The following is a 72,089-nucleotide window of genomic DNA, read 5'->3' on the forward strand; positions in this document are numbered from 1 at the left end:
TCCATCATTATTGTTGACGTGGATAAAAAAAAAACAAGTTTTTTTAAATTATAGATTTTGCAATCAAAGCGACAGTAAAAATAAGAAAAAATAAAACTTAAACCTGAAAATAATTGAGAAATATAATATTTTTTGGAATCAATGTTAAAAAAGTTGCCAATCCAGATAACTTAATTTTTTGTTGCTGCAAGATTACATTTCTATTTATTTTCATCAAGCCTAAGTTATAACCTGCTGTTTCGCAAACATTAATTGACCCTACAGGAACTCCGTGATCGATATTGGATATTCTGAAAACCCCACTTAATAAAAAAAAACCTCATCGAAATTTGTACTAAAAACTTTGCCGATACGATTTTTAGAGTTTAACCATGCCTTTTTACTTTCTCGTATATACGTAGTATAGAGAAAGTATTGTAATCGTGCAAAAAAAAAATCGAGATTTTTACAAATCTCGACGTTTTACACCTCACTGATACGGAAAAACATAATTTTGCAATCTTGTCCGTATCTCTGTGTGTGTGTGTGTCTGTGTGTCCGTGTGTAAACACGATAACTTGAGTACCGTTACAGCTAGGCTGGTGAAATTTCATATATAAGTATTTTATCAAAATCGTAGATCCGTATCAACTTTTGAGCGAATTCCGATAACCGGAAGTGGTACTTTTTCTACTTTGAATTTTTCAAAAGCCTATAACTTGAGTACTATTTCAGATAGATAAATGAAATTTGATATGTAAGTAAAAGAGCTAATTCTCTACCTTCTGTCAAATTTTGAGTAATTTCCGTTGACCGGAAGTACTTATTTACGCTATTTCCGATTTCTCAAAAAACGCATGTAAATTTATAAAGTACTAATAATATTGCGCACTATTATGCGCTTTTTTATTTAGCGTTCACTTGGTGTGCATTTCTTTTTTCTACGAGATTATATTCTATTTTAAGAAATGTGAGTATTTCAAATGGATTAAAAATCATGTCTAGAAGTCAATATCCCGAGTTGCCATCCCCTGTAGTGTTATATTAGAATATTCGAGAAAGTTTAGGGGAGATCACTCCCGGTTTATTTAATATTCTAATTCTAAAAATATTCAATAGGCCTTTTTGAGGGGCGTGGCGTTATTTTAAGGGATATGCTTTTCGTACATTAAAAAATAAGCGTGTCGTCGTTTACAGTGTTTCTTCCAGACTTTTTTCTCCGAGGGGGGGGGGGGGCACTTGAAATTTTCGGGGGGGGGGGGGGGTAGACTTTCTTCGGGGGGGGGGGGTGAGCGGAAACTGTTAATGGTATATATTTTCTATATAAATTATATACATTTCATTTCGTTCGGGGGGGGGGGGGGGCTGGAAGAAACTCGTTTATGGTCGTTTATGGATGACCCCAATATAAATTTATTTACTCTTCGAGTTGATTTAAAAACAAGTTAATAAAAAGTCTAGTGACAATTTAAGCGCAATTTCCTTATGTTATCCATAAAATTTTAATTTTTTTTTGTAAATATCATCCTATAAATATAAACTCCTACACGATGCTCAGTTTAAATCATCCTAGGCCTACACGATGCTCAGTTTAAATGTTCTTAATTAATTTTTTGTGACCGAACGAAATGATATTTTTGAAAACTTTCTTCGGCAATATTGTTTTAAATTATGGCAGGAATCGATTGGTAAATGTTTTAAGTCGCTAAGTGATCTGGTTGCCGAGATATGGAGCAAAAACTGCATTTTTTTCAAGGTTTTTTGGCTTTTCCGGGATATCCAGGAAGAAATTCCGGGAATTTTTTGGCCTATGTTCATCCTCGGAACTTGCTTAACATATTTGCTTTTGGAACTAGTCCTCGATATTGCTTCGTTGAGGAGGAGATACGACTTAAAGTTATAGGCTGCGGACACACATCCATCCAGAAATGACGAGTTAATAATCGCAATCCCAGTATGGAAATTGCGCTAAAAACACGAGCTTTGTTGATTTAATATAGACATATACATTAAATTACATTTTTACGAATGTTTCGAGTTTTTCTTTGTTCTAAAATGTATTTTGAAATGAAGTGCAACACGTAGACGTCAGCGTGGACCGGATCTCCCCCCCCCCCCCCGTCAACAAAAGTCGATTATTTTGGAATCCCTGTCTACCCCCTCAGTGTATAAATGGATGACCCTTAAATGGATAACCCCTTTTATATCAATCCAATGTAAACTAACACAAACACATGTTTTCAATCAATTTTGTTCTTAACTATGTAACTATTAAAAGTTGCTACTTTATTTAGCACTCAACTTTATTAAAAGACTATCATTAAAAAAATATGCGCCATCATCGTAATTTGTTGGATTAACCCTCCCCATCCCAACAAAAAGCTACCTAAGTGATTTGTGTAAAACAGCTCTTTTGTCTTAGAGTTGGTATTTTATAAAAATATGATCGGTCTGCTTCCGTTTGTTAGTTTATTTTAATCACATGATAATCAAGATGGCGGACAACGATGATACACAACAAAATAATAACAGAAAACCGGTAAATGGAATAAATAAGCAGAATGGAGATTTAGATGAATCATTAACTGCTTTATTAGCTTCATCTTTATTAGCAACTGAACCTGAAGAATTAAATGATCTTGAAGATATTGCTGGAGGTACTTTCTTAATCTTAGACAAACTTGAAACTAGATTTAAAAAAAATAAATAAAAAAACATTGATTTATTTTTTAAAAGAAGATTCGGTAATCTATCGTTTTGGGTACGTAAAATCGCCCCCGGCTATTAATGTACGAAAACGTTACCTCATTGTCAAGGCTGTAATAGAAGTATATTGTGATATGTTTGTGTCAAATATTATAGATAAATGAATAATAAACCTAAATCAATGGCTAAATATATCAATATAGGCCAGAAATTAACTTTAAACAGCTGTGTCTGCAAGCAAGATTTGCTATATAAATAGGTACTCCAAACTGCAGAAAATCGAGGTTTCTGCTCATTTTCTTTACTTTTTCCCTACTTTCCATCACAAAGTTCTCCCATAAAAATTAAGCGTATACTAATAAAAATGGTATGGTTAGAAAGCTTAACTTAAGCTCTACAATAATGTGTTGTTTGTTTTTATATTGGTAAAGGAAGAATACATGTTTTTGTAGCTTGAAAAACATCACCGCAACGATTTTTATCGGCAAAATGAGAGACCCGTTTTTACCCCTATCGCATTCTGAGGCTTTGCGCTTCGGCGCCACGTGACCTATGAATTCTAAACATAGCTTATCGTACGCAGGATTGAATGACCTTTAGTCTTGTATAAAATGTTAACAAATTATTTTAGTAAAAACGGTTTAATTCTCAAATTTTCTACGAAAAATTGAATTTTCACCAAAATCCACTAAAAATACAAATTTTCTACTAGCATGGTTAGAAAGATCGTCCATTTTTCTATTTAAATGCGAAACTATCTTTACAATATCAAAGATGGCGCGAATGTCAAAGCGCGATAACGAAACCATGTGTAACTCCCGTTCGCCGATGCGATCACGAAATTTTTTACAAAGAAAATATAAGCCCGGCCCGGATCAGACCCCTGACGTGTTTGAATAGAAATCTATTTTTTCTTACGCATTATATCACAATAAAAACAGTTCAATATTAAAAAGAATACAATAAAATATGAAAATATTTAAGTATTTATAATTTAAAACTAAACTTTATCTGTAAAATTTGAATATATTTAGTAAAAGGTCACGCTGACCTAGTTTTTCGACCGGCAACGTTTCGAGAGAAAACCACAGAAAATTGCGATAAAAACGCTAATAAGAACTGATTATCCGATTTAAAATGTCCAAACTATCTGCATAATATATAATTCGATTAGTCTTTACAGTTATGGGTATACTTTATCACACTGTGTTTCTTTTTTCTTCATTTACGGGTCGTAATTTGCTAAAAATAGGTCTAAAATAGGTTGTCTATTTTTAATCTCGGCCCGATTTTAATCCTGAAATCGTGCATTTTTATTAACGTTTTTCAGCGATCTAACACTAAATTATTTCACTGAGAATGTTTCTTTTTAAATGTAGATTAACTGTAGTTACAAATAAATAACTTTTTCTATTTATCTGTTAAGTTTTAGTAATTCTTTGTCAATTAAAAAAACTGACTTAAAGCCGTGTTGAGGTATAAAATGTTCACCCCCACCTTATTTTCTCAAATCTGGACATTTAACTGCATGATTTATAGCACTCAATTTAATTTACATAATTAGGTAACATTTTCCCCTTTAAATCGATATAAAGGTGATTATTGTGCATGCAATAGAAGAATTTTAGTGGTTTTGTGAAAGTTGGTGATTTTTTAGTTTTTTTTTCGCCCTGTCAAATTTTTGGTAAATATGGTGTAGTACGATTTTTAAGACAAAAAACGTTCATCTTTAACTTGTTATACTAGTTTGAAAAAAATTGAGACTACAATCTATCTACTCTTTTATTGGAATTAAGTTAGAGAATGGGTATAGCTGCTATAGTTTTTGAGATAATCGGTGCTAAAGTCGGGTCCTCATGAGGCCGTAAAAGGTAAAAAAAAACGCGTGTTTCTTAAGCGCATAACTTTTTTTCTAATTGTCCTACAGACATAAAGTTGGTATCCATGTTCTTAGAATTATTAGTACTATGCAGAAAAACCATTGCCATTATTGTGTGACTGATTTGAAAAATCCATTTGGAGTACCTAATATAAACAGCAGCCATTTGTAAAATAGAGTGACTTCCGCCTGAATCTCTATAAAATGTCTATAAAAATAAAACTTTAACAAGATGACTGCTATAGTAAATGAGCGTGGTTGCATCTGTTGGAAACATCGCTGGTGTTCATTTATTACTGAAAAGTTTTAATTCAATTGTTTAAAAACAGGTACATAAATGAAACAAGGAAACATTTTTGTATTTTTCAAAACATAAATCCTCCTCAAAATGTGAAATAATTATTAAAATGTAAAGAGTCACCTGTTTTTCACATTACTAGTCGCGGGCGATTTTACGTACCTAAAACGATAGATTACCGAAGATTCTATTATCGGACACTGGCATAAAATTCCCCAACTGAGGCCTAATTGGCTAATTGGATGCTTAGTTAGGCCTAATTAATTTTTAAAGAATTAATTAGAATTTCCTGTAGTACTATAAAAATGCTTTAATAACGAGCTTTTTTTTATAACTATACTCTAAAAAGGAGAAAAGAAATGATTTTTTGTAGGCCTAATTAAAAAAATCTACTAGAGGCAAACTGTTGAGGCTACTGGATCATATTTACTATTTATTTATATTCAGTAGTAGTAGGATTGAATTTTAGCTGAAACTGACCCTACATTTTCAGAGTTATTAGGTCACATACATGATGCCTCAATCGGACTAGGAATAGACACATTTGGCCTCAGTAGGCTATTGTTATTACTATGAGGCCTATCATTGACTGTGAATAGCCACTTTAAAATGTTTTACGATGATAAAAGTATCTAACAGATATTTTACTTAAAAATTCATTTCTTATTGATATCAAATTTATAACTATAATATTATAGACATTAGAAAGCTACTAAATAAATATAGATCTCCTCTAGATATATGCTGTACAGAAATTTGGCTCAAGGACTGTTCGAAGTACCCCCAATTAAAGAAAAATTTCTTGTTATGTAGATGGTATTGATTTTATGATAGTAAAATATACTTAGCAATGTTAAACATATGATAATTTGAATTTGAGAAAAAGAGAACACTTATTTTTTTTTAAGCATAATACATTAGTACTGCTGAATATAGCTCATCATTTAGGTCTAATACAAAAGAAAATGGCCGGTTTCCAATGAAATCCAAATAACCATTGAACTTCAGTGCAGAAAAATAACTACAAGTCATACTATTTTAAAATCTGCTGACCTTTTCATTTACTTCGTAACTGAGGTGTATAGTCTTTTTTTTCCTGTTTTTTCTTTTCAGAATATTCATCCTTGAGCAACACAATAGATGAGCTGAATAATTACCTAGATAGATGGGAGCAACGCCATGACAACCTGAGAGCACAGATCCGGGAGGCTCTTAGGGAAAGTCAAGAAGAAAAATCAAATCAAGCTACACAGATCAATGAGGAAAAGACCAATGATGCAGACTCCAACCCTAAAAATCCTAATGACAGTAGCCCTGACTCTATATGATGTTTTTGTAGTAGATTTTTCTTTCTGATTTAGTGTATAATAATCCAGTTCAGTAAATGAAAGAAGTGTGTAAACAGAAACATACTGTATTATAACCTGGTTTTTAGTCTCACTTGGCTGTGTAGTGTATTGGTTGAATCCAATATACATTTGTTTGCAGAATCTTTGATATCTAGCATTCAGAATCTAGTTTTCAAAGAGACTTTCTTGGCTGTGCAATGTTTTGTTTAGCTGAATATATATGTCAACAATTACCCAAGTGTATATTTTAAAAATATTTTTGCAATTGTCCAAGATGATTGCAGTAAACAGTTGTAATTTGTTATTCAGGTAAACTTATATAAGCTTGATTCATTAATTATATACCCACTGCTGTAATGTAATCAAGTTCTTATTTTTAGTTTTTGACAGGTTAATAAATCATAATGGGTCTTGTTTGTAGCAGAAAATCCTCAGATGGTGCAAGTTGTGGATGACTGAACATGTACTGTCCACACAACATCAGACTTAGATATATATATAATGGTGCTGGCACAAACATATCTGGCCAATGGACCAGTCTCACTATGTTGATATCCTTTTCAATGTATCAAACAAGTCTTTATAAATATAAAAACCGGAAAAAATTATCACATGTCCTTCCCCCCCCCCCCAATAAGTTGGTTGTTCTGTCTTTTAACTTGAATGGAAGCAATTTACCATCAATTTGTCTTCTGGAATAGAATATCTTAATTTAAATGGTAGTAGTGTACAAGGGCATTTAGAAATTATTATTTAGTGATTTACTATTTTATGTAATGGCATTGTTGTAAGACTAATTTATGCATCAAACAGATTCATACTTTGAATTTTATGTACATTTGTAAAGTATGCATTTAGAAATAATAAAATACACAAGATGAAGCATGTGTCAAAGATTTTTTTGCTCAAAGAGTATCTGTAATAATATTGTCAATATGGCGAAAAACAAATTACTATAGTATTTGTAAGTGAAAGAATTTCTGAAATACATGTAATTGTGCTAAGAAACCATTTAAATTTAAGAATTTACAATTATAAATTATAGTGCATTACAATACATACATGTATTATTTGAACACAAAGGGGGAAACTGCTCATGTTGGGGGATATGACACCTGCAGAGAGTACCAACATCAGAAAATTATTCTGATTTCTTTTTGTGAAGTACCAATTTTATTTTTTGTTCTCGATTTTCTCTATTTACTGGATATTAACTGTTGACCATAATAACCTATTACTGTGCCCAAATTAGTTTAGGTCTGAAAGGTGAGCTTTATTATTATCTACTAGGGATTTTAAAATGTGTCATCTTTTCTTTTCCACCTTAATATTACTGCCCATAGAGAAAAAAAACTCGAAAACATACTTTGAGACCTGTAGCAGACTACCTTATCAGAAAACTGCAGAATTGATCAACCACTATTCCCAACACCTGATACAACAAAATGGCAACTACATAATCCAGGACAGTCGAGCCACTAGCAAGGGGGAGTTAATGACTTCTCTTTAAACAAACGGCAAATTATATAAGAATTGAGGAAATCTTTGATCAGGGGTTAACCAATTGCCAGCCTTAAATTTTTGTTTTAAATCCTCATCTGGCGTAGGTACCAATGTAGTATCAGGCACAGCAACTAGTCTTTCTGTCATTACATGCACAGATGATACTAGTATTTCTGATATACATCAGACTGAAAACTCCAGTCTAAAAAATCAAATTACACAAACGAAACAATAAGCAGAAAGAATCAAGTTTATTTCGTAGTTAATATTGTCAGATTTATTCAGCAGCTTCTGCTGTCAATGTCTTTAGGAAAGCTTCTTTTTTTTGTGCAACACGTGCCTTGCGCTGGGCATTGGATAACTTCACACGGTTCCACCTGAAATAAGCATTAAAATAAGTTTTTAGCAACTAGAAATACCTTAAAGGCAATATTAAAAAAAAAAAAAAAATTGAGAATAGGCTCATTCATACCTCTTCTTCTGAACTTCCTTTTTGGCGGCTGGCTTAGATTCAGGGTCAGCTCTAATGGCTGCATGTGCTTTCTTGTACATTTCCTCAACCTAGATAAATCAATGTTAAAAATAATGCATTCACTCAAGTTTTATGTTACGTTTTAGCATATTAGTTACTTTAAATTATCAGCACAAACAAACCTTAGTTCCTGTAATTCCATTCTTGATGAACTGAGAGAACTGTCTCTTGTAAGCTTCCTCATCATTTTCCTGAAGATATGCCATGTAGTTGGACACATGCTTTCCAAAAATATGATCACGGTGGGTCTGAGCATTGTAAGCCTTGGATTCTTTGTCATAACCAGGGAAACGGCGTGTGCTGCATAGAATATTGAAGATTATTTGAAAACCATTCCTTGTGCAAGTTGAACATCTAAGAATAAAATTGAAATGGAAATATACCTGTGTGGGATATCAATTCCACCATCAGCAGCCCCCTTCAAAGCTCCAAAAACTCTTGCACCAGTTGTTGTGCGCACCAATCCAACATCTAGATAGGCACGGAATGCACCTGGAGCCCCATCAACATCTTCGACATTGAACTCTTCTCCATTTGCCTCCACTTGTCCCTCATAAGTTTGGTCCAAGTTGAACTTCTTCAACAACTGAGTAAAATAAAACAATAATGTAGAAGAAAAGTGATGGAGAAACACTAATATTTTGAAAGGGAAAATATAGGAAAAGTAACTAGATACAAAATAAGCTCATACTTACTCTCCTGGCTAGTAGAAGACCTGTGCAATAAGCAGCGGCATAGTTGGTTAACCCGACCTTCACACCGTATCTAGGTAATTCGTGAGAATACACAGCACATACAATCACATCACCTTCGATACGAGCATAGGCTATCTGTAAATATTAGAAATGAACATTTACAAAGAGTTCTTCCCAATTGATTAAACTGAAGAAGAAAAAACCCCTAGAATGTAAATATAACTGTCCTGTTGCAATTATAAATGAATAAAGCTACAAGTGTAGCACTACACATGATTTATTCAACGTAGTGACTACCCGGAAGATTTTTATCCCCAACGTCTCCACTTAGTCGCAAAAGATATCTCTGCGCATGCGCAGTGACCTATGGCTAGGGTTCTGCGGTTGTAAACACGCATGCGCAGTACCATCGAAAACATCGCCGCGATGGCAAGTCGTCGTTTCTCTCCATTGCGCATTCGTATCTTATTCCGGCTAGCATTGGCCTTTATTCAATGTAGCTCTACACATTTTTTATTCCAATATTTTAACCTGGCCTTTGCAATGACAAATGAAATAACCATTTTACTAAAAATACAACAGAATAGTTATTCCTCCATTAAAAGCTCAAGAACACACTGGAAGGGTATATTAATTTCTGCATTCTGTAAAATCTAATAACTGTAACATCAACCAAAAAAAAAAAAACGTAGAAAAATATAATTCACCTGGCATATGATATCCTTGTTGGTAAAACGGACAATCATACGATACTTTGGAGTGTTGTACTTGTTCTTATCTTGGAAAATAAGGCGTTTTCTGGCATAGTAGTCAGTAACTCCCTCTGTTTTAAATTACAAAACACAAAACTTTTATAGATCTACATCCATTTATAAACACTATTATAATAGTAATATAAAAATTACCAATAAATTACCTCTCCTCCTTTTGAATTTGACCTGAAACCTTTTAAAGTAGGCCTTGTTCTTAATCACCTTGACAAACCCCTAAAATGAAAAAAAATGTGACAATCAGAAAACGTAAATTGATTAGGTTAAAAAAAATTAAGTGTGTATTCTCAAAAAATGGCAGCGTCTGTTAGTAAATCTCCTGCTCAATCTTTGACTTCTGTAACAACAAGTTGTAAAACTGCAATCATCCAAAAACATGCTTTCCCAATGTTAGGCCTATTGGGAAATTTTTCCTAATTATCATAGAATGATAAAATGGACCCAGATCAATCCTATAATATACCCCATTGATAAAAATATCAAATTTATCATTCTAGGCCTAATAGTTTTTTTTATATGAATTTTCAAAGTTATGTGTTTAACTTGTTATGTTTCATTGTAACCTGCATTCCAGACGTGTGATTGGCTTTAAACTTGCATACCAATGTTGCTATTAAAGATATAATGATAAAACTTTGCACATTTGTACTCAATGATATAGGCAATAGAAGTCTACAAATAAAATAAAAATTAGAAAAGAGATAACTAGAAATAATGAAGTTAAATTAAGGGGTGTGGCACTGTTCTATAGTGACTGCCATAAGAGGATTTCCAGACTGCACAGCTAGGTTGCTATTCCATATACCATCATGAAACTTTATATATTAGGACTAGAGCATGTAAAAAATACAATCATGCAAGTAAAATAAACATAGCTAGAGGAAAACTATAAATAGTGAACTTGAATATGGTACAGCGCAATTAGACTATGATGATTAACTACAGGCTAATATGTTGCACTTCTTTGTTGCTACTATAAAAATAAAGATTAAACTTTACATATTGATTCTGGTGTTAGTAATAAGAGTGCTAGTATACATATTGTACAGGTAATGTATAGAGTTAGAACTTACAAGTCAAATACAGCACAATATGATCAAGATACTTAACGATTTGCCATAAACATTGGATTTGTGTCCGTGTATAACATGGTAAAAATGTTATTATTAATTTAGAAAATTTTGGTTCTTGTAATGTTTCTGATGAAAAGTGTTGAGGTGTGCTAAAACTCAAAGATTGACATTTCACAGTATTCTTATTTATAAAATGTTTAGTGAAGTTGACGTATCCTTTGATAAATTCTTAAATGACATTAATTAAAGTGTTCATGTTTTCTTTCTATTATAGTTGCCTATAACTAAAACTGTAATGCAGTGCAGCTTATAAAATTGGGCATTATTATTTTTAATTTAGGCCCTTTATAGTACTTTATAGATCTAGATACTACAGATAGGCCTGTCAGTATTTACATTAAGGCCTAATAGTTTTTATATATATATATATATATATATATATATATATATATATATATATATATATATATATATATATATATATATATATATATATATATATATATATATATATATATATATATATATATATATATTATTACACATCTCTAGACCCATTATTGTTTTAGTGTTTTCATTTCCATTTAGATCTAGATCTAGATTCTATTTTTTTAAAAACTGTTTACAATAAATATAGATTTTTTCTACTTGAAAATGCCTTTATAATCTATTTATCTGCAATTCGTTAATGCTAGTTTACTAGATCTAGTTAACCTGGTATTAAGAAGGTTAATAAAAATCTGGCTAATTTAAAATTTTATAATTTATTTAGGCAGCAATTAGGCCTAATTACATTCTTTCCATTTTTAATCTAATAATTTAGATCTACAGTATATTTATTTTAAAGCCCATTTTATTGTAACAGTCCATTTAAAAACAAACAGCTGTTAAAAAACATCGTATGCGCATATCTATTAATATCTCGTAACCCGGCCGCCATTATGAAATTACGCACGCTTTCTCGTTCCTACCCCTACGAGTTTTATCGCGCTACTCCTCATTGGCCCATGCTTAAAAACCCTTCAAATCGACATTTCTATTTATCCAAATGGTTGGCATGCTATTTAAGCCTATTTTCATGCAACTTAAAGGATTATTTATATCTGAAATTTAGTTGTCAATGCGCCAGTTCGGTAGCGTCGGCATTTCGACAAATATTTGCTATTATCGGTGATCGCTTTCGGTATCGGACAATGTAAAACGGGAGCTAATTCATTTATTAGTATGTATAAAAGATGAAATTCAACTCAAATATTCACATCGAATACATTTTATTCTTCGATTCCGATGGCGAGAATTAACATGTTAAAAAATGGCGAATTTCAACAAGTACGATGAAAAAGTCAGGATGTGGTCGTACCGAATCGAAACAGCGGAAGTCGAAATGCCTACCCAATGTTCTGCGTGTGTTGGACTGGTGCGATTTAGCAGAAACCCGACTTTAATAACACTAACTGTAACTAGAATATTGACAAGTAGTCATGTTACCAGTGGATTATTCAATTCTAGATCTAGAATCTATCTAGATCTAGATCTAAATTCTGTCTAATCTGAACTACAAATCACTCTTCAAAAACAATCAGGAAAAGTGCTCAAAGTTAATTAAAGATTATCATTATGCCATTTTTATGCACCTACTTGACAAACACACTAGATTTAGATTCTATATCTAGTTTTCCTGACAACTGTATATAGATCTAAATCAGTCTAGTTTAAGAATCTAGCATGTTGGGTTGTGGTGTAGGCTAAGCGAAGGTAGGGTGACGAAAAATACGCCACTTTATATATTCTTACATCGACCACGTACATTAAAATCGACTTTTATCTGTATAATCTAATTTTCAATAGTATTGTAGAATATATAGAATAATAGTATTATAATTAATTTAGGTAAATAATAACGTTATTTAAGTGTTTTCTTACCATTGTAAATTAAAATCGAAGTTTTTAAACACTTCGACTCCTCGATAGCTTGGGTCTTGGGGAACCCTAACCGGAAAAGGAAGTCACAATCCAAGTAGGCCTGGATCTAGAAAATATTTCTTTAGGCCTGAACAAAATTAAAACGAAACAACTGTAGCCTATCCTAGCTGTATACATTTTTTTAAAGAAGAAATATATTATTAAAAATATAAAAAGGACGTTTAATAAACTCAGTAAAAAAATTAAAATGTGTAAAATTAACCACCGCTTTCTTTAAAATTTCACATTTGATTAACAAACAAAAAGATTGTAAAACGAATGTTGACAATCGTGTAGCCGTTCATTTCATATAGCAAATTTTTTTTTGTCTTAATAAAATCATACAAGAGCCTATAACTATATAAATAAAAGGAAAACAAATTTGACAACAAAAACTTCTATGGCTATATAGGATATAAGCCTAGATCTGTATGCAATATTCCATAACGATTTTCAGAGCGCTTAATGTTCTGTTAATATTTTGTTAATATGACAGTCAGAATTTTGAATTAGTAGACAAAAAGCAACAGAGCGCACCATCATCAATATCTCTTCTACGTAACTTAAGACACTTTCATTTCATTTTGTGGGTCGTGTTGATGGGGGGGGGGGGGGTTATACCTCCACTAATATACCACCCAACATCCCTGCCCACGTCATGATTACACGCATTTTGTGATATGTGTGTGTGTGTGTGTGCTATAAATTTAAATGAATCAATGTAGATACCAAAATACTGAATTATTTGAATAGAAACATTGAAATTGCTTTCTCAGATATTGACATTTATATATCTTCTGCTGGATTAAATTTATTTACACACACACACACAAAAAGGTTTAAAACGGAATGTTGCATCTAAACGACTTATCCGATTCGAACAACAATGAGGCGATATAAAATGGCTATAGTTTATCCTAGCTGTATAAATAAGGGGTCATCCGTAGATGACGTCACGTTTTTAAAAAAGATTTTTACCCACACCCTCCCACCGTCATAAAAAGCAGACCCCGCCACAGAGGCGTAGCGGGGGACATCTGTCCCCGGGCGCCGACCTTAGGGGACGCCAAAATGGGTTGGAAAAACAAATCTAAAGTTTGAGGGGGGGGGGGGTGCAAATCTAAAGTTTGAGGGGAGGGTGGGGGGGGGAGGAGGTGGGTGCAAATCGAAAGTTTGTCCCCGGGCGCCGGGAAGGGTCGCTACGCCTCTGCCTCGCCCCCTCTAAAATGAAGTCACACCTCAGACTATACCCCTGGGGCGTAGCTAGGGGGGGGGGCGGGGGGGCGGACCGCACCGGGTGACACCATTAAGGGGGTGACACCAAGGCAAAAAATAGCAAAATATATAGAGAAAAACTTGAGGGGGGGGGGGGGTGCAAATCGAAAACATAAGGGGGGTGCAAATCGAAAACTTGAGAGGGGGGATGCAAATCGAAAACTTGAAAGTTTGTCCCCGGAAAGGGTCGCTACGCCTTTTGGGGGGGGTGACACCATTAAGTGCCGCACCGGGTGACACCCGACCTCGCTACGCCACTGCTATACCCCCAATAAATTGCAGTTCGATTTTTGTAAACATCGATTTCTTTGTAAAATATAGACCGAGCTAGGCCAACAGAGTATGTTAATCAGTTTATATTTCAGGTTTACAAAAAGTTTTCTTAAAAGCGAAATAACCGCTAAAATTTAGTTTCTAACACTACTTTTTATAACCATGTGCAAAAGAGTGCAGCAGGACCTAGATTAACTTAGGCCAACATAATATTAAATCGAGCGATCAAAATAATCTCGAAACCAATCTTTTATGACGTCACCAACACTTTTAATGACGTTTTACTTTGCAAATGTCGTGAATTAGAACCAATCAGATCTCTTGAACACAATGCATCACATCATTGGAATAAACGAAGAGGGATAAAAAAATGTCTACACTATGGCTATAAAATATTTTAGTAAATGTTCTGGATGAATATGCTCACATCTTTTATTCAAAACGCGAAATTTTGAGCAGTTCTATGCACAAAACGACAAAAAACAAGATAAGTCCTATCGAGTTCCAACATGTGTAAAAAAAAAATCGTGCGCATTTTATATTTCATAAATTTTTGGCTTACAACGCATACTAGTTAAATAGAACCGGAAGTTGGTCCCGTTACTGCTTTCATGGTAGTGTAAACAATACAAACCGAATGATATAAAAATCATTACGATGGTTTCTACTCTATGTAGTTCGCTGTTCGAGTGAAAAAAATGTCTTTCATTATTCCATCTATACGTCCTAAACCTAAGGTTAGGACCACTTCAAATACATTATCTAATCAAAAGCTAAGTTCTTTTCAAGAGACTTCTATTGAATTTGCGGAGATGAAAAGAAGGCTTTTGGAAACTGAACAAACGCTTCGAAATCTTAACACGCTTGAAGAAGATACTTTATATGAAACGTAAGTTTATCACGCCTTGGAGGTCCTGTTTTAAAAGCTAAAGTAATTGTCCTCTGCACAACGGTAATACACTAGAATAATGTCACTATAGTAAACTACTTAGATCTAGGTTCTTGTAGAATAAAATAACACAACACTGACAAAGCTAACAGTGTCAGTGTGTAGTTGTAGTGTCAATGTGTACACAGTAAGAGTTGAGTACACTACACACTCCATGCATGATATAGCCACAGTAAACTCAACTAAAAAAATATTTAAATCCAACACTGACAAGTGACAACACAGCACACCTCATGCAATTGAACATAAAAAGTTGATGACCAGGTCCAGTTGCTAGTGTATGGGGGGTTTCCTTGCACATCAATTAAAAATGTATTCAAACATAGTTTTTAAAATCCTGGGCAAACCAGCATGAGCAGAGGTATAGTTAGGGGAGAGGGGGGGGGGGGGAAATATGCCCTGGACGTCAACCATACAGGGGTACCAAACTGGGTAGAAAATTAAAAATCAACAAGCTTGTTCTGAGCTGCATTATTGAATTATACAGTTGAAGTTAAGAATATACTTGGCTTTATGGGCTTATTTAACTGTTTTCCACATCAGTTATGTGACACCAAAATGTTGACTGGTAAAAGAGAATAACTATTTATATAATTAGGGGGAGTGGGCCACACAAATGATTGATAGTTTGCCCTGTCACTGGAGTAGGTTGCTACACCCCTGCGCATGAGATATCACATCATATTATTTTCTAGCTTAACTCTGATTAGTTATAGTTGGATTAGTGTTAAATGTTTGTTAGGGCTTAAGTGTTTTGTTCGGCTTTAGTGTTGTGTTAAGAAATAGTTAGAATATTAAATATTAGATAAGACTACTAGTCTACAAGAATCTTTGCTAATATTAATAGTTACTAGTGTAGCAATAGCTAGATTTACTTAAACTTTGAATGCATTCTGATACCAACATTTCTTCTATTATCTTCTATTATTTCTTCAATTATAATAACGAGCCGACCCGCGGCGTATCATACGCCACTATTTAGTTGTTTTATTTTCTACTTTTCAGTAAATCATAATTTGTGAATTCGACAGTTCCAATGCTGCCACTGAAAATATTTGCTTTAAAACACTATCAGATGGTCGTTAAGGACGATACCCCCCCTCCTTTCCCCCAACCCCTACCCCCCCCCCCCTTGAAAGCAAACTCCTCTTCGTTATCTCCCCTAAGTTTAAAATCGTTTCAAACTACATTATCTGCCCCTTATAGCCGTCACTAAACCCGGCTCTACGATTGTAAACATTTAGCGTAAACCACAGCTCACCAGACTTCCTAGAGAGGAAGAGAGGGGACTGCAAGGCGCGCTTACAGCTTGTTTTCTAACGTCTCCAAGAAGAGAATTATATATATAGATTATTTTTTAATTTGCTACCATATTGTTTCTAAGCCTATGGCTAAGGCTAAGCGTAAGTCTGTTGAAAATACTGGAAAAACCATATATATAAATTTTAAATTATATCAATCTTTTTCTTCACCTGTATCAGGTTCAGTACAAAGTTTGGGTAGCTGTCAGTGTTAAGATAGCAATACTTGCTATAAAATAACCTTGATACAATTAACTACAAAATGCGGCTAAAAGCTTTTTGGACATTATTATGTAATGGTATTCATTAAACCATTGGCTATTTTCTTTGTTAGAAGCACAGTATCCCGAATTTAATTTTTGCCCTAGCTCTGACCACAATTTTAACATTGCCACTATCCCATGTTATAGTTCTAATCCTAATCATAAGTAGAAGGAAAAATCCTAAATACAATACTAAATTATTCTGCCTGCATTTTTTATAAGAACCCAAAAATAATATAAATATTAAATATATTTGCATTTTTTATGTGTTACCACACTTACTTATGTTATATGATCACTAGCCTGACATAGTTGGATTAAGTTAAGTCATAATAGTAATTCTAATAAGGTTAGAGTTTGGATAGTGTCATCATAGCAAAGTTGTTGGTGTTTTTACAGTTATTAAGTGTGTTTCAAACCCCTAGATTATTATATACAGTGAAAGCAAATTCCACACTTTTAAAATCTATCTTGATTTGCCATTCGATCAAAAATTTCACATAGCGGTACGTTGTTTTAATTTGAATGTAAATTAAAGTCCTGTGCCATTTTAAAGTAGAAAAGTAAGAAGGCAATAATTTTACCTATAAGTTTAAGAAGCTATAAACTTAATAAAATAAATAAAATGATAAATAAAATGATATTAAAACATTTGGGTTGATGATATATATCTATTTTTTAATACATTTTATATTCACAAATTAAATTAAACATCTTGTTTTGATATTTAAAATATGTAGATGTTATATAATATTTAAATGTATCTTTTTTATAATTTAAGCTTTTTTTTCATGATAGATTTTTTTGGCTTCTTTGCTTTTCTCATATAATTATAGAGCCATCATGATTTTTAACTGTTTTAATAGCCACCATAACTCTATGTTCTTCAGCTCCTAAGACCATAGCCCTAAGAGCAATACAGAATTAAAAATCTTGATACACAATTACTGTCCTGTAGAAAATCAATAAAGTTGATATAAATATTATAATTTATAGAAGGGGAGGTAACAACGTCAGAATGTTTAATTTTCATGAAGAGGAAATGGGTAAAGCCACATGTACATCTTAAGTCTGAAAGTAAAGAAATATTTTTGGTAAAAACTGCAACTGCAAAAATTAATTCAAAAAAATTAAATGTTAAAAAAAATGCAATCAATTTAGGGTTTTCAATAACAAACAAACACACACACACAAACAATCACCTTCCTTCCCCCCCCACACACACACTTATATATTTATTTAAATATATATTGATTGGGTTTGTGTATATTGTATTTCAAAATATTTTTAAAAAAATATTTGATTAATCACTAAGATGTTCAAGTTAAAAAATTATTAGGAATGCAATTTGATGATATTCGTTAATTATTCTACTGAATGTGCATAAATGGAGTTTGTGTTGGATTAAGTGTTGAAGCAGGCCAAATAGACTATTTATAATCTGTTAAAAATTAATGTATGCATTTAGCTAATGTTAAATTTAATGGTGATATGTTTAAGATTAGGGTTTGGTTAGAGCTACAGTTTTTTCGAACTGTGTTTAAGTGCAGGGATCAGATTGACATCTCAGTCTTGAAAGGGATGGGATATTTATAGGTAAAGACATAGATTTAGATATAGGTCTAGATATAAGTATAGGCTTAGGGATAGGTATATGTGCAAGTGTAGGTAAGGGATAGGTAATGCCATATGGAAAATGCTTTTATTATAAAAATATATTACATTTTATTGAAATTACAAAACATTTTTAAATTGTATCTTTATATAATTTTATATGCAAATGGTAGGAAATCAACCTTGTTTTTTGCATGTAGTCTAAATTTTGGGTAGAAACACTATATTTATTTAAATCTTCGATATTGAGAGAGTAAAAAAAAGTTTTAATAAAACATTTATTTTTATGTTAAAACGTTCTGGCATGTGTTGTTTGTGTTCAAGGAACATCTATACTTGAAATGATAAAACATGCTTTTGAAGTTTCACTTGCCTTTATCTTTGAGTAGATAGCAGCACTTTGTTTCATACATAAAAACATGTTAAGGTCTAGCAGTAGGGTTAAGATCTTATTCACCTTTTTTCTGGATGTTTATTCTTCATATTTTGTTTCAAGTGCTAAATTTTCAGTTGCAAAAATTTAAAAATTGTAAAATTAACCTTATAAACACATCTTTGTTTTTGTTTAAAAGAAAAAAAATGCTGTTAAAATGTTCCAATTCAGTTTTTGAGAGAATTGTCACTAATTTAAAAAACTACTTTAAAAAATCTTTCCCTACAGATCAGATCTGGCATTTTCTTTAAACTACCCACCAAATCATCAGCCAAAACCTCCAGGGTCTTATGAAGGAACTGGCAGTGTAAGATCAGCTCCAGAATCCTACACAATATTTGCCAACAATAACATGCGTGGAAGTACTCCAAGCAAAAGTCAAGTACGTCATTTTTTTTTTCATATTTCACATCTTTTTTACACTGTAGAAAATTGATGTGTTGTTGCTTTTCAAACAAGTGCTGCTTTAAGAATTAGTTTTAAAAAGTTATTATGTGAACATGACATAATTTTTGTTTGTAGAAAAATAACTAAATTGTGTAGTTTATATATAAACCTTACTAAGTTTAAGAAGAAGGTTGGAGTAATATTGGCTAAAGTTTACAAGATTTGATAAAAATCTTACAAAGCAATTTTTTAAAGCAAATTGTTTTAAAATTGAAGAGTTCGGTGGAAAAAGTACTTGTCACAATTTAAAAAAAAAAAATGTGTTAAGACCTGCTTAGTATAAGCTTGCGTCACTACAACCATCCCTGTAAATTTGGGTTATGGGAAAAAAGTACTCAAATGGTTCAATTTAATAAAGCTGTTAAACAATACTAAATTTAAAAAAAAAAATTCAAACTAATATTTATCAGAATTTTAAAAAAAATTGTACTTAAGTACTTTTTCCACAGACCCCTCAAATTGTTTCCTAAATTTGTTTCAAATAGAAAGGTAAAGTAAAAAAAATCCTTTGTTTTATATATATTTTTAATTTTCTTTTAGGCCTTCTCGTATACACAAGCTGATGAGAGATTTGATTCAGATAGCACATGCTCAACTGACTCAACTGAAACAAATAATTGTAACAAATATGAGAGAAAGCTGTTCCACCAGAATCAACGGTTGTTGAGAGAAGTGGAACGATTAATTGGAGAACTGCATAAAACTAAGTTGGAGGTATGATGCTCTTTCTTTTGTATTAACTCTTTGTTTTTAAAACTGTAATTCTCATTACTTTTTTTGTTTGTTTTCTGTAACTTTAAAATGCACGTTATGAAATAAAACATTTGTTCTTCTGTGGTTTCCATTTACTGACATGCTGGTGGGTCCTGAATGTATGAAATTTGATACAGAGTATAGAAATGCTTCATTGGTAACTAAATGAGGCAAATGTTATTTATATAGTACGAGCCGGCCCGCGGCATAACATACGCCGCTATTTAGTTGTTTCTAATTTTCAATAATTCATAATTTGTGAATTCGACGGTACCAACGCTGACACTGAAAATATTTCTTTAAAACACTATAAGTAGCTCGTTAAGGACCATAACCCCCCCCCCCCCCTTCCTTCCCTCCCCCCCTCCTCCTCCCCCCCCCCCCCTACGTTTAAAATCGTTGGCTCTGCTTGTAAACATTTAGAGTGAACACAGCTCACTAAAACCATGTAGGGGTGGGGAGGTAGGGAGAGCGTTTGCAGCTTGTTTTCTAACGGCTCGAAGAAGAGAATTATATATATAGATTCTTCAATAGCTGAACCAGAACTCTTTGATTATTACTAATGCCACTTTATGTCAGTTTATCCTTAGGTTTTAACTAAGTCAAAACAAAAATATAAGATAACTGAGGTCGTTTAATCAACAAAAGAAAAAGATTAAAGGGTTGTATTATGTCATTTTGCCTTTTGTATTAATTACAAAATAGTATTGTAATAAGGGCTTGGTAAGAAAACACAGGTTGAAGTTGATAGTTAATTTTGGAGAAATTAAATTGCTTACCAATTTTATTTAAGGTAACATCATTACAAAAATCTTCTGAACTTGCAAAGAAAGTTCCGGATTTAGAAGATCGCATTGAAGGCCTGGTAGCTGAAAATAGAGCTCAAGATAAAGCACTAAGGTATGTTAAAGTCATAGTTTTCATGTTTCTGCTTTCTGTGTTCTATAATTTTATTATGGTTTCTAAATTAAAGTTTATGTTAATGTCACTATCTATTTTTCTTTTTAGCCACTAGCTAACTCAGTATTTACTGCATATTATTTTTAGAGATGCTGAAAGTCACATTGAAGAAGGAGCCAAAAGAAATGTTGAACTTCAAAAAAAGATTGAACAGCTAGAAATTGAAAATGCTGATCTTCGTTTGGAGTTGAAAGAAACTACACATAATAAAAGAGCGTAAGTGCCAGTAGTTGGTTTTCACTTAATTTGATACTCTTTCATTTTGTTTTTCTCTGTAGATATTTATCATATCTACCACATATACACACAAATATATATAAACAGTGATACTTCAAATATCACAGGCATTAAGTTCCAAACCACCCACTGCACAAAATGTTGTAAACAGCAAAGTAGGATTTCTTATGAAAATTCCAAAGTGTGTTTTTCATCCAATGCAACAGTTTAAAATCTAATGTTATTCTAGAATACCAATCCTAATTGTAGTGCCTTATACAAGATTAGAGTATATAGGCCTACACTTAAAAACAATGCTACTAGATCTAGATATCTATTGTTAGTATGAGGGGTTTTTTTAAACACAAAAATGTAATAAAATAATGCACATGATTGCTGTCAAGGTTTGGGAATTCCCAATTTTTATGTGCCACACTGATGTTGAAAGCACATTTTGAATACACTGTTACTTGGGCCAGCCATAATGGAAAATTTGCCCTTGAACAAAGTGGCCTCTAGCTGCATTTATTTGATTTATCTGGTTACTGTAACCTCTGTCTTCACACCTGTAGATTCTAAAAGCCATCACTAATTGCAATCAGTAGGTTTTTTTTTAGTATCTAGCCACAGTAACTTGTTTTGTAAAACTATAATGTCCATGTTTTTTTTTTTAGATATATTCCATAGCAACCAATCTTAAAAATGTAAATAAGATACTAGATTTAGATCTAGCTTGAATTCTACTTGGTCATCTTCAATTACACAACCAAAATCTTAAAATAATACAATAATTTTAACTTTGCCAGAAAATTGGATTGTCTAGTTTGCAGTGTTTACTTGAATACATTGCTACTGTTTTATTAAAGCCAAAGTCTACTAGTTACTTATTAGATCTAGATCTAGATCTATTAGCAGATCTGAAACAAAACATTTCCTTCTAAATGGTAAAAGAAACTTATTTATTAAAACTTATTAAAGGTTAACTAAATGTAGGGTTAGATAAAGTTAAAGTTTATGGCTATGATTTATGGATTTAGGATGGGAAATAGATCTAAGTCTATTTTATACTACTAGTCAAAGCAATTATTTTCTATTAAAAAGAATATTATCCCAAATTTATTTACTTTTTTTTCTTTTTTGCCAGTAGGGTAATACAATATCATAGAGTGATTAGGATTAGGGTCAGGAAGTTAGCAAAACCAGAATACTTCAAAATTTACTATACTTATTACAGCCTGTAAAATAGAATTAGAATTACCTTTAAAAGGTACTTGGAATTTAGAAATAATCTACATTATTATAAATCTACATTATTAGGTTTTATTGGAAATTTTTTGGAAACTTCACATGAATTCTGCCAAGTCTTAATTAAAGATGACACTATTCATTATAACTTAATTAAATTAGTTTTTTTAAGGTATATTTTTATTGTTAACCAGCATTGAAATACAGAGAGATGAAGCTTTACAAAATTTAATGGAGGCTCATGATTCGCTGGAAGATTACCAGAGAAGGATAAAAGATAAGGTTAAGAAGGTAATATCAAGCTTTTATTTCAGTATACATTTTGGTTGAAGTAACTATATTGAAGATACCAGAAAGCCTATATTAATATGATGGCATAGCTTATTAGTTAAAACATTTGTGTTTAATCTCTGGAAGGGTAAAACATACAATATAAAAACTATCAACCTATACAAATTTCCCTCCTAAAATTTCTCTCCTAAAATTTCCTTCCATCACTTCAGATGGAAAAGGTTGAAGATGAGCTCCGTGATGCCGTGACTAGAACCTCTCAAGAAAGAGATGATGTCGTGGAACAGCTCACTGAGATTCAAGCTTCAGTGTCATCCCAGGAAGCACAAATCAAGTAAGTATACAAACAGGATAAGCACAGCTTAAAAATAAAATTTTGAGGGGCAAGATATGGAGATGGGGTGGTTTATGGATAGGTAAGTCACTGGAGATTAAGATCATTTTCAGAATTAATATGCTCAATTTATATTGTGATATGTTTTTTGTATTTTTTTCCAAAATTATTCAATCCATGAAAAAATGTTTTAAAAATGAAGTAAGTATTATTTTCTTAATTTTTAAAGCCGACTTCTTAATGATGTGGAAATGGAAACAACTCGAAGGTTGGAAGTTGAAGATGAAAAAAATGGATTGCAAGAGCAGTTGGACCAATTGGTTGCTGATCTTGGTAATCCCACTATTTGTACTATCTAATCTTTTATTTATTTATGATTGCATTCTACGGATTTTTTAGCATTATATCCTAAATATTCTCTAAATAAAACAAAGATTTTTTTCCCCGCATATAGATAAGTTAGAAAAAGAATTGAAAGAAACCAAAGAAATAAAGAAAGAGAAATTATTCTTAGAGACTGAAATGAAGGAGCATCGCAAAATGGCCCAAGAAATTGCAGATTTACTTGTACAGATCTATCATAACCAAAACAAAAATGTTCTGGTATGTTAAACTTTTTTTTAGAGGCAGGGGAAGCCAGGGAATATACATAATAAAAGACTTGATTAAAGACGAGGAATGCATTTTAATCAGCTTTTACCTTGAAAAATAAACTTGAAAAAAATCCAAACAATTAAAAGTAGTCAATGTAATTTTATTATTACTACTTGACTTTGTAGATACATTTCTTTTTACTTATTTTATATTTAAGTTTAAAAAAAATAAAATATATGTGTGTAAACTTAAAAAAAAAATACAAGTTTTATTTTTCAGGATGATAGTGGTAATTTTAGTCTACAGACCAAACATGAAATGAGGATGTGGCCTGACACACTAAATGCTTTAAATGCAGAATTGAATAAAAATAATAATGGCCTTGCAGAACTGAACTCAAATAATAATGGACTTAGTTGTGAGGGAGGAGGAGCAACAATGATGGGAGAGTTACGGTAGGTAAAAAAATTCTCGTAAGTAAATTCATTTACTACATTGTTTTATCAAGACTAGGAAAAAAATTCATTTATTGTTTTCAATTATTTCTAATATATTATTGAACTTAAGGAATTGTATTTAAAGTTCTCTAAAAATTTTGCAGAAATCTATTCAGTAACATGGATGGTGAAATCCAGCGTCTACGATATGATTTGAAGCAAAGAGATGCAGATGACAGAACATACCAGAATTTGCATGATGAACTCAAAGTTCTGATGGATAAAGTTGAAGGAGGTAAACTATTGGAGTTCTTTTAGCTTTTTAAAATGGTTACTTGTGTATTTAGTTCTAGAAAGAAACTTTTGTTTTCTTAATTTAAAAATAAAAGATTGAACTTAATTTTGAAATAAATATTAGCAATTTTCTTTAAATTTCAGGTGTACGGGCCAATCAAGAACTTGAGTGCGCTGTTTGCGCTTTAGAAGATGACAAAAGAAACTTAAACTTAAAACTGGATGAGGCTATTCATACAATTGCAGAGCGAGAACGACAAATTCAATGTTTGGACACTCGCCTCAACGAACGGAATCATCAAGTTGTCTGTCTCCAAGAAGACAACAGCGTGAAAGCTCAGAGAATCGGTATTCTTGAAAAAGATTTAGATGTAAGGATGAGTAGAAATTTTTAAAGTTCTTTCTTAGCTTGTTTTTTTTTTTTTTTGTTAAAAAATGTTTATAATATTTCTTTTGCTGTATTTTACTATAAATAAGAAAAAAAACAGCCATTATAGTTTAATTTAATTTTATGTTGGCCAATATTGGCACATGAGATTAACATAATATTTTGATAAAACATTAAAATACAAGCCAGGAATGCATTGTTATTTAGTGTTGTGAGCGTAGACTGAAACTTGCAAGCTCTGGAAGCAATGAGAGCCTCGAACAGCTCAAAGCAGCAGAAGACAGGATCAAAGAACTTGAGGAAATTCTTAAATGCAAGGAATCTTCCATCCAGGACCTGCAGGTTGGTCTCCTAGACAATAAGAAAAAAAATGAAATTACATAGTACTGTTCATAGAGGTTATAATATTTTATTTGTTTATTTTAAAAAAGATTAGAGCTGGTTATTAAATCCTATCGAATTTCAATTTGATACAGAATCAGATCGTCAAGTTACAAAAAGATATGCGTTGTCTACAACAAAAAAGTGAGAAAAAGAGCGAATGCCTTAGTCAACAAATTTATGAATATCAGAAGCAAACAGATCAGGTATGTAATTGGTTGAACTTTTTCTATGCTGAAGTATAATATGAAAGGTGTGAAAAGAAATTTCCTAGTCATCAGTTAGAATATTTTCAAAACAGAATTGTACATGTTTTCTAGAAATATACTTTAATTGTATTGTATCAGTGATACTTAATTAAGATGACAAAACGGCAGGCTTTAAAATTTAGCTTAGAAACTTTGACTATATAGACAGCGAAATATCTAGTCTCTGATATCAGAAGATTTCCTAGAGTTGGGTAGATGAACTCTAGAACTTTATGTCTGGCAATGATTACTTAGAACTTTCTTGCTAGTTACATTTGTGTCTACATATCTTTAACAGGCTAATTGTTTGATAACTCATTTAATTTTATTCAATATTATTCAAGTAACATCAGCCTCCTTTTTTAAAAACATTTTTTTTCTAATCGCAAATTCAGGATTCTTTTTTCTTGCTAGTTTGCAAAGAGTTTAATGAATTTTATCTACACCTACTTCTCTGTAATTGTGTTATAGGTTTTTGTCTCATGCAGTTTTAATGAATTTATTTTTTCCATTATAGCTAACTTCTGATAATGATTCAATGCGCCAAAAACTGAACAATCTCACTAAAAACTCGGAGGAATGTAAACGTTGTCTTAGAGCTAAAGAAGATCACATACGTTGTTTAGATCTTCAAATTGATGAACTCAAAGTGGTATGTGTGTTTTTAACTTAAATTATGTTTTTATTTTGATGGTATTTAGTTGCCTCAATTAATCAGTGTAAAAAATTAACCTCAACAATTTTTTTGCTATATCTAGACGATAGAGGAGAAAGATAAATTGCATTGTAAACTTCTCGAATCGTACCAACAAAAGATTTGTAAATCAAATGAACAAATAAAAAATCTGGAATGTGCTCTTATGATGTGCAAGAACGAAGTTCAAATGCACCTGGAGACCATGGACAAGATAAAAAATCATTTCGAATGTGAACTAAGCAACAGAGATGGTTGCGTAAGTAGACTTTCTTTAACAAACTTCAATTCTTTTTTACACAATTCGTTATAATTCTTGAGAGTATTTTGACTTTTATGAACATGTGTAATGATTTATTTTTAAAAAATGTTTATGCTTTTAAGTGTAAATGTTATTTTCTTTATATATTTTAAAGATAAAACATTTAAAAGAAGAAATTCGCAAAGTAACAGAAGATCTCAAGTGTCGCACAGAAGAAGTTTGTAATCTTGAACAAACGTTAGCAGATGCCAATGTTAAACTGGCTAATTCCTACAATCAGTTGAAAGCAGCTGATAATAATATTTGTTGTCTAACTGAAAAGGTAAGGAAGAAAGGAATTGTAATGTGGTCATTATTGTATGTGCAGTTTTTACATTTAGGCTATTACACTGTAAGTGAAGCTACCCTTTGGGACCTGTTGTTACTGGAGCAAATAAAGGTTTTGTGACCGCATCTATCTTTACTTTCCATAATCTGAGTTCAGTACCGATCAGAGTTAGGTAGACATCAGTCTGACTACAATCAAAAGTACCAAACTTTCAGGTTAGCAGTGCACTCAACTACCTAACCATGCCCACTCATTACTCCGTAATGATAATTCTAATTTCTAACCAAATGTTAATAATGTCACTTTTGATAACTTAAGTAACCCTTCTGAACTAAATATAATAAGTTAGGGTGTTTTACTCATGATTTGGTTTGTCCCCTTTAACATTGTTATAGTGTTTTTTTTTGCATAAACCAATGTGAATACGGCCTATAACATAACTTGAATTTTTTTGGATAATTTTATTTAATTATATGATGAGCCTGCTATGTGAGCGGTGTTCAGGAGATTGAAAGTGCAACTGTTCTAAAACCTGGGTTAGAATTTAGTCAGAGATAAATTATTTCAGGGAGATAATTAAAGTAGATTTTGTTTTTGTCTCAGTTGCTCAAATGCCAATGAAATTTTATTTGATCAATTACATTACAGGTTATCAAGCTAAAAAAACATAAGTGAAGCTTAGCTATTTTTTTAAAAACTTTTTTTGTCATAAACAATGCTCAAAAAATAAGTTGAATTTTCTATTATTATTTTTTAAATTTCAGTTAAAAAATGCTGAAAATCAAATGCTGAAAGATAAAGCCTGCTACATGAAAGAGACAGAAGAATTAGAACGTCGTTTATCTCAGGCACTAAATAATTTACAGTGTACACATGAAGAAATTAACAAGCTGAAGAATTGTCTCTCGTAAGTATCTCAGACGTCTTGTTTAGTGTGCCTAAAAAGCTTTAATGTTTAATTTGGCTAATAAGTTTTACTGTATATTTTGCCTTATAAGCTTGAAACATTTTATTTGAACAGATGTTTCTGATGATAACCTTGGGTTTGTTTACATTTTACAGTGAAAAGTGTTCACTATTGGACTGCTTACAGGGAGAGAAAAATAGCTTGTGTCGAGATTTGACAAAATGTAAAGAAGTAGCTTGTTGCTTACAAGACAAGCTTAGCAAAATGGAAAAAGACAATCAAGAATTATGCAGACAGCTTCAACAGAAAATGGACTGCAGTAAGTTGATGGTATAATGTGTGGGCATAAAGTCCGATTTCTAATTAATCCCTCCCTCCCCTGCAACAACACATAACACAAAATGCCACTCCACCAGTTCCCACTCCCCTCCAATTTCTAAATTATATTTCTAACTAGACAATCAACATTTTCTCATTGCTTTTATAGTTATGATCTTAATGTTATGTATAATGCTCAGCAGTCATTTTTTTTAGGGTAACATCTCAGGTTTTAATAATAAAACCCTGATGTTCAACAATTAAATAGACATAGGGGGTTTTCATTATTTTTATTTATGCGCTCTGAATATTGTTGGCAATATTTATAAATGGCACTTCACTTTATTTCTTGCATTTTTTAAATTAATTATAAAAACCTATTATTTTAAGCATAATTTATAAAAAGACATCTTCAATATCACCACTTTTTGTCTAGTAAAATATTTTCTGACCGAAAAATTAATTAGAAAAATGTCTTTTCATTTAGTACGTGATTTAGAGAGTATAGTATGTAATAAAGACCAAGAAATCAAATGTTGTCAACGATTTATTGAGGAGCTACAAGAAAAACTAAAGTGCTTACAAGAAGTAGGTCTCATAGTTATCTTTCTACATACTAAAATTAGAAATAGTTTTATATATTTCTTTTTGATTCTGTGATGTTATGAGAAATGTATTTTCATCATTGATCTCTAAGAAAATTAATTTTTTTTATAATTCTTTCTTCACAGGAAGTAGTAAGTAAACGTTTTTTAAAGTATTAAGTAAAATTCTGCACTAAAATTTTGCTCTATGTGGTGAGTACACTTAATGTCTGTACAGATTGAGGTTGATTACATTTTAAGTTGATTAATTTTTTAAATTATACAATTATAAACTAATTATTTGATAGTTGAACATTTGAAGCCTTTCTTAGATGTGAAAACTTTTTTTTTCAAAATACAAATAGTAAAATGAATTATTATAAGTTATTACATTTTTAAAAACTATTACTATAATTTTATGTCATACAGTTTTTTGTAATTAAATGAAGTAACTTTAATTTGTAGAATTCTAGCGGCGGCGCATCTGCTTCTCTCCAAGATAAAATCAAAAGTTGCAGAGAAGAGCTTCTATGTCAGTCCAAGATGTTGTGCGAGTGTGAAGAAGCACTTAAGTAAGTTATCAGTGTAATTTTAATTTATTTAAATATCTATATTGGTAAATTCTTCTTCATTTGAAAAATTTTGATTGTTAAAGTGCAAATTTTTCAAAATATGTCTACAGCATTCACAACAGCACACTATGGATGGCTTATTTTTTTAACTTGACAATTCATGCTGTGGATAAAACAAAAAAAAATTGAAAATTTTATTCTAGTTTTTAATAAGATATTAAACTAAAGTGTAGATACATTACTGCACTGTATAGTATATGCAATTTTCTTTTTGTTTTCTATCACAGACGAAGTCAGATGGAACTGCGGGACAAATGCGAGGAGATTAGAATGCAAAATTGCACTTTAGAAGAATTAAATTGCAAACTTCATGAGCGAATAGCTCGGGTAAGACTTCATATGACCAGATTTTATTCTATGATTACTTTGGTATATAATTATTGTTATAATTGATATTGTTATCTCTTGGTGTTAGTATTAAAGTTCATAATTTTTATATATACAGCAAATTGTTTAACTTTTGGACTATTTCTCATTGGCAAAAGAACTTGGTGTTAAATAATGTATAGTGGATATCTATTATTTTTTTGGAACATCATTATTTATCTGTCTTAAGCTATTTTTCATTTCAAGTGTTTCCAGGCTAATCAAAAAACTGTATTTAGATCTATAAATGTATATAAATGTAAATACATAATTGAATGTTTCTGTGCATTTTCTCCCTATCTATTAGGTTGATGAACTTGAGAAAGCTATAGAAAATCTGAATAAAGATATTGAAAAGCGAATGAAGCGAGTTGATGAACAACTTAAGAAATACGAGTGTGAGCTTTGCGATAAATCAAAGCAGGTAATTGTGTCTTTTATTATTGAGAACACAGGAACATGTCAGGGCATTTCAAAGTTCTTTTTTCTACATTGACCTTAAAGCTGACCCTAACTCATTTATTTCAGCATACAAAAACAAACCTTGACATGCTGTTTTATAAGAACCTACTGTAGATTTTATATTTAACTCCAAGCTGTTGAATTTTTTTGAAACCAAACATATTTTAGCATAATTGAGAGAAAAGTTAAAAGAAGTAAAGGTTTATTGATAGTCTTTATTATTTTGTACTGAATAATTTTTAACCATTATTAACATTTTATCAATGATGGAAATACTTGTGTAGCTAAAGTTTGTATAAATGGAAGAAAAATAAACTGCTGAATATACACTGAGCTATTATTTAGATTGCAGATCTTGACGACTGTTTAACGCGATGCCAGCATAACCTAAATGAGAAGGCAAATGAGGCTTGTGTTTTGGAGCAGAAGAATGCTCGATTATGTTCAGACTGGAATGCTTGTCAACTTAAGCTCAAGGAATGTGAAGAGGTAAACATTGTATGCTTGCATGTTCTTAGGGGTTATCTGGTTTTCCTTAAATGACATAACACACCAAAGGGTCTGACTCTCAAAAGTGTGCCACAGAAGGATGTGTTTAGAAATGTGATAGCATTTATTTAACTTGTATTTAACAGATATAAAATGTTAATATTTGTTACAATTATTGTAGTGTAAACTTGTAGTCTAACATGAAGCTATTAATAGAAATGTCTCTTACCAAAGTACTATGAATAGATTCTGTTTGAATTATTTTTTATAGACAAGAGAATGTCTAGGCAAAGCGTTAAGTGAACAAAGAGCAGAAAATGCTGAGTTGTCTCAAGAACTTAGAGTAACACGGTAAGATGCAGTTTATTGGTTTCACAGTTCTCTGACTGAGGTCTATAGGACTTCTCTACTAGCCCTACCCACCCCAACCATAAAGGGAAAAAATTTTATTTTTAGGTATTGCGAAAAATACTAAATGTACTTCTAGTTACAACTAGAGGGGAGGAGGCTTTAATAAAAGCATTGTGATATTCCAACAACTTTGAACTTGATAATATTAATATTTTATCATTTTAACAAATCAAAGTATTTCTTAAATAAATTTTAGAACGTAAGAGGTACGATTAATAGTAGAAATAATTAAATGTTTAAAAAATTAATTACTATTAGATTATAAACAATATAACATCACAGCTTTAAGATAAGCTAAACATCTGCAAAATAACCTCATTTGAATACAGTGTTATAATAAGAACATTAAAGATATACAGTTTCATTTTTAAAAAACTGTCTGTTGTTTGTGCTACAGAGAACACTTGCAGCAAAAACATCAAGAATTGGTTGACACACAGCAAAGCTTATGTGTCTGTAACAGAGAATGTGATAGAGCAAGGCGGGAATGTGACGACCTTAGAAATATTCTTGCTGTAAGGATTAAAAAACCATAAGTTCTTATTTGATTTTTACCCATATATGCTTTTTTTTATAAATAGAATTCACCTTCCCAAATAATCATTGTATACATTTTACCTGCCTTTTTAACTTGAACTTGGCAAATGTGTTTAGCATTAAGATTTTTCCTTTTGTATTTGAGACAAGCTGCTTTTTTATTTAGCATAGAAATCTGTCATTACTAATCTGTGGCAAGGCAAATCAAGTCTTTGCTAAATTTAGGCTTTCTGGGTCCACTTTTGAGTGACAAATAAATGCTGAACTAATGAGATTATTTTTACAGGATTTTCCATCTGATATATAAAATCAGATTTGTAATATTACTGAATTCTATTCTAGTTAAAAGATACTTTGCATACATATATGTATAAAAAAAAAAAACAGCTCATTTTCTTATTTACAGCAAAGAGCCTGTGAAATTGAACACCTAGCAGAAGAGAAGAATTGTTTAGTCAGTAAAGCTGCACACCTCACATGTCGATTAGAAAATGAGACTTGCCAACTTCAAAATCAAATGGCAGAAATGAAGTGTAGACTTGAAAAAGAGGTAGGTATTTCATTTAGATGAGTTTGATTTATAAGTTGCTTAGAATTTTATTGAAGAATTGAGTTTTACATGGTAGATGGGACTGCAATGGTAAATGATTATATTTGTAAGAAAATGTTATGTCATATGACCCTGAGATTTGATTTTTACCCCCCTGTCCTCGCCAACTAAGCTCTCTCAGTTACAGTAAAATGATTTTGGATTGAGAATCTTTAAATTCACCTATCATTATTAACACAAAATTTTCTTTATACTTTGGAATAGAGTTAATTGTTAAAATCAGTTTTTATCTACATGCACATTAAACAAGTATTAGTATTAGTTTTTAAAAAAACATCCATAAATTATTACTTGATTTAAATTTCTATTTGTTTTAATTTGAATTTTTGTTTCAAAAACAAAAATTCTTTTACAACATTATTGTACTAAAAGTTTAAAACAGAAAAGTTTCTGTTGTTTGTTTAACTTCAAATGTTTGACTAAAAAATCCAGTCTAGTTTCTAGCCAATTGAGAAGTTTTCTTCTTTGTTTTCTTAATGGTCATTCTTTTATTTATTTGTGTTCTTTCAGAATGAATCACTGCGCATCTTCCAAGGTGAAATTGAAGAAAATAACGCATGCTTACTTCAAAAGTTAGCGGCATGCCAAAGACAACTCTCTCAAGTAGAAAAATGCTGCCATCAGAAGTTAGATTGCATGAACAGAGAACTTGAAGATCTAAGCAGCAAACTAGCTGACAGAGAGGATCAGATAGCGCAGTGTAAAGAATGCTTAAATCTCAAGGTAAACTAACAATCTTCAACCTTTCGTAACATCACTCTAGGTAAAGGTCAGCTATAATCACATCATAATTCATCATCTTTGGGTCCTACATATTAATTTTTAAAAGCATTGGTAACTATAGTGGGAGAAAGGGAGTAGTTAAGGTAACTAGAAAACGTCTTTTTAGCCAGACATGGCATTTTTAGTTTTTAAAACAAATTATATCTGTTAGGCTCTACCATAACAATATCTATCTTATTGTGTTTAGCAAATTCTTATCTTCAAGCAGTTAACATTTTTTCCAAGCATACGCTTGATTACATTTATAGTAGAGAATAAAAATTGAGATTGAATAAATTATAAAATTGCAGAGAAAAAATATCTACTTGGTTGTTGCTATTCCACAATTTTCCATCTGGGGCTTGTAGGACTTCTACATTAGCTTCACTACTGGTGAGCTATGTGTTAAAAGCTAATGCATTATTCTGCTGTAAATTAAATGCTTTTATTATTATTATTATTTCAGGATTCTGAAGTGATGCGATTGAAATTAAGGCTTTGTAGTACAGACAGGTGTGGAGATAACTGCTCTAGTAATAATCGCTGCTCAAACAACAGTAACATTCCTGATCATGAGTGCAGCCATCCTGACAGTTATGGCCAGGACAATGTAGACAGTCCCGTTCCTCTCCTGCTATCTCAGCATCAAAATGGCAGGTTTAACCTTGCCCCCAACAAGCAGTAAGCTATTTTCAATCTTTTCTATTTAAGTTTTACAATCATTTGATTTATTTTTTTTAAATTTAAGGAAGATTAAAGCAAATTTATTTTCAAGATTTAAAAAAAAAAATAAAACAAAAAAATATTAATGTTTCTCTAAATTTCTTCTTCTGACAGTAAGTGGAAATCAGATGGAGAAGAGGAGAGGACAGAATCCATAACAGACAAACCTAGAGAAAACTTACATGGTATGTCCTTATTTCTTTTCTCAGTTTAAAAACTTTAAAAAAAAAGAGACAGTCTTATTTTCACTAGTCATAGTATCTTGAAGCATGGGACAGCATGGTCGGACCATAGACTGCTAAACTGAAAGCCTCTGAGTTCACCCAGCCCTAATAAGTACTTACCACACAATCAACTTCTTCTACTTTATGGACCATCAGGTCCAAAAGGGAAACTATTATAGAATAAAAATATTTAGAGTAGCTACAGATACTAATTTAAAATAATTGGATACCCCCCCCCCCCCTCCCCCTCTTGTTAAGTATTCATTCATTGTTTCTTGATATTATTGAAAAATAATGTTTGTAAATACTAATTTACAATAATTGGGTAACTATTTATAATTTTTTAGACTCTAGGGAATCAAATGACAATGACAGAGAAGTAGACTCAAGTCATCGAACCAGCGTAGGGTAAGTTATTTAGTTTTATATTTTTATTACGCTATCTTTTAAAATAAAAAAAAGCTGTAGTTTTTTAGCTTGTTAGGAGTGTAAGGTTAAATTATTTTGTTTATTCTTTGTATTCAATAAAATATTCAGTTAGTTTAATAAGAATAGATCCAGCTAATTCTTTCTGGCTACATAAATAGCAGACCATTTCTTTTTCAGACACCTTTTGCATAATTATATATTCACAGTTAATATAGTTTTATTCAAATAGTGATATTTTGTTTTTAGAGTGTCAAATGTGCAAGAACAAATTCGCTCAAATGAAATTCGCCAGAAAGAAATAGAAAGAGAACTGAAGTTCATTGAAAAAAAAACACCAGAAGCTACACACAGTAACATCTGCAAAGTTGGAGGACAGTGTTAGTTAAAAAGAAACATCATTTATTTTACTACATAAAATTGATTCCCTTTATAAAAAAAACAGCCATTTAAAAAAATATTTTGTTTCTAATAAACATCTTTTTTTATTTTATAGCCACTTTTTATAAAATAAATGATAAAAAGACAGGACAGAAACATCTTGAGATTCATTCTCTCTTCATACTTTAACATGCACTCCCTCAGTTATGTACAAAACTAGGCTCATTTTAAACTCTAAAAAGCTAAAATAAAGGTACTGTATTTTCAGTGTCATGTAATTTTACTGAGCAATATGAATGATTAGAAAGAGCTTAGTATTTGTATTTTATATCTAGTCAATGCAGATTTAGCACTGATTTAGCTTATTCAAGTTTTAAACTTGTGATTCTCAAAGGTTCTCAAGATTGATTCCTTATTAGAGATGGTTTGCATATACATTTAAATCTTGATTAAGTAGTATAAGATCTTCCTGAATATTTAGTAAAATTGATCTGAATTACTGGTAGGTGACTTTTGTAATATCAAAATTTATATTTGTATTTTTTCAGTGCCATTAGATTATTTAAAAAAAAATATTGAATTTATTTTTCTTTTGATAAGCCAGCTTATATAAAGCTGCATTAATGAATTCTTGTGAGGGTTTTCGGATTTCATGTCACTTCTGATGATCTTAATTTTAATAAAACTCCACTTTGTACATAAAACATCTTTGTTTTATAAAAAAAATTTCTTTAAAAAAAAAATTGAATTGCTTGGTTTTTATTTACTTAATTAATCAACTATTAACTTTCATTTATAAAACTGAAAAAACTTTGAAGAAATAGTTCTTTGAAATATTAAATAAATTTTGTTTTTGTTATTACACAAAATTTATTTTCTATCTGAATTAATTTTTTAAAAAACTTGTGGTTTCACTTGTAAAACTTTCTTCTACCTACATTAAAGCATTAGATATTTAAATGGCATTTAGTGGCACTAAAAAAGTTCTTTTTTCTTCCGTCCAATTTATATATACATTACTGTAAAGCATAGAAAAACTTGTTTATGAAGAGATTTGTAACAGTATTCCTGTGTACATATTTAAAAAGTAAATATCTTTTCTCAGAAATATTTTAAATTTCTCTAACAATTTAGATACAGTACTATGATAGTTTGAATGTATCTGAATTGATATCCATTCCTAAACTGAATAAAAACTTAATTTGTGCAGCAAAATTAACTAATATATTTCATTTTTCATTATCCATATTGTCATCGTTTTTTTTTTACTAAGAATGTCTTGATATTTTTATAATAATATAAAAATAATAATATCACCAATTTTTTTTCTCTTAGTTTGAATACGTTTGTGTTCTTTTATTTGGTTAATGTTTGCTGGGGACAAGACATGATCGAAGGTTAAGATTAAGGTTATAAGCTCCACAAGGAGAAAAGAGGATTAAGTCAAGTCTTGGTACTCTTGAATACTAACACTAAAAATTATACCCATAATTATGCTTGCACTAAGGCCTATTTTGACTTGGAATGTCTACCATTCTGCATGGGAAATAACTTGGTTATAGACAAATGGCCTGCAAGTCTCCTACTGTTCACTGCATGGGGAATGACTTGATTAAGGGAATAAGGCTTGCATGTCTTTCTAGGTTGTTTCTTTCTACACTTTGATTATTTAGGAATTTTTCCACATCACATGCTCAAGTGAAAGCTATCAGATGAGCCTTAAAGCTCCCTCAATTCTAGTGTTTCTTTCAACAATTTGCATTTCAAGTGATGGGAAACAAAAGCTAACTTTTGTTATATTAAGAAAACACTCATCATGAACATTGTAATGCTAGTGTTGACAGATTACACAACAGGTGCTTTGTCTAAAAGCAACGAATACATATAAATGACATGAAGGTGTTTTTAAGATTTTCATTTTTTGTTGTTGTGGTGACACTCTTGAAAGGGAGGGGGGGGGGGGCGGATCAGTAATGGTGGGGGTGGAGTGAGATGTTACATATTTGCATATTACAATTTTTTCTAAAAAATTTGAAGGCAATTAAAATTGGGCAAATTTTTTGTAATTATAGAAAGCTAATTTGAAGACTAGGCGGCAACGTGTACTGATACTGAGACACGCTAGTTAGGCTACGTATCAACACTTCAAACGAAAGTGCTCAGTTGAGCACTCATTGGTGGCAAAACGTGCATGGTGTGAGCAACCGGTTGGTCATGCACCGTCAGTACGTGTATGACGGTGGTCTCAGGAGGCGTCCATACATGACGTCACGCTCATTTCCCTCCCTGCCTATCTTTATCCTCCCTCCACCTTCCAATGGCGTCATACGTGTGCCTCTCCTCCCCCATTTTTCTTTTTAAGCAGCATTAAAAAAATATTACTTGAGTTGTCTCCCTTAGTAACTGGATAGTAAATAAAAAAAAAACGGCTAACGTTACTAATTAATAGCCTACAAGTACTATTAACTATTTGCTACCTATTTTGATCAGCCAAAAACTCCGCTATTTAATATCGAAAATGTTAGCAAACCCAGGGCTATATTAAGTAGTAAAGTACATAATGGTCAATGTGTATAAGAAGCTCGGCGATAGTTAGAGGTAGTAATATTGACAAAGAGAGAAAATCAGAAAACGACTACCCAGCAAACGAGGACCGAGGTGTGGTCAGTGTTTCTTCAAGACTTTTTTCTCCGGGGGGGGGGGGGGGGGCGGAAGAAAAACTGGGTGTGGTTGGGTGCGGGCTTCACCATTCATCTTTTTTTTTTTGTGGACACAAGGAGTCAATTTATCACTTCTTTGTCCATTTCATTTGAGGGAATGATCAATAGATGCGCGCCAGCAACAACTCGAGTCTTATCTACGCTTACATCAAATGATTAACTCTCGGTTGTATTAAATTTAAAATCAGATTTGCGTTCAGCATAGCTTCGCCCCCCCCCCCCCACCCGAGGAAGTCTAACTCCCCCCCCCCCCCCATCCAAATGGAACTTATATAGAAAACATATACTTTAAACAGTGTTTGCTCCGCGGGAATATGTTGTCCGCCACCCTCCCCCCCCCCCCCCCCCGAAAATATCAAGGCCCCCCCACCCCCCCGGAGAAAAAAGTCTGGAAGAAACACTACCCCCCCCCCTTCCCAAACCACGTTACCCCCCCCCCCCACCCGCCTCCCAAACGAAATATAATTTATATACAAAATATATTTCAACCAGTGTTGCCACCCCCCTCCCCACCTGAAATTTAACCCCCCCCCCCCCCCACTAGGCGAAAATGTCTAATGGACACATAGATTAAAAGAGAGTGTGTTTATCATCATAGGACGTGTCAAAAAACAATCATACCATGGGTTATATCGGTAGCGAGGCGATGAATAGACAGGACGACCAGCTTGCAGTTATTTTAAGACTTCCTGGACAGGGAAATGAATACGCGTCAATGCACCTGCGGACAGAGCAGGGTTGACACAGCATGGGGGTGTGTTATTCAAGACGCTTCTCACACGCTCTCATTACGGCGCCTATGGTCTGGATTTTGTGAAATGCGAAGATATGGAAGAGTGGGAGAAAGAGATGGCGTGAGAGAGATGAAGGGAGGAGAAAGAACGGAAAATAAAATCCCTTGCAATGGAATAAGCTAATTGAACATATGTTGATTTCAGTAAAGATAGCGTGGTTAAAGCTATATTATTTAAAGCGCCGTTCGTATTTTTTTGGCGCCCTTTTATATATTTACACATACGTTTAAATACCACCGGGGGGGGGGGGGGCAGATCTATACCCACTCTTTACAACACCACTAACTGAACGTTGTTTACACGTTTCGACAATTACTCCTGCCAGTAGCTGCCACATAATTATATTATATACAGAGGCGTCTTATTAAGTGCAAATCGAGGGGGAGGGAGTGACACCTGGACGTAAACCTTCTAATTATAGAGAAAACAATCTTACATACAGCTGTATTACATATATATATATATATATATATATATATATATATATATATATATATATATATATATGGATGTATGTGTGTGTGTGTGTGTGTGAAAAATATATGTAATTACATACATTAAATATGTGACGGTGCATGTGAATAAAAAAATTACCTAAAAATGTTTTCCGACAATTTTGTGGCTTACTATTGTATCGATTTTATTTGTAAAATGTCAGAATACTATTTTATGTTAAAACTTGGGAGAAAATGTTCAGATGGAAATTATTATAAAGGGATATTGATAATATTAGCCTATGGGGAGGGGGGGGGGCATATGGCGAAGCCTCCTTGTCGTTTTAACTTTAACTAGAATGGACTGCTGACCTCGGTCAGTGCACGACGCACCCGGAAAACCCCGACATTACCAGTCCCGCGTGACCGGAAAGGGGTGTCACATACTTGTTTTGTTCCTGCCGGGTTGGCTCAAAGAGAAACTGCAGCGGACAGAACAAATACTGGGAGTGTGTTTCTGGGGTTTTGACCTCCCGGGGCCGTAGGTTGAATGACCGGTAGTTCTGGTGGCATGGTGACCCATGGGTCAGCTGATGACGCGCGTAATAGGGAATGGTGTAGCGCGTGCTCCCGAAACCCGAAAAAAAGGCGAAAGAAAGTAAAGGCCTAGCCTTATAATTTTGTACTAAAACTTATTGAAAAATTAACATAGCACATAGTTTTAAATATCTATTTAATGATACGAACATTGACATAAGCTTATTATATTTACACTACTTTTATGTGTTACTATATTAAAAGCATTTAGGCCATACAGTTAAGCATATTTTACATACATCCACTTGTAATGTGTAGTTATACAAAATATTTGTGACCCCTCACATTAATCAAGTTTTCATCCAGACTATTTTTCTACGTGGGGGGGGGGGGGAGTTCGAATTTTCGAGGAGTGGGTGGTGAGTGGTGGGATGAAGGACTTTTAACTTTAAAAATATATGTATTTCAATATAAACTAAATTAAAACAAAATTTCGTCCGAAAGGGTATTGAATCCCTCCCCCCCCCCCCGAAGAGCAAATCCCCCCCCCCCCCCCCACAACATTCATAGCTTGTCGTTTTTGATACCGCTTTATTAACCCAACTACCTATACCTTAACACAGTGTTTTATTTAAAGGAACCAAAGTTTCATTCAGGATTCCGTTTAAACGAAATATTTAAATATTTGTTCAAATATATAAGTGAATAATAATAGAGTTACGAGATATGTACAATGAGCCTAAAGCCACAGAACACTTGTGTAAAGTTTGAGGACTACTGTTTAAGATTTCAGGTGAAGCGTAGCGTATGTAGTGAAGAAATGCTGATGACGTAAATAACGGCTACTAGGAATAGCTTTTTTTTCTAATGTGTACATCAATAGTATGCTTTATAACAGTATCAACAAATGTAGTGTAGATTTATGACTTTGCTTCAGTAATAACCTTCTTTTTAAACTCAACTCTTTATTAATTTTAAAAGTTTACAGCGTTCATAAGTATAGAAAATTTTTAAAGTAGCCAAATTAATTTCAATTTCAATTAGAATTGCTGTCGTTGTGAAAAGATATCAAAATTGAGTATAGCATTTTTGTTTTGAAAAAATATGTATAAAATTTATGTGTCATTTTAATTTTTAAAACAATTAAATATTTTTATCGCTTTGCGTAAAAAAATAATATTCCAAGACATGGGACTGTGTAGCGTTTTGCCGACAATTTTATTAAAATCTGGCACGGGTTACAGTTAGCCGAGTTAGCAGACGATACTGGCCATTTAGTTGGGAAAAAAAAGGTTTTATAATTCGACAACTTTAAACTTATAAGCAGTATTATGAGTAGATACAAAAAGATACACAGGCCTAGATATTTTTTTAGTGAAGCAGATCTAAATATATTAATTTTGAATTATGATAATAACGACAAATTAAACTTAAACTGACTCTTAAACTTAAACGAGGCGTAAAACCATTGTCAATGACAACATTGTTTGTGATTAGATCTAGAATCTAGCTCTAGATCTAGATCTAGATCTAGAAATCTAGATAAATATAGTTGTAGATCCTATATCTAGACTAGTTCTAGATCAGTTACTGACCTTGATCTCTAATAAATAATCTAGATCTAGAATCTCCTAGAATCTAGATCTAGAAGCAGTTTAAATCTAAATCTTATTATATAGATCTAGAATCTAGGCTAGAAACTAGATCTAGATCTAGACATATGTGTGAATGTGTGGGTGAAGACAACGATAGCGATGAAAATCCATAGATCCTTAGATCTAGATCTAGAAATCTAGAATAGGTAGATTTGTAGATCTAGTAAGGATCTCTAGAAATCTGGATTTTCTATTTGTTTCTTCGCAAACAATTTCTGAAAATTTGTGCCTCCGAAGAGATGCGTGGAAGAAACTGGACCACACCGGGTTATGCTATTTTAGGGGGAGAACAACATACCCACTGATGAGCAGAATCGTGGGTACGAACAGTAGCGTAGCGAGGGGGGGGGGTGCAAATCGAAAGTTTGAGGGGGGGGGGGGGTGCATATCAAAATCTCGAGGGGGGGGTGCAAATCGAAAGTTTTGAGGGGGGGGGGGTGCAATCAAAATCTCGAGGGGGGGGGGTGCAAATCGAAAAGTTTGTCCCCGGGCGCCGGGAAGGGTCGCTACGCCTCTAGGTACGAAATATACTTTGTGTGCGCGTTGCTCTGAATGGACTTGTGCAATCTACTTTTTGACTGACTGTGTAACAATGTTTATTCCAGACTTTTTTTCTCCGGGTGGGGGGGGGGGGGGGGGGGGGGGAGCGGACGGTAAACATTTGATCGGGGCAGGGGGCTCTGTGCCCCCCCCCCCCTCATCGAAGGGATGCCTGTGTAGCAGGCTCAGAATTACTGCTTGACCGTGCAGCTTTACTTTAATTTAATTTAAGGGAACTAAAGCAATCATCCCCATCTTTAAGCACTGCGATGGAAATGATAGAATATCACATCTAAAGTTTAGTTTACATACATACACAACCATACACACACATATGTGTGTGCATGTTGGAACGAGTCGTATGGTAATGTAATAAGTTTGTTAGAGAGCTGGTTAAGTGAAATAAAGAAGCATACATTATTTTGCATTATGGGTTGTTTGGACGTAGGGAAAGCGGCCTAAAATAGAACTACATACATCATTTATGAACGAATCTTAACAAAATTGGAAGAGTTATGGTGCAAGATAAAGATATATTTTACTACAGTATATCAATCTATTTAACTTTACAGTTGTGTAGGAAAGGAGAAATACACGCATGCAGAGCTTCCTCCTCACCCCTCCCCCTTCCCTTACAGTTTTCTTCGGTACAATTAATTCAGTGTTGCTTCAAATACTAAAACGATGTTACAAAAAATAAACTAGGACACAGTTTTTACAAAGGTTATTTAATGCGGTCAAAGGAAGAGGCGTAACTAGGTGATTTTTTTTGGTTCACTGAGGCAACGGTCGTAGATTTTTAGGAAAAACAATGACTGGGGAATATAAATGTAAATTGTTATTTCTCTCTCTCTCTCACACACACACTATATATATATATATATATATATATATATATATATATATATATATATATATATATATATATATATATATATATATATATATATATATATATATATGTGTGTGTGTGTCTGTCTGTCTGTCTGTGTGTACTATATATTTTTATAGAAATTATTAAGTGAAAGTAAACTGGTGACTTCTGCCTGTAGTTTGGAAAGTATCTTTGGTAATACATCCAAAAAAGCTATTCTTCTACAGTTTTAGATTTTAAATGAACAGCCTTTATTGATTGCAGGCTAGCGCGTTCGTGAACATACTTTTATAAAAATGCTTCAGTTTGAATGAATATTTATTATATATGTTTAAAATAGAAAGCAATAATTTGAAGAACTACGGATATATTTTGCGTAGGTTTGGACACGCCACTGCAAGGAGAAATAGCTTGGTACGCCACATGATCACACAAAGGAAGGGTCGAGAAGACCTTTCTTCGTTAAAAAAAAACAACGCTGAACCAGTCCCTACATTATTTTCTGCTTTGACCTTTTTCATATGTGTTAATTCTGAACTCTTTTTAATAATATGTAAAGAAAATAAAGGTCAGTCACCTCCCCTTTCATAGAAAAGTTGCTGCACTGTTAGTATGTAAGGACGTTATGTCGAGATAAATGATAGGTAACATGACCTTTTTCTTTACATTGCAAAACTAAGGACATTCAATGATGATGCAACTGAGCTAATTATCACTTGACACTTGGCGTATTTTGTACATTTTATTATCACTTCAAGATATATGACTTATTGTATTTTAAATCTTTAATTATTTTAAAAAAAAATCTAGCCTTCGATACTTAGTCTTGTTACGCCATATTATATTGATTGGCCTCGATAGGACTTATAATTGAATCACAAACCTTTTTCCCCTTTAATTATAGGGAATGCTTATCATAAGCTAACGATATATTAAACTACGGCTTTGTTTTGTTAGGTAAACTAACAGCATATTCTATAAAATGTGTAAACAAAAACTGTAATTAAAAAGTTATAGAAAACATAAAAGCACTCGTATCTCACAAATACTGCATCAATATAACGCACTTTAGTCCATGTGTACTACACTAATTGAGCGCCCGAATTTCACATAGACGGGGGTGGGGGCAATCCAAAGAGACAACAAATATAGACCATATAAAATGTAAGGCTACACTAACGTTTGCCTAATGAAATTATTTAGTGAATTGGCGCTCATTATTCTCTAGATAACGTAATTTTACTGGCGTGTTCAAATGAATCCTATCTACTCGTTCAATGCAGTCCGATATAGCTTCAACTTCAATGTTTATCCTTCCTTCGGGTGTATATTTTCTCCTTCAGAACTCCTGTCTTATTGTGATTGTCCTTCAATCGTTTGAGTTGAATCAACTTTCTGCATCCCCTATTTTTACACTACCTTTTTAACTGCAAACGTATTTTACCTAATCTACTATGAACTTTTAAAGTAAGTTTATCCTGATGATATATAACGATAGTAGATCTAGTATATTTTTGGCCAGCTCATTCTTTCTGTACAGTGCCATGGCGATTAAAAGGGTTAACGCGTGAAAAAAAAAAGGCAAAAAATAGCAAAATATATAGAGAAAAAATTGAGGAGGGGAGGGGGGTGGGTGCAAATCGAAAGTTTGAGGGGGGGGGGTGCAAAATTTGAAAGTTTGTCCCCGGGAAAGGTCGCTACGCCTGGGGGGGGGGGGGTGTGACACCATTAAATGCCGCACCAGGTGACACCCGACCTCGCTACGCCACTGCTAGTAGCTTACCTCAAGTGCTGCAGAATTAAACTGCTTTTTTTTTTTTTACACTTTTAGACGTGTTTTTTTTATTTATTAACAAGAATAAGTTTTTAAAAGTATTCAGCACACCACAGATATTATTTTTTCAAAAGAGTTCCCGTATTTGAAAATGTAGTAGGCTATACCTGACTAAATGCAGAAGTACTTGTGTTCGAACTAAACAAAGTAAATAATTTAAAACTAAAACTTAATTTTAAACTATTAAGCTAATTAGGCCTATAGCGAATCAACTCCATAAGAAATAGATTCAGTAACTCAGTATTGAGTAAACCCCCCAACACCACCGCCACAAAAAAAGAGAATAAATATAATGAAGTTATTATAGGGTTGTGATTATTTTGAAGTTTTATAACAATGTGTTTAGAAAAGAATTGCGTGATTTGCGCCTATTTTGAATTGCAAGTTAACGATCTGGCTTTAAAAACAACAACAACAACAAAAAATGCTTTTAAGTATATAGCAAAACCTATGTAAAAAATCAAGTACCAGTAAAAGACGACCGTTTTAATTTTAGCTTTACTTATAAATCACCCATGGGTTTCACTGTTAGATTTAAGCGTAGAGTTAGTGCGATGAAGGACTAAGAAAAGAAAACATTTTGTTTACGCCCCTGAAGACCTTCTAAGAAGTTGACCTTAATGGCGGACTTATTGTTTTAAGGCCTTAAACATAAGTTTAAAATCGTTTTGATAAAGTGAATTGTTAATTTACTAAAGTGATTCCTTCGTTGATGATTTATCCCCCGTTTTTAGGATAGATCTGTTTCTCTGATCTCGGAAGGAAAAAAAATGATGTGGTCAACATTTTGCCCAGCTGTCTTTTCTTCCCCATGTCTAGAATCAGCTACTTCAGTTTTCTCGGTGTGGTATATATATTTAACAAAAATCACTTCATTTATTTTTAGCGAGCTACAGACACGTTTTGGGAACAGCTTAGAAACATGTCTGTTTTCCCGCTCCGACAAAAAGTCTATTTTAATTAGAGGTCGACTGTGGCGCGGAGACAGTACTGCACTATCAAACGGATCATACTGTACGCGCTGGTCGTCACGTATGAATGTTTTGATTCAAGGATGGTAAGAACATTTTTTTCTCTATATCAAAAACATCGGCACTGTTTTGAGAAAATAATCTTCAAATCTTCAATTCGTGTAAACAAGTTCAACAACTTAGCAGGAGTCAAAGAACGCATGTGTTTAAAAAGAAATGATTTATGTACGCCTTTAGGCCTACTGCTTTCTCCCGTAGTCTCGGTGTTTGTTGGTTGGCCATCTTCCAGCTGCGTCGCGTTTTGGGCCGAAGCCGTTCACATTCCCAAGTTCATCTCCGTGGCTTTGTAAACTTTCTTCGACTCTCGGTCCCACCCCTGTTTACCATAACCCCGCCCACTTGGTGCTCATCCATGCGTGAACGTCATTATCCTCCACTGCAAGGGGTTTGTCCTTATCATATCTTCGACGATCGCCATTGATGAAGGATAATCGCAAAATTCTTCTCTTTTGGTCAAATTTGCACGTTGCTCAGCTACAAAGGTTTGAATTTTTTAAAATGAAGATAATAATGTATTAATCGCAGGGTATGGTTTAGATTTTTGTATGCATTTGCTTTAAATTAGTTTAAATGATAAAGAAGTATAATTTATGAACAGAAAAAAAATTGCTTTTTATTTTAAATGCTAAATTAATTTTATAGTTTTTGTATTCTTGAGAAATGTATCAACTATCTATGGCTATTTTTCTCTACAATGATCAGTAGGCCTACAATTAATGATGAATTGATGTGTATTTTTGAAAATTTACCTTCTCGTTTTTACCGTTTCATTAAATAATTGAGAAATGTACAACAAACATATTTATCAGTTATTTTGTATTTTATTAATGTTTTCATTATTATGAAGTTACTTGTAGTAAAGTAATCAAGTAGTTTTCAAATTAACTTTTGTTTAATTTTTAGGAAAAAAAAGACCTAAGATTTGACTCCAACACACATGAACTGGAAGAAAACTTGTCGCTTGTTTTAAAGATAAAAAGACACAATGGTACAACCCTTGGGAAACGCTAACGATGATAACATTGAACAGAAATTTGTTGAGGTTTTAGAATCGCCAGCTGTCAGAAACTCATACTTTGTTGACCAACCGAGTGACCAACAAACCAGGTTGCAAAGCATTTCAAAACTAAATAACACGGAGGCAAGTGCTGATAAAATGGTGCCGCTAATTCCCAGTGCCTTTTACATTGCACACGGAACTGATGCCGAATCGTGGCAGCCGACACCTGCACAGAATAACTTGTATTACGATGAAGACGGGAACACCCTAGACATAGCTGGCTTAGAATTGAACTTTTACCAGTTTTTCCCCGCCTTCAACTTAAGCCACCCGGGGGAGGATTCGAACACAGTCCCCGTCACGAAGATAGTGACCCTGGCAATGTTTGCTTTCATTTTCATCCTGGGGGTCGTGGGGAACATTCTGGTCATCTGCACCCTGTCCCGCAACAGCCGCATGCGAACCGTAACGAATTTGTTCTTCTTCAACCTGTCTACAGCTCAGCTTCTCTACCTACTGGTCTGCCTGCCCACCCTGAGCATCAGTCACGCGCTGGTAGACTGGCCTTTTGGTCTCATCCTATGTAAGTACCCCACTTTTCAACGTTTTTTCTACATTCTATGGGAGGTATTTCGTTAATCCTATAGATAAAGCTTAAACATTATTTCATGACATGTATTCAGAGCCGGCGTTAGGAATACGCGGGGCCTAGGGCCAACCATCCGCGCGGGGCCTTTCCATTATATATATATATATATATATATATATATATATATATATATATATATATATATATTATATATATTATATATATATATATATATATATATATATATATATATATATATATATATATATATATATATATATATATATATATATATATATATATATATATATTTGTATGTATAAAAACCTATATAATGTGATGTACACATAATAAAACAAATGTTTTGGAGTTTATAAGCTAATGTCAAACTTTCCACTATAATAACAGATTTTTATCTCTCCCATGTATTAACCCAATGTTCTAAGTTTTTCCTTTGCTAAGATATTAAATTACTTTTAACAGTTATGTAATTCATACCAAATCACGAAAATTTAATGACGTGCCGAATAATTAGGAAAATAAAGTTTACAATACAGCGAACGCGGCCTGAGGTATCAAAACAGAGTAGACTTCAAAATTTGTTTAGAATTCATACAATATTTTAAAACCAAAATCATTATTGTCTTAATTATTGAACGGGTGAATCCTTAAGGTGACACAACATAACAACAGTTTTAACTTTCTTCCAAAAAATAATAAATCACTCTGTTTAATGCCGCCTGATATAGATCCTAAGCCCCCCCCCCTCGTCGCCCTCCTCCCACCCCTCTGCACGCAACTGAATGTTAATTTTGTTATACCAAGACAAGTAGGCCTACATATAGAGTTTCTTCCGGCCCCCCCCCCCCCCCGAAAACGAAATGAAATTTATATAATGTATAGAGAAAATATATACTTTTAACAGTGTCCGCACCCCCCCCCCCCCGATGAAAGTCTACCGCCCCCCCCCCCCGAAAATTTCAAGTGCACCCCCCCCCCCCCCGCCCGGAGAAAAAAAGTCTGGAAGAAACTCTGTACATATACGACATTATACGACATCTACAACAAGAAAGTCAGGACTAGAGTTCATCAGGTCACTAACTGTCTACTATAGACATCCCGTCTGCTCACTAAAAGGACGTCTTCATGGGTCCGCATATAATAGGGTATCTCTTTACGTCGTGGGCTAATTCTCGACCGCCATCTCCAGTCAGCTCAGGTCAAATGCCAGGCGACCGTACCCTACACAAAGGGGAGGTGTGACACTATTTTTGCATCGAATTACCACCTGTCCCAGTTCATGTGGGACTCACCAACATCAACCGTGGCCTCGGTTATAACAATCAACAACGTCGGTATTCGACCATTTAGTTTTTCCCAATTGAATTCAGCATGAATTTTTTTTTTAAGTTTACGAACTAATTCAGATAACAATGACATTGCTGAAGCGCGGGGCCCCTTCAAGCGCGGGGCCTATGGCGACCGCCCCGTTCGCCACCCCCTAACGCCGGCTCTGCATGTATTCAAATATAATGTGGCCTAACCTGGCTTATGTAATGCTTGGAAACTGATTAAACAGTTGACGTGTCTTATAAGTGAGCTACTTACTGATTTAATGTACACCTATCGACTTGAGTTGATACGTATATTGTTTAACATAAACCATCAACTATAAAACGATATTTTAATTGGTGGTAAATGTTTAGACTCATTAGACTATTTCCCTTTGTCTACAAGCTTTCATGTATTTGTTTTTAAGAAGCGGGGTTTTAAATTTTGTTTTATATTTTCGGAAATGCTACCCCATACCTTTAGTTGGACTCTCTAGTGACACAGCTGCTTATATGGGCTTATCGCTTCAACTTTAACTTAATTATAATAGTGTCCTAAGATATCTGATACGGAATCATTAAGTTTTCTTAGATCGTTAAAATTAATAAAATAATAAAAACGTTATGAGCTTATAACATGTTACACTTATTCTTTTAAACTGAGTATGTTGCAATGTTGAGTAATTCAGTTTTATAGCCTACGATTGTTTCATCTAATGTTTTGGTAGGACTCATGCAAGTTTGTTAAGATAATAATGTACTCAAAACAAGTTCATCTCAATTTTTTATTAAACACAAGGATGTTAGTTTTTTTTTCAAACTGTCTTAAAACAATGACCTTAACCACGAAAACAGAATCTTCCTAAACCTTATGGCATCACGCAGAGAGTTTCATTATCCGCATTAATCTAAAAATAGGACTGCGTTTCAATACAAGTGCATGCTTATTTATACAATTTTTGTGTCTGGTATACCAATAGTTTTGCTCACTCCAACTTGCACAGTTCACATAAATTAAAACCTTTTTTAAAAAAAAATTCGCGTCATTGGAGTAAGGAATAGTTGAAGAATATGAGACATGTGTAAGTTACAAAGGCAAAATTGACGGTGCAAGTATATTTTTAGTAGCTAAGAAAATCTAATATATAAAGCTTAGTTCTGTATGTGGCGGACAAAAATGTGCATCGTTGGCATTTCTACGGATTCAAGTGTTAGATCAATTATCGTGCGCAGTCGTCTAAATTTACGAGTCAAAAAATTACCATTGAAAGTCTTTAAAAACAATTTTCATTCTATTTACTTAAAAGAATAATTTTCAATTATGAACGCGACATAAAATTTTTAAAAAGTGTATCGACGTTTATAAAATTTCTAAAATTGTGTCGGAGATGTATTGACTGCACAGTTACTTCCCTTTAAAAAAAAATCATTAAGAAGAAAGAATTTACTTTTTATTATTACTTTGTTTTGGTGTTAAGAAAAAAAAATAATTACATAATCAGCGGGGATTGATTAAGTGCAATGTCGTTAGGTATTTTTAACACTGCCTTTTATTTATTCTATACACTGAACATACTGTTCAATAATTTTTTTTTTTTTAAATCAATAACATTTAATAAGCCATGGTCCTACAAATCCTATATGTTTCTTTCTTTCCATTTACGGATAAGCTTGGAGTGTTATCATTTTTGTTCACTAAATTGAAACAGGCGCGTCCGCCGGCGCCCCTGCACGGTTCGATTTGGCACCCTGGGCTATCATGTGAGCGCTATGCTGCATAATTTTGTTTTGAACAGTGCGATAGACTATGGATAAGAAAGGTTACTATAGTCTTTAAGTGAATCAAATCCGGGCGTCCTCCGGCACCCCGACAGGGTGCTATTTGGCGCCCCGGGCCTCTGCATAATTTTGTTTTGAACAGTGCGATAGACTATGGATAAGAAAGGTTACTATAGTCTTTAAGTGAATCAAATCCGGGTGTCCTCCGGCACCCCGACAGGGTGCTATTTGGCGCCCCGGGCCTTCCGGTGTACGCTAGGGTATCTACGTTCGCGTGAGTTCAAAAGACTATCGATAAGTTATGTACTATAGTCGTTTACTAAGTTCAATCAGGCGGTGACGTCATGGTGCGTCCTCTGGCGCCCAGACAGGGTGCTATTTGGGGTCCCGGGCCTCCCGTGTTCGGTTTCGCGCCTACGTTCATTAAAGTGAGTGCAAAAGACTATGAATAAGTTGGGGTACTATAGTCGTTTATTAAGCTGAAGCAGGCGATTCAGCCCCGTGAGCACTTTGCGTTTATGTTCGCGTTAGTATTTTCTTTGTGTTTAGGTTGGGTTTGCGTTAGTGGTTGCGTTTTGATTTGGTTCGTTTTTGTTCTTTCTTTTTTCGTTTTCGTTTGTGTTTTATTTTCATAGGGTTTGTGTTTGTGTTTGTGTTTGAGGTTGGTTTTACGTTTGGATTTGGTTTGTTTTCGTTTGTTTTTTCTTTTGTGTTTTTTTTCTTTGGGTTTGTGGTTGGTTTTGGGTTTTGGATTTGGTTTGTTTTCGTTTGTTTTTTCTTTTGTGTTTTTTTCTTTGGGTTTGTGGTTGGTTTTGCGTTTGGATTTGGTTTGTTTTTGTTTGCTTTTTTCTTTGTGTTCGTATTGGTGTTTGTGGTTGTGGTTGGTTTGTTGTTAGGTTTTTGTTTTCGTTTGTATTTGTAATTGTGTTAGCGCTATGTTTGCGTTTTGTTGTTTTGGTTTTGGTTGGTTGTAGTTTGGGTGGGCAATGCCGGGTTTATGATGATTACTAAACACACAGGTAATGGTCTTTAACAAAAGGGTTTTTCCCAGAAGCCAGAGCAGGGCCTGGCCGGGACGGCTAGTAAAGTATAAAAATACAAGGTAAATATTCAGATGATGAATGAACTAAAGACAAGTGAAGGCGGAGCTTATGCTTACACACGTCGTTTTTTCTTGGGGTACAAAGGCTGTGGGTGGGTGGGTTTGCAATCAAATCTTGTAACTAAATTTTTCCCGTTTCTAGATAAATTTGAATCCAGTGACAACTCAATAATATCTGATTTTCAATCTAATTGGACATTCAAGTCTTTAAAAGGCAATTTAAAGCATACCATATTTAACTATACAGGGGGAGAAAACAAGGTAAAGAATTAACGATACTAGATCAGTCTGGTGTACTATGTTGACGAACATTTTCAACGACTATGATCTAAGGTCCTGTCATTGCAAAGGTTTTATACTGTTTTAATTTGGGCTGAGTTTTTCTCTTGCAAAGTCTCTCTTAGCTCTAGCTCCGTTTCATATCCTTGCTTAAGACACAGAGGAGCTGTAAGCGGGGACTACCGGATAATTATTCACAGTAAATCTAGGGAGTTTCTCGTTGCATGTACTTGGGCAAATCAAATATATATTTACGCTATTCCAGTTAAAAAATATGTTTTTACGTGTATTTTTGATGTCCACATAGCGTGTTGTGTGTGTGCGTGTGGTGTGTGTGTGTTTGTATACATTCTTCATTGAGTTTTTATAATCCACCACAACTTAGGGTAGCATTTAAATATAATTAAACATCGACAGTAAAACATTTACAAAAATGCTCTAAGATGAAATAGATGGGGAAATTAAAAAAAAAAAGTTAAAGGATTTGATGTTGATTCCACGAAAAAAAAATGCATCGAATAGTTGAAACTCTCCAACGTTCGACGGGTGGTCGGGATTATCTTGTTTTACGAGCTGACAGTTTCAGCTACGGAACAGCACGAGAGTTTGACGTCAAGACGTCATTAAACTTTGCTCAAAATATGGCAAGCATCGAACAGAAATCGTTGCTAAGATTTCCGTTTTACTGAATGATATAGCTTTATGTTGACTGCATAGTGGCATGTGCCAGAGTTGCTTGGATCGGACGTGCTTGTGAAATGGAAGCCGGTGGAAATTCGAACACAAATGGGACAATAGAAAAGGATATGTTTTTCCAACTGGACACGCTTGGATTGAAGCACGATATTTATTTTGACGATGAGTACGGCGATGTGAATCTGACGGGTGTGAGCAACGTTTTGTTTTACGGAGATGAGGGGGTCCCACCCGAAGACGACTTCATCCCCACAGGACGCGTGGTTGCGCTTCTTTTCTTCATTGTCATTTTTCTTGTTGGATTCGCTGGCAACGCACTGCTGGTGTATACTGTGGTGCGTTACGTCGCAATGAGAAACATGACGTACTTGTTTCTTTTGAACTTATCGGTAGCTGATCTCCTCTATCTGTTTGCGTGCTTGCCGTTCCTGAGTGTCAGTCATACAATAATTGACTGGCCGTTCGGACAAGTATATTGTAAGTCCACTTTCTGTTGTGATAATCGGGCGTGGTCTTGAGTGTTAGGATCAAATATCAGATATGGGATAAAGAAGTAGTTTAAAAAATACAATAAACATTTGTAGTGTACTGTCCATTTTAAATACGGGTATCTACTTTTATTTTAAGTCTAATGAACAGCACGTTTGTTGTTTTATGATACGTTCTTGCCACCCAAGTAGCCTACAAATTGGGCCTTTTTATAAAGAAAATTATCACATGTGTCTCTTTGAAATAGCATTCAAGGTTTATATCAAATTTGATACTTTTCAAGACTTTAAAAGTACTTTAATATATAAGTTAGGACTTTGTTAGTATTAGTCGTTAAGATTTTTCCATTAAATTTGTTATTAAAAGATCCCCCAAACCACGCCTTACTTCCTAGAGGGGACGCACGTGCTTTTAGATTCCCACCATGCTATGTCTCACCAGGGGGTCCCAAGACAATCCGTATAAGGTCATCGACTGTTCATTGAATAAATTAAAAAATTGATCGCATTAGTTTTTAAACCAGTTTATATTTTGATTTATCAATACTTGAGGTATCTACTATAAAAATCTTGTACGGTCCGTATAATGATATTTATTAAATTTGTGCGACCATTTACAAAAAAAAAGTTCAAGTGTTAGTGGTTTAATATACTTAGGCGCATGCTCAAATACTCATCATATCATATAAATAAATATCCCATTTTTATGTCACTCTCTTATAATATAAACAGAGAGCTACACAATATTATTAAATTGAGTGTATCTTTTAGTCATAGAAATAATAGACTAATGTACGTGAAAACGATATGTCAGAGAAGATTCATTTTACAACCAAATTGTTACAACTTAGAAAACCGGTTTGCCCGTATTCAAGTATCGCGTTTGTCGTTACAAATTTCTCCAGCTAATCAAAATGACTTTTTTTTCAATTAAGACAATTTTAAATTTCTTCTTAATTACTAATGTTATCAGATAAAAGTATGCATTTTAAACATAATTTATCTTTATGAAAATCATATTGCATTTTTTTTCTCCCTTATACGCCTTTGAAGGTGCTATTGCCTTATTTAGAGTAGACCATTCGAATAAAGATATTTACGATAGTGGACCATGTTCTAGCTGGGTTTTTCCAAATTTCCGCCCCGATCGCTGGGAGCGGTGCAATCATAGCCCCCGACTTTGACCTGTCCACACATTCCGGGCAGTTTGTTTTTGTAGCAGTGGAGCGTGGCGGCACAATGAAAGGTCAATAACCGGACATTTTAGCCGGTTGAAGATGACCGGCCGTCGCCGTGTCCCATTGACCGCCCAACGTTGTTTTCGATGTTTTGGCTCAGGCGGAAGGGGTGGTGGGGAGGGGAGGGCTAGGCTACCAGACCCCATTTCCTGGGGGTGAAGGAGGATAAATTCTCGCGGTCAATGACCTGACTTTCAAAGTAGGGTTAAGCACTTGCATAATCCTGTTCGTCTTAAAGGAGAGAAAAAAAACGATACCCAGGCAAAATATATAATGAAACAAGTAATTTTAAATGTATATCTTTACAAATATTTACAAGACATATAGCTAATCTTTATGTTAAAACTGTATTATTAAATACCAATTTATCTTATTTTAAAACTATTTGTGTAACAACAAGTAAAATACGTTGTAAATAACTTGTTTACATTTTGAGCATTTCTCATTCGCGTCTTTGTTTTAAATGTTTCTAATTGTATTAGCTTTAACATTGGCTTTAACATTTTGAGAAGCCATTTTATGTCCACTAAAACTAATGCATTCTTTCACACCTCTTATATATATATATATATATATATATATATATATATATATATATATATATATATATATAAAATTACCACCATATAAAAATTTGAGCTTAATACTCCCAAAATAATTTCTAGCATGTCTGTTGTAATCCCTTTAATATTCTACAACTTTGCCCACTATAACTTGACAAAGGTTGTCGACCTCTTGCCTATTAAAGGTGAAGGTAGATGGACGAAAACAAGCGGTGAAAAATTCTCGCAAAAATGTTATTTTAAAAAAAAATAATGGCATGCTTCCAACTTTATAGTATTTAACCCTTTTTATGGCGATAAAAAATTACAAATTTATTAAGCCTGGCGTTACATTGTAAACTGTTGACACTGAACGACTTTTGCAGAAGATTCCACGCGTAGTTTGTTGCCATTACCAGGTCGCTCACCCCCGTGTCTTGGTAACGCATGTCATATTAGACAAAGTAGCGACTGTCAAGTTTTTTAGAGTGTCACTTTTATGGTTATTATGTCTACAGCGCCGTGAATTTGTAATATATTTTGTTTGCAGTAGGTAGAGGCTAGAATCTAATAGATATGGCACTACCCAGTAGTGGATTTAACTTTGAATGGGATCCTGATGCTATACAGTCAACTATAATCTTAAGATTAAAATTTTCTCCACAAAAATCATATGCTTTTGAGTACAGAAATTTTAGAAAGTGTATTAACTGCGCTATTGTTTAAAAATCGACTAACCTGTATACCGACTTAAGTTTTTTGAGAGCTTAACCTTATTATACGAATTATATTTGGGAAGACGAAAGTCAACTTTATCTTCTTAACTTTTCCAATAGATTTAAAATGTAATAATAAGATTAACCCAATTACGGATTATGTTGGTAAAAATAACTGTCGCCGTTGTTCCCATCCGCTAGAACGCGTGTACATACGATAAATGAGGCTGTTGACTGCGACATTCCCAGGTGTTCCGGTCACTCCCAAATGCACATTTGTATTATGGATAAGGTCATTCCTTCACACATTTATCCTATCAGCTGACGTTTTACTGGGCTGTACGCAAACCCGACTTGTCTAAATGCATGCTTAAACACATTAATTTTTTTTTTAGTAAATAGAATTTCTTGAAATAAACAGCACAGGTTTTCCATTTTAACTATGCACTAACAATTTAAGTTATTAAAACATGTCTTGTTCAGAGATAAATCACTACATTTTATTATTGATTAAACTGATATGTACAAAGCAACGACAAAAAAATTGACTTCCACCAGTTAAATTCATAAATTATGATTGACAGTCTATCAAAAGTAACATGATATATAAGCAAGTGTTATGTTACTGAAAATCCGAATATTATATTCGAAGTCTGAAATATGCCCCCACACTTAATCATTTGTGAGATGTATTAGTAGATGCGGCAAGATGTAGACCCGAAACATGTTTATCTCTTTCTACCACCACTAAACCTCTTTTATTTTATCTAGTAACGGCAGCCACTGTTTTATTTAACGAAAAAAGTATGAACTTGGTTAATAATAGTAGTCTCAGTGTTATTGAGTTTTTTATTTTTAATTTTGCAGGTAAACTGAATAATTACGTCATGTCAGTGACCATGTCCGTCAGTGTGTTGACCATCACTGCTACAGGTCTTGACCGATACATTGCGGTTATGTACCCAGTCAAGTCCAGAGTTTTAAGGTAGGCACTGCCTTTCGTTCTGTTTAATACAACCCTGAACTTAAGCAACATTAACTTGACAACTAACACAAAGCTTAAACAGTTCTTCGATAATAATATTACTGAGATTCTTTGAAAATGGTTTTAAAGCCCACGGGAACACACATTTTTGTACATAGAAAAGTTTGTTTACTAAAACGTTTTTACTTTAAAAAAATGAAACCACTTTATTGTTTTGGATCATTCTTAAATTTGGAGAGGGGGGGGGGGGGGGATAAATTATATTTTACCTAATTTTACAGTGCAAAGTGACTCAGACAATGATTCATTACGACTTACGAAAACATTTTTTTAGAGATTAAGAAAGTTTAGCATGCGCACTCATTTCAATTATTAAACTCTAATCTTATAAAAAAATCTAGTTATGATTAAATCTAATTGTTTAAAAATTATATACTTACTAAACTGAACTTACTACGTTTTAATTGTTTTTTTTTTAATCCACAGAACAACCAAAAATGCAGTGGTTGTAATAATTGTCTCCTGGATCATTTCCCTGGTCGTCATGGCGCCAAGGATGCTCTTGTACAAAGAAATGAAAATCTACCACGTCTCCTCTCACGTGAGACTGTGTTACCGTGTGGAAAGCTTGGCCCACCTGCAGCTGGACACGTGCTTGAATTTTCTCCTCATGTACCTCCTGCCCCTGCTGGTGCTGAGTGTGTGCCACTTTAGGATCGGCCGGAAACTCTGGAACAGTACCCGGCCAGGTCATTCTCAAAGCGGTCAGCTCAGAACTGTCGCAATCAACGACAGGCGCCGCATCGCAAAAATCGTCTTCGCCATAACAATAGTGTTCGCGGTAGGCTGGCTGCCTATTCATATTTATCACATTACAGAAGATTTCAACCAAGGGCAAGTACTCTTCGGTCAAGTTGTCGACAGGGGCACCATCGTGTTGTTCTTCTCCTTCGGCGCCAATGCCATGAATCCTATTCTCTACTGCATGTTCAGCAGCAGCTTCAGGAAGCACTTTAAGAAAATATTTCATCTTTGCGGCTCTGCTAGGTTCTCCAGCTCCGTGCACAACGACGGTATCGCCACGTTTATTCCATTAAACAAGCGAACCCCTGCTGTTCTACTGCCTCGTCCCGCTTCTTTAATCTCCGACTTACCCAACAATACAATCTTCAAAGAAGTCGGGCCTGTACTGCCTTTGTTAACAGAACAAACCGAATGTAAATCACGGTCCCCAGAGCATCGAAATAATTCCTCACCACTTTCCGTAGGCAAGCTGGCTCACATTGAACTTGTTAGCTACCAAGAACTGAGTCTTACAGAACCAGTATCTAGACTAGCCGTGGAGACTGAGAACTCAGTAGATTCCGATGAAAGTTTGGTTAGAACTAACGTAGGAAGTACATCCAAGCTTAACAGGCGACCACACCCCCACGACAGCCAATTCTGCAAAGACATCGACAAGCATTGCAACGACAATAAAGGAGGATGCAGTAGTAAAGATGATTTAAAACACAACACAGCTGAAAAAGACAACGAAAAAATGTTCAGCGAGGGAGAAAATGTCGAAGACGGTGGTAAACTTGGTAAAATTAAAAACCGAAAAGTGGTTAAGAGAATCGGGATGTACAGGACTCAAAAGACGGGTGTGTCCTCTGATGTCGTATTGCCCTTGATAGGGTTATCAACATGTGAAGACGATCCCTCACGATACGTCACCGAGAAGAAGAAATACCTGGGACAAGGACACAGATACACGCCACAGGATGAGCCATGTAAAGACTACCTCAGTCCTCACCGTAGGTCGTCTAGAACAATAGGCCATCCCGTATTGGTCAAAGACGATGCGAGCAAGCACATGCCAACTGTAGACTAGCAACACAACGATAGACAATTAGCCCGATACAGAACTCAGATGTTACATTACAGCGTGGTGTCATAAACTATTACACTTGGGTGAACAGTGTATTCCCTGTAGGTAGTGTCAACACTAATAAACACATCACACGATTCTTCATTCTAAGACTATATGATTGAATGCATATCGTATCTGGAATTGAGCTTATCTTACAGACATAACTGAAACTACCGAACTCTTAAATGTGCCCTACGTTAATTGGGAAGAAGTAGGCATATCTGAACACAAAAATCCATTGTATATGATGAACTTACAGTATATTTTGTCATTTCCATGTACTAAATTTATATATACCACGGATCGAAATATTGCATCGGTCCCTTGAAAGTTAACTTTGCAAAGGGAACTCGATTCATATTTTCTAAAACTTATAATCGCACACCGTTGTTCAGTCACATTAATGTGTATGCTAATTTTATTTTACTATTCTTGTATGTACCTCACATTTACTTGTAAGTGCTAATTTTTGCTGTTGTATGTAGATGTTGTAAATCTATTTTTTCACAACCAACGAAACTGTATCAATAACTATAACATTCCTATGTTGTATAAAGCAATAAACTTTCTGGCAACTATACGGCTTTAGTGTATCTATGTGTAGCAACTAGGGGGTAGTATCCTTAACATAGCTTCACTAGCCAGCTATTGACATCCGTAGTTAAATTTGTAATGCAGTAGATAAAAGATGAAAATAAAACTGGTTTTGCGACTCTCCACCATGGCTTGGATAGTTTCGCACCTCTAGTTAAATTCGAGATCAAATAAATATTAAATTAAATAGATAGATTCGGTGATTGTAGGGAGTTTTAAATTTATTTAAAAAACAAACATTTAAATGTAAACGTTCTTAACATTTAATTAGTAATTAGGCATCTTATCTTTCTTTGAATGAAATAACACACGTATTTTTTTAGAAGGCATCATTGCTAAGTGACTATTTCTAATTCTTTGAAAATCCCCTTATTGATTATTGCTCTAACCTTTCAACTCAAAATGGCATACAGGTTCAAAACATCTCAAACGAGATTTTTTATTTGGTGTAGTGCGACTATTCGTACAATAAAAAAAAATTGAATGTTTTTAGATAACTTCAGATGACTTAAAATATCATGACATATATATATATATATATATATATATATATATATATATATATATATATATATATATATATATATATATATATATATATATATATATATATTCAACTACACCCAGTATCTAACTCCACTCACTGAACCCCATGGGCTCACCAAAACATTGACTTAAATTTTAGAACAAAAACCTTTATGACGGTAAACATGTTCCGAAAGTAATGTCAGACTGGGGTTAAGTAATTAAAATATTCCAACATCAACCTAAAAAAAAAATCTCGTTTCAAAAGGTATTTATGTTCGCGGTGACGCGAGCGTGCACTGGGCATCTATTTATAGACACAGCGTCCTTTAAATAGATGGCAGTTAGCAGTCCCTTGTCACGACCGGAGAGTTTTATGGACAAAACACGAGAAAAAAAAATAGAAACATTACATTAGCATAGCCTGACATTCCAAGAAGGCTACACAAAGAAAAAAAAACCTGACCTTCATAGACCCCATGGACTGCAAGGATAAGTGTATGATGCAACTAGCATACTAGTCACAGCTTCTAACATTTGCTACTAGCTTAATTGTTTTCTTATTAAACAAAATCGTCACAAAAACACACACACACAAATAAACATCACTGAGAGCTATTCCCTCGAATAAAAAAGCTGACCTTTAATTAATGAGTTTTGTTTTATAAGCAAGACGTAGTGACCTTGAGCTGTTTGTAATTGCTGTTAAATTAATTTAGAAAAAAAAAGTGTCTCATAAAATAGCTTAAAACTAGGTAAATAATTAATGCATTTTAGCAAAAAAACAATAGCTTTAAAAAATAGTTTAAAAGAAAGATTTCTTTCCCAGCCTAGACTTGATGGTACAAAACAATGTGTTGGTTTAAAACAAACATCAGTGAACTGAAAAACTTGGTCAGGTGATTTAGAGGTTTTGTAAATTCTGTATACTAGGACAACAAATTACCTCTACATTAGGACAACAAAAAAACCTTTACTAGGACAAAAAATTAACCCTACACTAAGACAACCTCTACACTGGGACAACAAATTACCTCTACACTAGGGCAAAAAATTACCTCTACACTAGGACAACAAATTACCTCTACACTAGGGCAACAATTTACCTCTACACTTGGACAACAAATTAACTCTACACTAGGACAACAAATTACCTCTACACTTGGACAACAAATTACCTCTACACTAGGACAACAGATTATGATTACCTCTACACTAGGACAACAAATTACCTCTACACGAGGACAACAAATTACCTCTACACTAGGACAACAAATTACCTCTACACTAGGACAACAGATTACCTCTACACTAGGGCAACAATTTACCTCTACACTAGGACAACAGATTACCTCTACACTAAGACAACAAATTACCTCTACACTAGGACAACAAATCACCTCTACACTAAGACAACAAATTACCTCTACACTAGGAAAACAAATTACGTCTACACAAGGATAACAAATTTCCTCAATACAATGAAAACAAATTACCTCTACAATAGGACAACAAATTACCTGTACACTAGGACAACAAATTACCTCTACACTAGGACAACAAATTACCTCTACACTAGGGCAAAAAATTACCTCTACACTAGGACAACAAATTACCTCTACACTAGGACAACAAATTACCTCTACACTAGGACAACAAATTATCTCTACACTAAGACAACAAATTACCTCTACATAAGGTCAACAAATTACCTCTACACTAGGACAACAAATTACCTCTACACTAGGACAACAAATTACCTCTACACTAGGACAACAAATTACCTCTACACTAGGACAACAAATTACCTCTACACTAGGACAACAAATTACCTCTACACTAGGACAACAAATTACCTCTACACTAGGACAACAAATTACCTCTACACTAACAAAATTAACAAAATCTCATTAATAATATCTTCAGGCTTCGGGCTAACCGGTGTTTTTTTTTACGCTTACATCGAATACTAAAAATGAGACAATTTATTTAATTCTAAAACAAATGATCATAGATCTGCATGTTTAAATACAATGGGGTTAGTAGATACTTTTTTTAAAAAATTGTGTGTTTTAGAAAATAAATAGCAATAGTCATAACGTGCCTTGGTGAAGAAATCTAAAAATAGTAGTTCCTCGTGCGCATCAACCCACAGGACAGATGAAGAAGAGTTAATCTATTTCTTGAACGCGTCGTATGAAAGGGATGTATGGCCAACATTATACCCAGCCAACTTTACTTTCCCCAACGTAGGCAGTGTTTCTTCCAGACTTTTTTCTCCGGGGGGGCACATGAAATTTTCGGGGGGGGGGGGCGGTAAACTTTCCTCGGGGGGGGGGGGCGGACACTGTTAAAAGTAAATATTTTCTATATAAATTATATAAATTTCATTTCGTTCGGGGGGGGGGGGCGGTAAAAAATTTTCGGGGGGCTTTGCCCCCCCCCCCCCCGAAGAGATGCCTGGAAGAAACTCTGAACGTAGGTCAGGTACCCGTCAGATCTAGGTGGACAAACAGACCTACAGACTCAAACCCACGATCCGTTCTTCATCCGATTACGCCGTCCCAGTTTAATGCCCTTAATATATTGACAAACTAGACAACATTTAATAGCCTTAAACACCTACGTGGTTTGCTTATATTTACTTGTCAGAACACAAGTCAACAGAACTGACTATCTATACGGACAAGCGTCGTAGAAGGATAACAAATACAAGATACATCACAAACTAAATTTTTATAATGACTTGATTGACCTACGGGTATTATTTTGGTTGTGTGTCCGAACATTATATTGGTCAAGGTGGCGTATTGTCCAGTAATATTACTGGTCAAAGGACGTGATAATCGGACACTGCAGTAGTCAAAATGGCGTATCGGTCGGATATTATATGGGCCGGACATTGTATAGGTCAAGTGGCGTATGGGTCGGACATTGAATAGGTCAAGTGGCGTATGGACATAGGGCAAGTGGCGTATAGGCCGGACACTGTATAGGTCAATTGGCGTATGGGCCGGACATTGTATAGGTCAAGGGTCGTATGGGCCGGACATTGTATAGGTCAAGTGGCGTATGGACATAGGTCAAGTGGCGTATGGGCCGGACATTGTATAGGTCAAGTGGCGTATGGGCCGGACATTGTATAGGTCAAGTGGCGTATGGAAATAGGTCAAGTGGCGTATGGGCCGGACATTGTATAGGTCAAGTGGCGTATGGAAATAGGTCAAGTGGCGTATGGACATAGGTCAAGTGGCGTATGGGCCGGACATTGTATAGGTCAAGGGGCGTATGGACCGGACATACTATGGGTAAAAATGGCCTATCGACCGGACATTGTAGGAGTCAAACGGCGTATGGGCCGGAGATGTTACTGGTCAAATTGGTGTGATGACCGGACATTTACACTAGTCAAAATGGCGTATCAGGCGGACATTGTATTCGTGGCTTTTATTTCATAAAAAATCCCAATCACTTTTTAACGCAGTTTTGATTTTTTAAACATTTCTAATTTTAGGTGCGGTTCTTACTTTTAAAAACTATTCTTTACACCAGAAAAGAAACTATTAATTACATTGATTCATTATTATAGATAAATAGGTATAAAAATGTTTCCATTTTGGTTTAAAAAATACATATGAAATAAGCATAACATTAGTTAAAATCAATAATTATTTAGTTTACGTTCTTATCACACATATAATAAATCCTCCTAAACAATTATTGTTTTTAATGTATTTTTAAGCGTAGTTACGTCACCATTATTTGTGTACACGGACATGGATTGCCATGACGTTTAGGATTTTGCCACCAAAATCGTGTCATGTGCCAACATTGTACTTAGATTATGAAAAACATAAACATAGTGGGGGGTCGACACCCCCGCCCAGGTATTAATCAAACTTGAATCCGTCAAACAACCAAACATAATTAGGTAAACAAACTATATGTGTACTCAGCCAAAGCAGTAAGCGTAGTTTTCATTAGTTTTCTAATGCTTAATGATTCATGACTGTATTGTATAGTGTAGTGTATGGATCTATTTTATTTTTAGTTTTACCTTGCTCAATGGAAACATTTTGAAGTCAAATTTAGTCACTGAATATATTTATTCGAATTATTACCTAGCGCTGTGCCGTATTCAGAAGCTGTAGTGTTTAGTAGCTTCACCTATAGGCAACATTGGCAGCAAAGGTTGGGGAGGGGGGGGGGGGTAGAGAAGGTTGGGTGTGGAGGGGGGTGCAAATCGAAAAGTTTGTCCCCGGGCGCCGGGAAGGGTCGCTACACCTCTGATATTTCATGTTATTCCTAACCAAAGTAGCGTCTTTATTTTTTTTTAACTATGAAAACCTAACTTTACTGATTTATTTGTGTGTCTTTTAGATTAAATTTTAAAATATTCATCACGCCTTTAACAAGTCAAAAATTTGCCTAAAATAATTTTTCATATTTTCAGCTTTAATAAAAAAAACGGCACTTCAATCCAGAGTAAGTACTATTTATAGTCGCTGGGTTCCATGTTGAATGAGTGTTTTTATGTTGTATGACGTATACTAGTAATGTGATATCAAATTTGGGATTTGAACTCTAGCCGTTTCGATTCCTTTATAACAATGAACCTTTGCACTTAAGATTGGCGTTGCTAGTTTGATATGAGAAATACTTTTAAATCTTAAAATTAAAATTTCAAAAATGTTCTTAAAAACTAATCCGATCGCGTAGAATATTAAAAAACTAAATTAAATGAGGCAATTATTTATCAACAAAAAACTGATTAGCCATTAACGCTCTAGGACCAGACTAGAAAATAATTCCATACAGGCCTAGATCTTTATTATAGCAATTGTTACGGTCCATTACTTGTATATTCGTATCAGTTGGCGTCTGTGCTTCTTCCAGATTTTTTTCTCCGGAAGAAGGGGGGGGGGGGGAACACTTAAAATTTCCGGGGTGGGGAGGGGGGGGGGGGAAGGGGCACTAGTAAAAGTATACATTTTTATATAAATTATATTTCGTTCGGGGAGCGAAGAGATGCTTGAAAGAAACTGGTTGGCGTGGAATGGAAAACTGTTGTTTTTCATAACCAATCGAAAGAGATTGCTTTGTGTTTCCTTCTCCAAAGAGCAGAGCTTCTGCGTTAGTTAACTTATGGTGCACGCCTGACTTGATGTTGGTCGGTGTAGAAATAGTCGCATTCTAGTGTCGCTCACGGCATGTGAGAGGGGCTGACTGCTTTGTGTATAGGAGATTGTTAGAATTACTATGATTTTGTGAATCGGGGATTGTTAGACGGACTGTCTGCTTTTGTGTATTGGGGATTGCTAGAGGGAATATCTGCTTTGTGTATGGGGGATTGCTAGAGTGACTGTCTGCTTTGTGTATGGGGGATTGCTAGAGGGAATGTCTGCTTGATTGCAAGAGTGACCAGATAGCTTGAACAGTGAGAAAGTGAACAAAGTGAGGCTTCTCTGCCTTTCGCTCTTGACCCTTAGTTCAAGAGCCAATGGCAATGCAATGAAACATAAAAATTTGACATACTTATTTTAATTTAAATATAATTAATGATTTTAAACTTTTTCTTTTTTTCATCAATTTTAATATATCTATGTAAAGTCTAATAGTTTTGTCATATTTGTCCTCGTCTGGTCCAATGCCTCATGTATTTTTCCAGTCACCTAAAATCATTTTTGTTTTGTTTTTATTTTTGCCTAGTCATGTAAAGTCAGAGAGAGAAAGCCACTATGACTTATGAAAGCGATAAAGCCACACAGCTCCAGTATGAGAAGAAAATCCAGTGTTTGTGCCAGCAGTTGCAGGAGTACCAGAAACAAGTGGATTGTGTGAGTATACGTGTGGGTGGGGTGTGGGGAAGTGTGGGTGGGGAGTGTGGGTGGGGGCAGGAGTACCAGAAACAAGTGATTGTGTGAGTATACGTGTGGGTGGGGTGTGAATGGGGTGTGTGTGTGGGGGGCAGGAGTACCAGAAACAAGTGATTGTGTGAGTATACGTGTGGGTGGGGTGTGAATGGGGTGTGTGTGTGGGGGGCAGGAGTACCAGAAACAAGTGGATTGTGTGAGTATACGTGTGGGTGGGGTGTGGGGGAGTGTTGGTGGGGAGTGTGGATGGGGGCAGGACTACCAGAAACGAGTGGATTGTGTGAGTATATGTGTGGGTGGGGTGTGGGGAAGTGTGGGTGGGGAGTGTGGGTGGGAGGCAGGAGAACCAGAAACAAGTGGATTGTGTGAGTATACGACGTGTGGGTGGGGTGTGTGTGGGGTGGGAGATTGTGGGGGGGGGGGGAAGGATTATCAAAAACAATTAGATTGTGTGAGTATACGTGTGTATGGTGTGGGGCGTTATGTGTGTGGGCAGGAGTACCAGAAACAAGTATATTGTGTGAGTATGCGTGGGTGTGAGGGGAGGGGGTTGGGGGTGATTGGGTGTGTGGAAGGGGTATCCGAGTGGATCTTGTGAGTATACGTGTGTGTGTGGGGGGGGGGAGGTGGTTGGGTGTGTGGAAGAGGTATCGGAATCAAGAAGATTGTGTGAGCATTCGAGGGGGCTTTGTAGTTCTCCTTTAACTATAGCTTATCACGACATTTCTTTCATGCCACCTTTCCTGGGAGGCTACTGGAAGTATTTTGGTTTTGCTATTTTTCCTACCCGTACTAATTTTAGTCACTTTACTCGTACTTAATTTCAAATATTCAAATATCGACTTGTGGTCATCGTTGTCTTAAGGAGTTAAGATGTACACTTGAGAAGACGTGAGTTGATAAAACTCGGAACATTTTTAATTTACTTGAGCCTAAATTTTGTTTGGTGATTTCTATTATAATATTGCCAATAGCATATCACTTAGTAGTTTGTGGCATATAAATCAAATAATGTAAGGTGAATTAGGAGTCAATTAATGCTGGTTTAAACGTTTTAGTCTTTAAATGTCTACAGTAGGTCCTGGATGAGTTAGTTTCAAAGTTTAAGTCTTGAATGTCTTCTACAGCTGAAGGATAAGTTGATTAAAGTGTTTGATTCTTTGATTGTCTTCTATTAAATCAGAATAAGTTGGTTTTAAAAAACGAGTCTTTGAATGTATTCTATTAATCCAAGATGAGTCGTTTTAAAAGTCTGAGACTTTGAATGTCTTCCCCAGATCTAGAAAGTGTTGGCTTGAAAGTTTGAGACTTTGAGACTTTCAATGTCTTCTATGTATCACCGATGAGTCGTTTTAAAAGTCTGAGACTTTGAATGTCTTCCCCAGATCCAGGATGTGTTGGTTTGAAAGTTTGAATGTCTGAATGTCTTCCCCAGATCCAGGATGAGTTGGTTTGAAAGTTTGAATGTCTGAATGTCTTCCCCAGATCCAGGATGAGTTGGTTTGAAAGTTTGAATGTCTGAATGTCTTCCCCAGATCCAGGATGAGTTGGTTTGAAAGTTTGAATGTCTGAATGTCTTCCCCAGATCCAGGATGAGTTGGTTTGAAAGTTTGAATGTCTTCCCCAGATCCATGATGAGTTGGTTTGAAAGTTTGAATGTCTTCCCCAGATCCAGGATGAGTTGGTTTGAAAGTTTGAATGTCTTCCCCAGATCCAGGATGAGTTGGAGCGCACCCGTGGCCGCCTGAACACGTGCTGTCGTGAGCACGAGGACCTGAAGAGGCAGCTGGCCCAGAAAGATGACACCATCACGTGCTATGAGAGTAAATTGGACGATTTAAGTTTTGTAGGTTTGGGGGTTTAACACCTCATATTAGAACATCATACGTGTCTCATTGGACTCTAGGTATCATTTTATCAACACCACAAAGACAGCTTAGGGAGCTTAAGACCAATACCAATAATAAGACATCACGTGCATGTTGAAAATATAACCAAAATCATGTAGAAGTGTCCTTACAGGCTTGACATAGGTGCAGGGGAGGTAGAGTTTATGTTTTTTTGTTTTTTTTTTGTGTGTGTTTCAACCTCAGATAGTGTTGGGATGGTAAACAAGTATTTCAACGCCAAGTATAGACACGGGTACATAATATGGTACTTGTAAAGGCGGACTAGATTTAGCCAAACGGAATCGAACCCACCACTCCCCACGGCCTTGAGACGTGGGTGGGGTGTGGGTACATCAGGACAGAAGGGACAGTAGAGTCAGCGCTATGCCTAACCGACTAAACCTCCCCCTTCTCGTCATGTTGATTCAAATTGGCAATCAATTTCTCCACAATCCTCATCTCATGTTGATTCACATTTTATTTTTAAAAAATAACAACCCTCTAATGATACATATATTCCTGTTCGTGTTTCTGTATTGATTTTTCGAGGCCCGTCGTCTTTACTTTCCCTGACGTAGGTGCACTCAAGGACATGAACGCGGATTTGAACTCGGTTTACTGGTTAGCAGTCGTATCTTCCCACATTCGACCACGCCGTCCCATTATTTAAATCTACTATTTTAATAATTATTTTTAAAATAGTTTTTCACAAATTATCCAATCCATGCTTTAACAACCCATCCATTTTTTTTTCTGTGCAGTTTATATTATTTAAATTTTTTTTTAAAATTGAGTGTTTCACAACGTATCCAATCCATGAAATAAGAACCGATCCAAGTTTATTTATTTTTTCTGGGCAGGAGTTCAAAGAGAAAGAGAAGAACGCCCAGCGTACCGTGGACAACCTGCTGGAGAAGGTCAATAAGTATCACGAGCAGTTGCAGCAGCGGGAAGCGGCCTTGATCATGTGTCGTAACGAGGTCAAGACGCACCTCTGCTCCATGGAGGAGATTAAAACGGATTTCAGCAATGAACTGCAGCAAAGAGATGTTTTGGTAATTGAAACATTTTTTTTTTAAATCTTAAGGTAACGGGCATTTTGATAGTGGCAAAACCATCTTCTGTTTCCAGAGTTGTGTTCATTTACTTCTGTTCATTCCATTATCAATGTTACTAATACTTTCTTGGTTGACTTTTCGACTCCGTAACTTGAATTTCGTGTTTTCTTAGACTTTTTTTTTTTTAAACTAACAATTATAATAAATGACGCCCCTCTCTTTTCCTCCTTCAAATATTTTAATTAATTGATCCAATTAAAAGGCATATCCTAAGTAAACGTATGTAACTTTAATTTCGTGTTTTCTTACAATTTTTGTTTTGTTTTACAAACTATCAATTATAATAAATGACTACCCTCTCTTTTCCTCCTTCAAATATTTTTAAAAATAAATAGAAAAATCCAGTAAAATTAAAAGGCATAATCCGAAGTAAACATGATTGTGCCATGATAGTTTGCTCTAGTGTTTCTTCCAGACTGGGGGGGGGGGGTACTTGAAAATTTCGGGGGGCGGACTAAAATTTCAGGGGGTGGGGGGTGGAGGCGGGCACTGTTAAAAGTATAAATTCCCTATACAAATTCAATTTCGTTCGGGGGTAGGGGGGGGGGGGGTAGACTTTCTTCAGGGGGGGGGCTCCGTTATCCAGAACAGATGCCTGGAAGAAACTTAGGTTTTCTCTTATACATATACATTGATCGTATTAAAATTTTAAAAAGCTTATCTTCTGTTTTCCATGTTTTCCTATACCTGGACTTGCTTGTCCAAAAAACAATGTTCACTAGCTTTATGTGCTTCGATATTGTTCATTAAGCATCTTTTTATTAAGAAAAAAAAGTACCCAGGGTAATGAGCTATTTTCATTTTCCCCGCAGACAAAGCAGATGAAAGAGGATCTCCGACGTGTTTACGAGGATCTGAAATGTAGGTCAGACGAGAGCTGCGTCCTGGAGCGGACGATTGTAGATTTCAAATCGAGGCTCCACCAGTGCTGTTGTCAGCTGAAGGAGGCTGACACTCGTGTTCAATGTCTGCAGGACAAAGTGAGTCAGGCCTTGCTTACTTCCCTGTACCTGATTGTTTTTCGTTGTTTTTTTCAGATTTATAAATCGTTATGTTCTCAATCCACCAACGTAAGGGGTCGTCCATAAATAACGTCACGCTCGTAGGGGAGAGGAGGTTCCGTAATTTTGTGACGATGTGTGATGAGGGAGGGGGGGGGGGGGTTATGATGGTGTGACGTCACACTTTTGCATTGTAAAAATGCAATGCTAGAAACTAGTTGTAGCCGTTGTTTCGCGTTCCAATGGGTGGGAGTACTCAGGAACGTGATCACGAACTCAAACACAAAACTAAAACTCGAGAATTTCAGGATAAGAAATCAAGCGCTCTACCACTTGACCACTCTGTCCCTTTAACTTATTTAGGGTTCAGCCTACTTGTTTTATATATTACGGAAGAAGCAATGGACTCAAGGCCAGGAAATATACTTAAGAATAAGATGCTTGAGTTAGTAATCGATATGGGGATCTAACACAGCTATGTTTACATTTTCGAAAAAAAAACTAATTTGGGCCCCTTTTAATACTGTAAATGGTTCGCGAAACTGGGTCAATTTTAGATTCATTTATCAATTTTCACAACACTTTACAAAGCAACACCAACCAACTAAAAAAAAAAACAGAAAAAAAAAACAACAACAGGTATGTAAAATGTCAAACAAACGCTAAAATCTATATATATAATTCTCTTCTGGGAGCCGTTAGAAAACAAGCTGCAAGCGCCTCCTTGCAGTCCCCTCTCTTTCTCTCTATCACTATTAGGGGCAGATAATTTAGTTTGAAACGATTTTAAACTTACAGGGGGTAACTAAGAGGAGGCTGCTTTCACGGGAGGGATGGGGGGGGGGGGGTGGAGCGGGGTGGGTGTAGGGGGGGTGTAGGGTAGGGGTCGGGGGAAAGGTGGGGGTTAGTGTTTTAAAGCAAATATTTTCAGTGGCAGCATTGGTACTGTCGAATTCACAAATTATGAATTACTGAAAAGTAGAAAATAAAACAACTAATTAGCGGCGTATGATACGCCGCGGGTCGGCTCGTTAAGTTTAAAACTTATAAAAGTTCTACCCCTCCAGGAATGTGACGTCAATCCCCCCTCTTCCACACCCCCACCTCACACGTTGCATGTATTTCTGGCTAGATCCAGCAGATGGAGTCCCAACACACCAAGGAGCGGCAGGCTGCCCAGAACGAGCTGATGGAGTACGACAGGAAACTCTGCTCCTGCTGCAACGAAGTCCAGGCCGCCCAGAACGAAATCAGAAAGCTGAAGCGTTGTGTGACGTAAGCTTCATTTGTGTTGTTGTGTTAGACGTGTGTTCAACGTTTGACGTAAGCTTCGTTTGTCTTGTGTTTCTGCAGGGGTCTCCAAACTTTTCAGTCCGAGGGCCGCATTAACTATCAAATTTCAGTTCGGGGGCCAGGTTCTTTCAGGCATGTCTTTGATTTTTCTGGGCAAAGTTCCTCAGCCATCAACAACAAACGTTTTTTTTCCGTGGACAAAAAGATCTCAGCTGGCCGGATGAGAGGACATCGCGGGCCGCATCCGGTCCGATGGCCGTAGTTTGGAGACCCGTGTGTTAGACGTTTCGTTAACGTTTGTCGTAAGCTTTTGTTTGTGTTGTGTTAGATGTTTCGTTAACGTTTGACGTAAGCTTCTTTTGTTTGTCTTATGTTAAACGTTTCGTTTACTTTTGTCCTAAGCTTCTTTTGTGTTGTGTTAGACGTTTCTTTAACGTTTGACGTAAGCTTCATTTGTGTTGTGTTAGACGTTTCGTTAACGTTTGACGTAAGCTTCTTTTGTTTGTCTTATGTTAAACGTTTCGTTTACTTTTGTCCTAAGCTTCTTTTGTGTTGTGTTAGACGTTTCTTTAACGTTTGACGTAAGCTTTTGTTTGTGTTGTGTTAAACGTTCGTTAACGTTTGTCGTAAGCTTTTGTTTGTGTTGTGTTAGACGTTTCGTTAACGTTTGTCGTAAGCATTATTTGTGTTGTGTTAGACGTTCGTTAACGTTTGTCGTAAGCATTATTTGTGTTGTGTTAGACGTTTCGCTAACGTTTGATGTAAGCTTTATTTGTGTTGTGTTAGACGTTTCTTTAACGTTTGTCGTAAGCTTTATTTGTGTTGTGTTAGACGTTTCGCTAACGTTTGTCGTAAGTTTCGTTTGTCTTGTGTTAAACGTTTTGTTGGCGTTTGTCGTAAGCTTTATTTGTGTTGTGTTAGACGTTTCGTCAACGTTTTAACGTACGTTTTTTTATTGTTGTATCAGATAAAACTTACACCACTAACAAGGAGTTGTTAGTGGTGTAAGTTTTATCTGTATTGTATCATATGTGTTGTAAATGTTTGCCACAAGCTTCCTTTTTGTTTTATCAAAGGTGCCGTTATAGTTATGTGTCCTTTGCTTAAGGGTCCCATTTTATCGGACTGCTTTGATGTGCGGTAGATAGGAGTTTTCTGAAAAAAGTCTACCGCCCCCCGATCGAAATGGAATTTATATAGAAAACATATAATTTTACCTGTGTCCAACCCGGCTAATTTAACCCCACCCCCCACCCGAAGATATCAAGTGCCACCACTTATACTTTTACCAATGTCCCGTCCCCCGTCCCTCTGAAAGTTTCAAGTGTGTCCCCCCCCCCCCTGAGAAAAAAGTCTGAAAGAAACACAGGCAGTTTACTGGACACATAAAAATACATAGGAGGCATTAAAAAAACGGACGAGGTGTTACGTTTTTATCTTGTGTAAGATGTACAAGGATCTCGTGTTTGAAGCTCGTGTGGGTTCACGTGTTTCAGAGAGCGAGATGAAGAGATCCAGAACGTGACGTGTGAGCGGAACACGCTGGTCCGTGACCTGCAGAACGAGAAACAGGAAGTGTGCGCTCTGCAGGAGAGGGTCAGCAGCCTGGAGAACGACAACAAAGAGATCTGTCGTCTGCTACAGCAGAAGGTCAAATGCAGTAAGTTTTGGTGGGAAATTTTGACCGGGAAAAAATGCGCAACGGGTAAATTACGCACAGAATAGTACTTATGGGATTTTTAAAAAAAATCAATGATTCAAAAACATTAGTAAAGAAAGACAACATGTACATGTAAAACATAGCATAATAAAACTTCTTTATTATGGAATATGACCAAGAGGCCGTCCATAAATGACGTCACATTCGTAGGGGGAAGGGGGTGGGTCGGTAATTTTGTTACGGTGGGTGATGAGGGGAAGGGGGTGGGGGTGGGTTCAGATTGTGTGACGTCACACTTTTGTATTATAAAAAAGCAATGTTAGAAAACTAATTATAGCCGTTATTTCGCGTTTTAGAAAACTGTTTTAATAAATTGTAATAGAAATTGATTAAAATACTCTATGTTGACAGAGTTCAGACAAGATTTTGGAAAAATATTGAGGTTTTAAGAAACATTTAACTGCAATTTTGAGGGGGAGGGGGGGTTGTAGGCTGAGGTGTG

The 72,089-nt window shown here is 34.7% G+C and overlaps 5 protein-coding genes across 5 annotated transcripts in view; 4 read left to right on the plus strand and 1 right to left on the minus strand.

Annotated features, from left to right (window-relative positions):
- Window positions 1–2,451: 2,451 nt before the first annotated feature.
- LOC131930382 (uncharacterized) lies at window positions 2,452–7,102 on the plus strand. The gene is made up of 2 exons (XM_059286840.1): window positions 2,452–2,636; window positions 5,976–7,102. The coding sequence occupies exons 1-2, from the start codon at window positions 2,462–2,464 to the stop codon at window positions 6,188–6,190; spliced, it is 390 nt and encodes a 129-aa protein (XP_059142823.1). The 5' UTR covers window positions 2,452–2,461; the 3' UTR covers window positions 6,191–7,102.
- Window positions 7,103–7,946: 844 nt separating this feature from the next.
- LOC131930381 (large ribosomal subunit protein uL18) lies at window positions 7,947–12,834 on the minus strand. The gene is made up of 8 exons (XM_059286839.1): window positions 12,708–12,834; window positions 9,858–9,927; window positions 9,649–9,764; window positions 8,942–9,076; window positions 8,630–8,832; window positions 8,369–8,546; window positions 8,187–8,275; window positions 7,947–8,091 (listed from the first exon to the last, which is right to left on the minus strand). Exons 1-8 carry the CDS (start codon window positions 12,708–12,710, stop codon window positions 7,992–7,994), a joined length of 894 nt encoding a protein of 297 aa, XP_059142822.1. The 5' UTR covers window positions 12,711–12,834; the 3' UTR covers window positions 7,947–7,991.
- Window positions 12,835–14,572: 1,738 nt separating this feature from the next.
- LOC131930380 (coiled-coil domain-containing protein 18) lies at window positions 14,573–35,262 on the plus strand. The gene is made up of 32 exons (XM_059286837.1): window positions 14,573–15,183; window positions 19,083–19,236; window positions 19,842–20,015; window positions 20,848–20,954; window positions 21,102–21,230; window positions 22,670–22,766; window positions 22,979–23,100; window positions 23,330–23,433; window positions 23,555–23,703; window positions 23,974–24,149; window positions 24,296–24,426; window positions 24,570–24,796; window positions 25,021–25,155; window positions 25,290–25,400; window positions 25,960–26,094; window positions 26,201–26,395; window positions 26,553–26,720; window positions 27,491–27,633; window positions 27,789–27,952; window positions 28,439–28,539; window positions 29,001–29,107; window positions 29,395–29,494; window positions 29,841–29,957; window positions 30,341–30,484; window positions 30,756–30,835; window positions 31,293–31,410; window positions 31,839–31,982; window positions 32,553–32,765; window positions 33,271–33,485; window positions 33,642–33,712; window positions 34,099–34,159; window positions 34,427–35,262. Exons 1-32 carry the CDS (start codon window positions 14,993–14,995, stop codon window positions 34,560–34,562), a joined length of 4,419 nt encoding a protein of 1,472 aa, XP_059142820.1. The 5' UTR covers window positions 14,573–14,992; the 3' UTR covers window positions 34,563–35,262.
- A 10,626-nt stretch (window positions 35,263–45,888) lies between these two features.
- Window positions 45,889–58,204, plus strand: LOC131930388 (pyroglutamylated RF-amide peptide receptor-like). The gene is made up of 3 exons (XM_059286852.1): window positions 45,889–46,560; window positions 55,605–55,722; window positions 56,209–58,204. The coding sequence occupies exons 1-3, from the start codon at window positions 45,963–45,965 to the stop codon at window positions 57,593–57,595; spliced, it is 2,103 nt and encodes a 700-aa protein (XP_059142835.1). The 5' UTR covers window positions 45,889–45,962; the 3' UTR covers window positions 57,596–58,204.
- Window positions 58,205–62,519: 4,315 nt separating this feature from the next.
- LOC131930376 (coiled-coil domain-containing protein 18) overlaps window positions 62,520–72,089 on the plus strand; it is a 23,560-nt gene continuing 13,990 nt past the window's right edge. Inside the window, exons 1-8 of the mRNA XM_059286834.1 lie at window positions 62,520–62,684; window positions 63,207–63,238; window positions 64,463–64,590; window positions 66,338–66,472; window positions 67,376–67,570; window positions 68,446–68,613; window positions 69,767–69,909; window positions 71,424–71,587. Of these exons, the coding sequence (XP_059142817.1) occupies window positions 64,492–64,590; window positions 66,338–66,472; window positions 67,376–67,570; window positions 68,446–68,613; window positions 69,767–69,909; window positions 71,424–71,587 (904 nt within the window). The 5' untranslated portion in view covers window positions 62,520–62,684; window positions 63,207–63,238; window positions 64,463–64,491. The remainder of the gene's footprint in view (window positions 62,685–63,206; window positions 63,239–64,462; window positions 64,591–66,337; window positions 66,473–67,375; window positions 67,571–68,445; window positions 68,614–69,766; window positions 69,910–71,423; window positions 71,588–72,089) is intronic.

The sequence above is a fragment of the Physella acuta genome, unplaced genomic scaffold, assembly GCF_028476545.2.
Source record: "Physella acuta isolate Inbredline_101_S28 unplaced genomic scaffold, ASM2847654v3 ptg001766l, whole genome shotgun sequence".
Lineage (NCBI taxonomy): Eukaryota > Metazoa > Mollusca > Gastropoda > Physidae > Physella > Physella acuta.

Excerpts from the sequence above, each read along its gene's own strand:
- LOC131930382 (XM_059286840.1), top strand. The coding sequence starts at position 2,462 with ATGATAATCAAGATGGCGGACAACGATGATACACAACAAAATAATAAC. Across the intron at positions 2,637-5,975 it reads TCTTGAAGATATTGCTGGAG|AATATTCATCCTTGAGCAAC; the intron begins GTACTTTCTTAA and ends TTTTCTTTTCAG.
- LOC131930381 (XM_059286839.1), bottom strand. Across the intron at positions 9,765-9,857 it reads CAAATTCAAAAGGAGGAGAG|AGGGAGTTACTGACTACTAT; the intron begins GTAATTTATTGG and ends AATTTAAAACAG. Across the intron at positions 9,077-9,648 it reads ACAAGGATATCATATGCCAG|ATAGCCTATGCTCGTATCGA; the intron begins GTGAATTATATT and ends TAATATTTACAG.
- LOC131930380 (XM_059286837.1), top strand. The coding sequence starts at position 14,993 with ATGTCTTTCATTATTCCATCTATACGTCCTAAACCTAAGGTTAGGACC. Across the intron at positions 24,150-24,295 it reads ACAATGATGGGAGAGTTACG|AAATCTATTCAGTAACATGG; the intron begins GTAGGTAAAAAA and ends AAAATTTTGCAG. Across the intron at positions 26,396-26,552 it reads TAAGCAACAGAGATGGTTGC|ATAAAACATTTAAAAGAAGA; the intron begins GTAAGTAGACTT and ends TATATTTTAAAG.
- LOC131930388 (XM_059286852.1), top strand. The coding sequence starts at position 45,963 with ATGGTACAACCCTTGGGAAACGCTAACGATGATAACATTGAACAGAAA. Across the intron at positions 46,561-55,604 it reads GCCTTTTGGTCTCATCCTAT|GTAAACTGAATAATTACGTC; the intron begins GTAAGTACCCCA and ends TTAATTTTGCAG. Across the intron at positions 55,723-56,208 it reads GTCAAGTCCAGAGTTTTAAG|AACAACCAAAAATGCAGTGG; the intron begins GTAGGCACTGCC and ends TTTAATCCACAG.